Source organism: Primulina eburnea, chromosome 17 (genome assembly GCF_022965805.1).
Source record: "Primulina eburnea isolate SZY01 chromosome 17, ASM2296580v1, whole genome shotgun sequence".
NCBI classification, from domain to species: Eukaryota; Viridiplantae; Streptophyta; class Magnoliopsida; order Lamiales; family Gesneriaceae; genus Primulina; species Primulina eburnea.
The window spans coordinates 21,451,097-21,523,185 of NC_133117.1; the positions used below are offsets into that span (position 1 = coordinate 21,451,097).

The 72,089-nt window shown below is 39.7% G+C and overlaps 2 protein-coding genes and 1 long non-coding RNA gene across 3 annotated transcripts; all 3 read right to left on the reverse strand.

Moving 5' to 3' along the window:
* Nucleotides 1-28,873: 28,873 nt before the first annotated feature.
* LOC140818283 (uncharacterized) lies at nucleotides 28,874-31,452 on the reverse strand. Its single transcript, XR_012114938.1, has 2 exons — nucleotides 31,365-31,452; nucleotides 28,874-29,144 (listed from the first exon to the last, which is right to left on the reverse strand). It is a non-coding gene; the product is annotated as an uncharacterized lncRNA (long non-coding RNA).
* A 661-nt stretch (nucleotides 31,453-32,113) lies between these two features.
* Nucleotides 32,114-32,935, reverse strand: LOC140817939 (uncharacterized). Its single transcript, XM_073177730.1, has one exon. It carries the CDS (start codon nucleotides 32,933-32,935, stop codon nucleotides 32,114-32,116), a length of 822 nt encoding a protein of 273 aa, XP_073033831.1.
* An 8,756-nt stretch (nucleotides 32,936-41,691) lies between these two features.
* Nucleotides 41,692-42,183, reverse strand: LOC140817940 (uncharacterized). The gene has a single exon (XM_073177732.1). The coding sequence runs from the start codon at nucleotides 42,181-42,183 to the stop codon at nucleotides 41,692-41,694; it is 492 nt and encodes a 163-aa protein (XP_073033833.1).
* Nucleotides 42,184-72,089: the final 29,906 nt, after the last annotated feature.

The following is a 72,089-nucleotide window of genomic DNA, read 5'->3' on the forward strand; positions in this document are numbered from 1 at the left end:
CGGTCGCCATGGGTTCCCTCAATAATATGAGCCGAAATCATGGGAGTTCCACGTAATTCACATCACTATGTCAATGGATGTCACAGCTTTCCAGCACCCAGGGTTCCCTCAATAATATGAGCCGAGCCCCGAGTACGGGTAGCGTTCATCATGCATCCATTGTCGATGGAAGACAAGGAAATTATAAACAAATTTATAATTCCCCTTTTCGGACTTGATATTAATTTTGAATCTTATTCAAAATGAGGGTTTTTAATTTTGAAAGGTCTCATCATTAATTTTATTTTAAAAGCTCGCCATGTTTGATCGTATGTTTGCCGGATTCATGCAACTTTGTTAATATAATAATAATAACGCACATACTCATTATTTATAACATATCATGCATATATTATAAACAGAAAACAAGACAAGGATGATCAATTGCCCCAATACTAATGGCCCGTGTGAGCTAAACACGGGCCTAGGTCCAATCCTAGGGTAAATGCAAGGGATGCAAATGCAACTACATTATTACATTAGCATCCAATATTACATGTCTTCGATCTTCATAACCACCAAGGCCACCATCTTCCAATCTTGATCTTCCACTATTCTAATATTTACAATTAAATATCCATGGCACATAGGGATACATCTCATGGGGTGGGAACGGGCTATAAACCAAGCCCACTTTAAATTGATAATTATTACAATCATTCAACACAAATATCCTAGCATACACCTAGCAAATTGGGCTTGGACTTTTGATCATCCTTCATGCATAATATCACATATCATACACCATCAATTAATTATCACAATAATTAATTGATCCAATATTATGTATCTTGAATCCAATCACTAACCGCCACAATTATAAATTAAATTAACAAAGTATACAAACTCCTTTGTCTACTTTCAAATTAATTTATTTATAATCGAATTTCTTGTAAATCACAATTTACTATAAATAATTAAAGTCCCACTTCAATTATTTATTTTATGAGAAAATATGTGCAACAATTGTAAATTTAAACTTAAGGGCCCAAAAACCATTTTACACCAAAAATATTTTGGCCAATTTAAATTTCACAAATTATGTTGGCCATCCAACGGCCCAACATCTCAAGGCCCATGACACTAAGATTGTCCAAAACACTATTGGAAACCCTAGTCGTCATCGCCGTCGCCGGATTCCGGCAACAAAAAATTTTTTATTTATTTAAAAATCTGCAATTTTCGGGCAGCCCCTCGGGCTGCCCTTTGCTGCCCGAAAAACAAGGGCAGCTCGGGCAGCCCTCGGGCAGCAACATGCTGCCCGAAAAAATGTTTTTTTTTTGTTTTTGATTCAAAATTTCGGCCCTAGTGATTCCTTGCACCAAAAATTTCTCAAGCGGTTAGAAATCGATCTCAACATAATATTATGCAAATATTACACAAAAACCGTAACCTTAGCTCGGATACCACTTGAAAGCGGACCGGTTACGGTGGCCGGAAGCGCAACGGAAGTCAAAAATTTTAATTTTAAGCTAGGATTTTCGGCCACCCCTTGTATTTGTGTAATATTTACAAACAACACCAAAACATACATAGGGTGTTAGAAAGTTTGTTACCTATCAACCCCTTGAGGTTGATGAATGGCACCAACTAAAGTGTAAACACTTTAGCTCTTGTATAGATGAAGATCTACAAGCTTCCACCTCCAATCCTCCAAGAATTAGGCCCACCACAAGCTATATAAACCCCTTCTTGTTTTGCACTAGAAAAACAAGAAGATTTTTCAAGGAGAAGACTTTTATTCTCCAAAAAAATGAAGAACAAAAGAAGAGAAATTTTGGCTCAAGTTTCGGCCAAGGTGTGTAAAAATGAGGGAGGGAAGATTAGTCTTGGTAATGGGAAAAGTTGTCTCTCAAAAGTTGCATGCCTTTTGAATTTTTTAATAAAAAGTAATCAAGACTCTTCACCTCCCAAGCATGCAAACCCTAGCATGTCTCACATATATTATATGGTTTTTAACACATTAAAAACAATGGACTAAATTTTAATTATCTCAAACACATTTGAGATTAATTAAATACTACTTGAATTTATTCAAGTCCCACTAGTTAAATAATTATTTTAATTGAGCTCTACAAGGCTCAATATTATTTAATTAATTCAACACTTGAATTAATTTAATTATTTAGACTCTACTAGGTCCACTAGTGTTTAATTAATTCAACACTTGAATTAATTTAATTTAGTCCTCAATAATGTTTATGAAAATCACAATTTTCAACTATATTATTTACTTGGCCAAATTTTAATCTTAGGAACACTTCCATAAATTAAAATTTATATTTCTCTCATAGAAGTCATACTTCTATTTTTCTTTACGCTTATAAACATATTTATAAGCCGTTCAACACATTGAACTATTTTACTTCTCATCGGGATTTACAAAGCCAGTACTTGTGTGGCCCTCAATGGTTCATTGATACAACTAGCCGTGGGTTCACATCTCCATGTGATTCGAACTAAACATGTCCTTATTCGAGCATACCCCAATTGCTCCATTCTTACTTATCAACTCCTTGATAGTAAGAACGTCAGAACTCAAGTCTGATAGTACCCAACCAATCACGTTAAACGCCTAGCAGCATCGCTTACGTGATTCCCTAGGTATCACATGATAGTGCCTGCAAGAACCATTCAATTATGGTTAGCGTACAGTACGGTCCCTTCAACTCATATATCCCGATCGATTCGACAACTATTGGTTTATCGAGAGTTGTCAATGAATCGATACTAAGTGTCATGTTGTGGTTGCATCGATGGTGTAATCTATGAAACCCCTTTCATAATTACCACCATACTCTGATCAGAGATTTCAACCCACACATACATGATAAACACATAGGATATCCATACCCGTAGGTAAGCGGTGAATCCCCGGCTACAATGCACCGACTCCTATATGTTTCGCCGTAACACCCAACCTTGCCACCTGATGACCCCATAAGAGTCGGTAAACAAGTCAAAGTGAAACGCTAGCACATAGAGTCTCAATGTTGTCCCGGGTCATAAGGACTAATGGTGTACAACCATAAACTAGGACTTTTCCACTCGATAAGTGAGAACCACTTGGAAAGTCCTTTATAGAGGGTTGTTCAGTGCACTCTACCAGGAGCACCTATCTGCATGCTCGGACATCACAATGTCCCCTACCAATGAAACATGGTACTCACATCGCAGATACTAGTCTCTAACTCGAGCGGCCTATATCCTTCTTAGTGGCGGCTGAATCGACTAGGAACCGTTTAGAATATACAGTATTACAAATATGAGTTTCATGATACTCATCATATGAGCATCTCATATTCTTTCTACTATATGTATATTCAAGGACTTTATCTATGCAACTCGCATGGGTATAAAGATAAAGATGCGCCAAATTAATAAATTCAAATATTATTATAAATAAAGATCGTTTATACAAAGAGTTTCATCGTGAACAGTCGGCCAACACTTGGTTCGACGTGCACCTACTCTAACAAGGTGCACTAAGCTCTCGGCAATCCAAACAGTACCCTGAAAAATACGACCGCGGGTGCGGTCCTGCAAACACCGCGGGTGCGGTACTAACATCACCGCGGGTGCGGTGTACTCACGGCCAAAACACCAAAATCCAACAATTACGACCGCGGGTGTGGTCCTTAAACTGAGCGCGGGTGCGGTGCTGCCACGGCAGAAACAAAATCTCAAGCAACTAAAATCCAACCAAAACTCTGAAACAATGCAACAACCAACAACTAACAATACCAACCATGCCACAAAACAATAATACCAACTATACTATAACCCATAACACAACTCTAAACATCTAAATCACATAACCAATAAACAAACAAAACTTAAACCGTACCGTACACCGGGCTCGGCTATTACAATCTCCCCTTCTTAGAGGAATTTCGTCCTCGAAATTGACGTCACAGCACGAACAACTCAGGATACTTCTCTCTCATCTCATCCTCTGGTTCCCACGTGGCCTCTCCGATCAAATGATTCCTCCAAAGAACTTTAACGATGCCGATCTCTTTGTTCCTCAAAACTTTAACTTTGCGGTCCAGAATCTGAACCGGAATCTCTTGGTACGTCAAATTCGGCATCAAGTCCAATGGCTCGTGGTGAAGAGCATGGGAAGGATTCGCAATATACTTCCTGAGCATTGACACATGAAAAACATTGTGGACTCTGTCAAGATCTGGCGGTAGGGCTAACCTGTAGGCTCGATCACCAACTCTATCTAAGATCTCGAATGGACCAATAAACCTCGGACTTAACTTGCCCTTCTTGCCAAACCGCATCACACCCTTGAGAGGTGCTATCTTCAAGAACACGTGATCGCCAACCTCAAACTGCAAAGGTCTACGACGAACATCTGCATAACTCTTCTGTCTCGACTGCGTAGTCTTCATCCTCTCACGGATAACAGCAACAACATCGGCTGTCTGTTGGACCAACTCTGGTCTCAACATCTTCCTCTCACCAACCTCATCCCAATACAAAGGAGATCTACACTTCCTGCCATAAAGTGCCTCATACGGTGCCATCCCAATCGTCGCTTGGTAGCTATTGTTGTACGTGAACTCCACAAGAGGCAATTTGGAATCCCAGCTACCAGAATAATCAATAGTACAAGCTCTGAGCATATCCTCAAGAATCTGAATAACTCTTTCTGACTGACCGTCGCTCTGAGGGTGATAAGCTGTACTGAATGCTAACCACGAACCCAAAGCTCTATGCAAACTCTTCCAAAACTCTGAAGTAAACCTAGGGTCACGATCAGACACAATCGACACAGGGACACCGTGAAGTCTAACAATCTCTGCTATATAATCCTCGGCATACTGGTTCATAGAGTACGTCGTCTTGACTGGAAGAAAGTGCGCTGACTTGGTCAATCGATCGACAATAACCCAAATGGAATTGAAACCTTTCTGCGTCCTGGGAAGACCAGTCACGAAATCCATCGTAATATGCTCCCACTTCCACTGAGGAATCGGCAAAGATAGCAATGTCCCAGCAGGTCTCTGGTGCTCAATCTTCACCTGCTGACAAGTTAGGTACTGAGAAATGAACATAGCAATATCTTTCTTCATACCTGGCCACCAGTAGAGTCGACGAAGATCCTGATACATCTTGGTGCCGCCTGGATGTATCGAATATGGCGCGGTATGAGCCTCTGTCAAGACGTCTCGCCGAATATCATCGCCAATAGGAACACAAATACGGCCTCTGAAAGTCACCAAACCGTCTCCATTCAACGCAAACTCTGAGTTACCCCTCTCCTCAGCTTTAGCTCTCAACTCTAACAACTGCAAATCAGTAGCCCGCTCTCTACGGATCCTGTCCGTCAATGTAGCCCGAATGACTAAAGCTGAAAAGCGAGCAATGGTCCCCGGAACTACCAAAGCAATCTCCTCTCTCTGCAAGTCCAACAACAATGGTCTCTGAATCAAAGAATTCAAAGAAGAACTCGACTTACGACTCAAAGCTCAGCCACAACATTCGCTTTCCCCGGATGGTAACTAATCGTCACATCATAATCTTTGACAAGCTCTAACCACCTCCTCTGCCGCATGTTGAGCTCCTTCTGGGAAAACAGATACTTCAAACTCTTGTGGTCTGTGAAGATCTCACACTTTTCTCCATACAAATAATGTCTCCAAATCTTCAAGGCGAAAACCACAGCTGCCAGCTCCAAATCGTGCGTCGGATAATTCTTCTCATAATCTTTCAACTGGCGAGAAGCATAGGCGATAACATTACCTCGCTGCATCATCACTGCACCAAGGCCTTTCTTCGACGCATCGGTAAAGACAACAAAATCCTCAAAACCACAGGGCAATGAAAGAACAGGAGCTGTCGTCAACTTATCCTTCAACTCTTGAAATGCACTCTGGCAATCAATGGACCACTCGAACTTCACAGTCTTCCTCCTCAGATTGGTCAATGGCAAGGCAATCTTGGAGAAATCTGAAATAAAGCGACGATAGTAACCCGCCAAACCAAGAAAACTGCGTACCTCTGAAACAGTAGTAGGAATAGGCCACTTCTGAACTGCCTCTATCTTCACTGGATCAACAGCTATACCATCTTTGTTGGAAACAAGATTCTGGAGTTTGACAAAACGTAAATCAATCACTTAACAAAATATGAATCAACTGATGTGCACAAGCATATTCGGCAACTGAAGACATTTGACACAATGATACGAAGTAAAATGATCAGTTGAAAGTGATCAGTTAAAAACAGAATGTCTTAAAAGCTTCTCAACTGAAGACATCTCGGGAAAGACCAAAGGAGACAAACGAATTACAAGAGTGTCGCACCTCGATCACTACAGCATAGAACAATGTGTTTCGGCTATTGCATTTAAGACGCCGTATCACAATCAATGAAGAGAACATTGCCCAAGGAATGATGAAGAAGCAATCAACGGATACTAGAATTCAAATACATATCAAAGTTACCGTTGAAAAAGAAGTATAAATATAACTGAAGAACAGCAGATGAACAAGTGACAATCATTCAAATCTTAAGCTTGCTGTTAATCTGTCAAAATCTCAGCTCACTCTCATTTGAATTACTCGTAGCAATCAAGGCTACAATCTGAGCTTATTAGCACTCTCTAAAAAGTTGTTAGACTCAATTGTGCAAATATCAGTTACGTACTGAAAACATTGTGTATAACTAAGAGTTTCAGTTTTGGCAGTTGTAAGTCCAAACTGAAGTGGGTCTGTACAAGTATTGTATTTGATCAAAGTCTTTTAGTGAATATCCTATCCTTGTGATAGAAGGGGTGACGTAGGAGTAATTAAATTCTCCGAACATCCAGAAACAACTCTTGCATATTTATTTCAGTTTTGTATTCTATCTTTCAGTCAGTTACTTTCCGCAACTACTCCAGTTTAACTGATTGTTGTTGACCAACAAGATTCCGAGTTTCAGTTTGTCACTAAACTGAACTCAAATATTCTTAAAGAACAATTTTAAGTGTGAGTGTTTATTCAACCCCCCCTTTTAAACACTCTTAGTGTGATAACCGATCCTATCAAGTGGTATCAGAGCGGTTGAATCTTGTTTTTTTGAATACTTCTGATCTATAAATCTGTTAGAATGACTTCTTTCAATAAAATTCCTATGTTCTCAAGAGAATATTTTGATGACTGGAAAATAAGAATGCAGGCTCACTTAGCTGCACAAGATGATGATATGTGGTTTGTCATAACAGACAGACCCATGAAGATTCTGAAAGCAAACACAGCAATAGCTATAACTGAAGGGGCACCACAGAGAATTCAGAAGCCCAGAGAAGAGTGGACGACTGAGGACAAGAGAAAAGCCAACCTAGACAACGTAGCCAAAGATACTCTATACAAAACATTGGATAAAGCAACCTTCAACAAAATAAAGATGTGAAAAACAACAAAAGAAATATGGGAGAATTTGATTCAGTTGTATGAAGGAAACGACCAAACAAAAGAAATAAACTATCTGTTGCTGTCCAGAAATTCGACAATATCAAAATGAAGGTTGGAGAGACAATGAATGAGTATGATGAAAGAGTGAGCAGTATTGTAAATGAATTAAATGCACTCGGAAAAATGCATACTAACAAAGAAGTTGCATTGAAAATAATGAGAGGTCTTCCAAAGGAATGGGACGTCAAAACAATGGCTATGAGAGAATCAAAAGACCTGAATCAGATCGAAATTCAAGAACTGTTCGCTGACTTAAAAGCTTATGAATTTGAATTGCAGAACAGGGAAGGAGAATCATCTACTCCCACAACTACAACTGCCTTAGCAGCTGTCAGAACTGAATCAAACAGTTCAACTGAGAAATCTGTTGATCAATTAAGCAGTGATGCAATGTCATTATTCATCAAAAAGTTCGGGAGGTTCATGAGAAAGAACCAAGGAAACTTTTAGAAGCAATACCAGAAAAACAATCCAAAAGAAGAAACAAATGCTTGCTACAATTGTGGGAAAACAGGTCATTACATTGCAGACTGTCCTAAACCTAAAAAAGACAGTCAAGGATCAACTGACAGAAGAAATAAACCATATGATCATAAAAGAAGACCTAGAGAAGATAAGAAAACCTACAGAAAGAAACACGAAGTTCTACTAGCTAAAGAAAGCAAATCCAGATGGGCAGAAACTGATAGTGATGAATCAGAACCAGAAAGTTCAAATAGCTCAAGTGATGAAGAGGAGGTCAAATGCCTAATGGCAAATCATACTGAAGCAGAATCGACAAGTCACCAGGTATTTGATTTTAGTTCAATTGACTTTACAAGAGAAGAACTCGTCTTGACATTGCATGATATGGTAAAATGAGTACCAGAAACTTGCATCATCATTTGAGGAAATGAAATCAAAGCAAAATGATCCCATAGACAACAAAACCAAAACTGATGAGTCAGTTGATGTGTTGAGTCTAAGAAGGGAAATTGCTGAAATGAAAGAAGAAAGAAAGAAAGATCAGTCACTGATCCAGAAATTGATCCTTGAAAATTCAAAACAGACTGAACTTATTCAATCCTGGAATAAGTCTTCTACTGCATTAAATGAAATGCATAACTCACAAAAATCAGTTTGTGACAAAACTGGTTTAGGATTCAGTAATCAAGGAGAAACGTTTTCAAATGATACACAACCACTGTTGACAGCAAACAAAGGAAAGTACATTCAATTTGTCAGATCAACAGTAGATCAAGAAAAATTTAAGCCTAGCAAAATGAATAAACAATCCATTGAGAATATGTATAAGAGCAAAAGACATGGAGTTGGCTACAGTCCAAAAATCTCTACTGACTCAGTAGGTCAGTCATCAAAAATGTTTGGAAGGAATCGTTCAAATAACTACTCGAGTTATTACAACTCCAAACCAGTTCAGAAAAGATACAGACTAAACAATCAGTCGAACCAAATCAAAATGCATACTGTGTCATCTATACAACACACACCTAACACACAGAAGACAAGAAGAACAATGTGGAACACATCTACTGGAAAGACAGTTAGACTAATCCAAGTATGGATTCCAAAGGGACTAATAAATCGTGGACCCAAATAGATATGGGTACCAAATCATATTATGTATGTGCTTGCAGGTAACAGGAACAGATAGAAATTCAATATGTTATTTGGACAGTGGATGCTCACAACATATGACAGGAGATGCAAATGTGCTATCTCAACTGACCAAATATAGTGGTCCAAACATCAGCTTCGGAGATAATTTCAAAGGTAAAACCGTGGGTAAGGGTAAGATTATCCATGGTAACTTTACTATTAAAGATGTTTTATTGGTAGAAAATCTAAAGTATAACTTGATTAGTATAAGTCAATTATGCGACAATGGATTTCTAGTACAGTTTGATAAAAACTCATGCTCAGTTAAAACATCAACTGATGAAATCATACTAACTGGCAAAAGATGTGGAAACACATATAAAGTCAGTTGGAATGAACAGCCTCATGCACCAGTCTGTTTCATTGCTTCAAATTCATCTCAAAACTGGTTATGGCATAAAAGGTTAAATCATTTGAACTTTAAATCCATTGCTTATCTGAGTAAACATGAACTTGTAACTGGTTTGCCCAAAATAAATTTTTCAAAAGAAAAACTTTGCTCAGCATGTCAATATGGAAAACAAGTACGATCCTCTTTCAAAAACAAGGGCTGTAAATCTTCATCCCGATGCTTAGAACTATTGCACATGGATCTCTTCGGTCCAATTCCAGTCATGAGCTTAGGGGGAATGAAATACACCCTGGTGGTCGTAGATGACTTTTCAAGATTTACTTGGGTTATGTTTCTAAAATCCAAAGACCATACGGCTGCACAACTGATTAAACTTTTCAAAAGACTTTTAAATGAAAAATCAGTTGGGATTGATCGAATCAGATCTGATCGAGGAACTGAATTCATCAATCAAACACTTTCAAATTTTCTAGAAAACGCTGGAATCAAGCATGAGCTCTCAGCAGCAAGAACTCCTCAGAAAAACGGTGTAGCTGAGAGAAGAAATCGGACCCTAAAGGAAGCTGCTAGAACAATGCTTGCTGATTCGGGGATTTCTCAAAGATTTTGGGCAGAGGCAGTAAACACTGCATGCTATACTCAGAACAGATCGATGATTAATAAGAATCATATGAAAACACCATATGAGATCTGGCATGGAAGAAAAAGTATAATCACCTATTTTAAAATATTTGGCTGTAAATGCTTCATTCATGATAATGGTAAAAATTATTTAAAGGCATTTGATGCAAAATCTGCAGAAGGAATTTTCCTTGGATATTCATCAGTTAGTATAGCTTATAGAGTCTTTAATAAGAAAACTTTAAATGTTGAAGAATCTGCGCATGTTAATTTTGATGAACATGAACTAACTGACAAGCCAACTGATCAAGTTGAGCTAGCTGATCGATTGACAGATATTAGCTTGGACGATGATGATAGAGATGAAAGTCATAACATTCAAGACATCTTCCAAACACCAGAACCAGAGATTCTAGACCAATTAAATGAGCATGAAGTCAATGACAACAATCAGTTATTAAGGGAAACTGATAGCATTCAAATACCAGCTGGTGAGACATCAACTGAAACTGAAAATCACACTCAGATGCCAACTGAAGAAGTTGCAGATGCAACAAATACAGAATACAGATGGAAAAAATCACATCCACCTCATCTGGTAATAGGAAATCCATCTGATCCTGTAAGAACTCGTAATCAAATGTTAAATTTATTTATTCACTCAGCTTTTGTCTCACAACTGGAACCAAAGAAAACTGATGAATCTCTTGCTGATCCCAAATGGGTAAATGCTATGCAAGAAGAGCTAAATCAGTTCACTCACAATAACGTCTGGAACTTAGTTCCAAGACCAACTTCAAAAACCATTATAGGTACAAAATGGGTTTACAGGAATAAGCTAAACGAGGATGGCTCAGTTATACGCAACAAAGCAAGACTAGTAGCACAGGGATATATGCAAGAAGAAGGAATTGACTATGATGAGACGTATGCTCCAGTTGCAAGATTGGAAGCAATCAGGATATTTCTTGCTTTTGCATCCCACAAAAACTTCAAAGTTTATCAGATGGATGTGAAAAGTGCATTTCTAAATGGTCAGTTACAGTAAGAAGTATATGTCGAACAACCTCCAGGTTTTATTAATCACAAATTTCCTGATCACGTATATTATTTAAACAAAGCATTATATGGTCTTAAATAAGCTCCAAGAGCTTGGTACGAAACTCTCTCAAAATTCCTAATTGATCATGATTTTTCAGTAGGATCAGTTGATAAGACCTTATTCAAATTTACTAAAAATAATCATATCTTGTTAGTTCAAATTTATGTTGATGATATAATTTTTGGGTCAACTAACCCCAAATTGTGTGAAAGGTTTGCTAAGTTAATGCAGGATAAATTTGAAATGAGTATGATGGGTGAACTGACATTCTTTCTTGTACTGCAAGTGAAGCAACTGGAAACTGGTATATTCATTAGTCAAACAAAATATACAAAGGAGCTGCTAAAGAAATTTGGTATGGAATCATGTTCAGCAGCAACAACACCCATGAGCTCATCAGTTAAGCTAGACATTGACGAAGGGGGAATATCAGTAGAAGCGACACTATACAGAGGATTAATAGGCTCATTGCTATACCTAACAGCCAGTCGCCCTGATATTGTCTTTGTTGTCTGTATGTGTGCCAGATTTCAAGCAAACCCTAAGCAATCACATTTCTGAGCAGCCAAAAGAATTCTAAGATATCTTAAGGATACACAAAATGTTGGATTATGGTATTCCAAAGACTCCACCTTCAATTTAGTTGGATACTCAGATGCAGATTATGCAAGATGTAAGCTTGATCGCAAAAGTACAAGTGGATCTTGTCAATTCTTAGGAGATAGACTGATCTCTTGGTTCAGCAAGAAACAGACATCTATAGCTACATCAACTACTGAAGCAGAATATCTTGCTGCTGGTAGCTGTTGTGCACAACTGATTTGGATTCAGCAACAACTGAAGGATTATGGAATCAAGTCAATTGAATCGCCCATATTTTGTGATAATACAAGCACGATTGCCATTACTTATAATCCAGTTCTTCACTCAAGGACCAAGCATATAGATGTCAGGCATCACTTTATCAGGGATCATGCATTGAAGAAAGATATTCGACTAGAGTATATTTCAACTGAACAGCAAGCAGCTGACATCTTCACAAAACCATTACCCGAGGCTAAGTTCTCTTATTTTAGAAATATACTTGGTTTAATTGATTTGTCTTAGAAATTATTAATTTTGCTTCACTAACAGAATTATATGCAGAAAATAAGAACACAACAAATCAAAAATCACACTTTATTAATCATACCAACGTTTCCAGTTTACAGAACATATCATGGCATAAACTGAATCAAGCCATGCTCTAACCCAATCATTTAATTCATAAATTCGAACTCTAGCAAATGCCCTAGATTTCGAAATCTTATCAACAACATGCCACTCCTTCCACAACAACGCCTCCAAAAGACAATCGTCTTCAACCAAATCTCTAACATGCCTAACTTCAAAACGTGCAAGATACTTCAGTGCTCTTGCCTCCTGAGCACGAGTAGGAATAGCACCACTGTCACTAACCCTCTTCAATTCATGAATCTTCTCCCATGTTGTCAACACCTTCTGAAGGACATATCTTTCCATTTTTCTTTTGATATCTGCTAACCGAGGAGCTGATTATTCAGTCACATGGACATGAGTACTGCTACATGTATCCGAATCGGACATATTGGAATATTTTGCACTAATACTGCATTACACTCTAATCATTATCATCTTATTTATAGGACAAAGACATTGGAGAAGCTGAAGAGTCTCAAATCAATTAAAGAGGCTTTCACATATACCGAGGACTATTAAGTTATCAGTTGTTCACTATCAACTGACACTAGTTTAATTTTCATTAACAACCGATTAAATGATATCAGCTCATAATAAATTTATTAGTTTCTTAAACAGTTTACTTGTCTACTTATCACAAATATTCTTTGTTTGCTCATAAGTTTGCAACTGATGAATTTTACACAGATCATTATGTGCAGAAATGAAGAAAAATAACGCATCATCAAAATAAACATTTTATTTATCCATAAATTTTGTAGAGAACAACATGTTGATAAGTTTCTTCAACACTAGCTATCCACATCCTCATCCAAACAGCCAGAGCTGAGGAAGAAGTCTTGGAGAAGCTGTGAGAAGAACCAATGCCGTTAAGGATCTCCAGCTCCTTGCGAAGCATCAGCTCATAGAGATGACCTTCCTTGAATGCATCCACCTCCACAGAAATATTTAAGTGCTTTCGCACTTCTTTCAGCTGGGCCATCCGCTTGAAAGTGGTAACCCTCCCAGAATTGTACAGAAGCTCCAGCTCCTGTAACTCTTCCCAATAGGGAAGACTGGCATAAAAAACCATGTCTTCTATGGAAGCTTTTTCAGCCTCAAGCGAAAATGGAGAAACGTTTGAACTGCCTACTCCTTCCATTTTTTTTCTGATACTTGTGACTAACTCCTCTACTTTTATTTATAGGTCAAGACGAGGAAAATGAAAAGACACTTCCTTAAATGATGATTACACTACTAAGTCTCAAGATTGTCTTAAATAATCAGCATTATTTTATTTTAACACATGTGTTTAGGGGGAATGGTGTCTTAAGAGGTTAACTGAGAAGACAGTTGTTAGTGTATTCTCAACTGAAAAGACTCAGCTTCACTAACTGATCGATCAATTGACAATTTCACTAATCTTCTCATATAAGTTAACTAATTAAATCTATTATATTCCAAATCAAAAGACGTGACTGTCTGCCAAATCATGATGAATTTCAGATTATTACGTGGACACAATTTTAACCGTTCAAAATTTTACACACGCTTACGGCACACGTACACACATTTCTTATTCAAAAATTTTTCCTGGACTGACACGTGTCCAATAATTCAAACAGTCACAAACAAAAGTATTTTACCTTCTTTGATTCAGTTCGTCTTCCTTACATTCACGATTGTTCTCTATCTTCAAAGCAAATCTATAATTTTTTATCTCTAACAGGAAATCACTCAGTTATCAATGGCAACTCAAATTCCTGCTCATATATTGAATGCACTGGTCATCGATTTTGACTCCGTTCTATCGATTCAAGAAACAGCTATTAAGGATGTATTTCTAAAGCTTGAATCAGCAGGTCTCAGGAAATTCTTAGGACAATCTTCCCAGAAGATATATCTCAAAGAAGTCAACGAATTCTACAGAAAAGGATTTATCACTAATAATGACACTATATCTGTGACTATCAACGATCAGTTGTTACGTCTTTCTGAGGAATCTTTCGGAGAAATCTTTTCTCTACCAACTGATGGTTATGTAAATTTTTTTGAAGTGAAAACTCAGGACATTGAAGAAATGCAATCTCGACTATCTGCTGATGGACAAAAAATCAAGGTTTCCGATCCAAAGAAGGAACTGAAACCAGAAATTCAGTTGCTAGCTGATATCGTAGCAAAGGGAATATTAGCAAAAGCCGGTTCTTACGCTGCTCTTACACTCGAAAAATTCCAGGTAATGACCTTAATCATGAGTGAAAAGAAAGTAAATTGGAGATGTATTCTGTTTAACATCTTGAAGAATATGCTCAAGACATCCAAACAATCATGTGGCATTGCTATCCAGATCAGTTATCCATTAAAACTGAAAGGTTTAATAACTGAAAATACTGAAGTAACATCAAAATTCAAAGTTGTTACTGCCAAAAACGTCTTGGTATCAAGGACCAAACTGGAAGTTGAATCATCACCAGTTAAGAAGGTCAAAACGACAAAAAGAAAACTGATTCTCATTGAATCAGACACAGAGAAAACTCCTTCACCGAAGCTTGCCAAAAGACCAAGGACTAAAAGAACCAAAACAACAACCAGAATGGAAGTTTTTCAATCAGCTGATCAACAACCCATTCAAGCTATACCCCTGCAGGTACTCTCACCTGATGAACCAGTTATCAAAGCCACAACAACAGCTAAAGTTAAAGCCCCATTAACCCTTGTGAATCACCCTACCATCTTGCCAAGGGCCAGATCTAAAGGCATAATATTAAGAGAACCAGTGCAATCAACACACTCAGGGATGGATCTTCCTCACATCCTTTCAACTGATAAAGGAAAAGGACAGCTAGTTGAAGAATCCCGGCCATCCAATGTGATTCAAACACACATTGATCTTGTTTGGGAACAAGTCAATGGCTTTGCCACATCACAATTAAAATCTTTTGACCGTTGGAAAAGCTTCAGAACAGAAATCTTTGCTAAAGAATTAAAGCATAGATCTCAACTGAAAAAGTTCATCAAATTAGAATCAATTGTGATGAAAGTAGTCAAAGCTGCTACCATTTCACAGGCATTAGAAAGGCAGAAATACTTCTTTGATCAAATTCGCGCCAAAAAGTTAGCAAAAATGGTAGCACAGCTGAAGTCCAACTACCATCCAACAAGTCCAACCGCATACAATGATAGAGCTGTGTTCACCCAACTGGACGCAGATCTTAGTAGCCTCCAAAGGGAAATAAGATTTTGGGAAGAAGATCAGGAACTGGTTATTCATGAAAAACTTTTCAACTCAAATCCTGGAAAAGATTCATCTTTCTCTACACAGAAAGAACTATTTACACCACAGTCAACTGAAAACCCAGTTCAGGAAATGCCTCAATCTTCTCAGCAAGAACAACAGTTATACTCTGAAGAAGATCTATCTTTGGCAAACATCGATGAAATCATTAAAGCCGTTGCATTAGAAGCTCAGTATGACCCAGTTGCTCAGTCAGCTGAACAACCAGAGCAAGATATTAAAATATCATCTGAAGCTCCACCTGAGTCACTCATTGATGAAAAAGTTATATCTGCTCAAACTGAAGACCCAACTGAAGAACCAATCCAAAATTCAGAAAAAGAGATAACTGCATCAGAAAAAGCTCAAACTGAAGTACCTGTTCAGTCAGAAATTTCTGCTGAACAAGTTACTCAAACTGACGAACAAGCAAAACCATCAGACCCAGCCACTGCTGAATATAAATAAAGTCAGTTGCTCACTCAATCAAAAGAGAAAGAACAAAATCCAGTTAATCCTCCACAGGAAGCCTCTATGCATGAACCATCCATCTCCATCATTCAAGCAAACAGACCATTCTTTGATCAAATTCAAGAAAAAATTCCAACTCAATCTACGATTGGAACAATGGAAACTAATCAAGCATTAGTTCTTTTTGGCCAATCATCAAAGCATTCAGATACACTCAACCAGCAACCATCAATTCAATCTACAGAAATGGATACTGTTCTTGAAGAAATTCAGAATATACAGTACAGCATGCAGCAGATGACAACTGACATCAAGAAAATTCAACACGAACAGCTGACGCATACTGTCAAATTAGATTCTTCGATTGAATTTGACTCAGCAAAATTAAAAAGTCTTCAAGCCAACATGGACTCTCTTAGCAAGACTGTTCAAAAAATGAAGCAAGGGCTAATTGGATCATTCTTTACAACTCAGAATATAATCAGTCAGAGAGTTGAGCGACTGGAAACCTCTGTTTCTAATCAAATCACATCGATACAAACCTCCTTCACAACTGTCGCCTCAAGCATCTCAGCAGAAGTAAAACTATTATCCATTGACGTTCGAAAGTTATCAGACCAAATGGAAATGTTTGACAAAAAGGGGGAAGGACAAAGCAGCTGAAGAAAAGCAGCTGAAGAAGATCTAATCGAATTACTCTCAGTTTATGTTATCTACAAGGAATCCAGACATTATATTTTCAGTTTCTATGTTATCTACAAGGAATCCAGATATTATATTTTCAGTTTTTATGTTATCTACAAGAAACCCAGTTATTTTATAATTCAGCTGCATAGTCTACAAAGAGCCCAGCTATCCGATCTTAAATCACTTGGTTTTGTCAAACACCATAAAGGGAGAAATTGTTGGAAACAAGATTCTGGAGTTTGACAAAACGTAAATCAATCACTTAACAAAATATGAATCAACTGATGTGCACAAGCATATTCGGCAACTGAAGACATTCGACACAATGATACGAAGTAAAATGATCAGTTGAAAGTGATCAGTTAAAAACAGAATGTCTTAAAAGCTTCTCAACTGAAGACATCTCGGGAAAGACCAAAGGAGACAAACGAATTACAAGAGTGTCGCACCTCGATCACTACAGCATAGAACAATGTGTTTCGGCTATTGCATTTAAGACGCCGTATCACAATCAATGAAGAGAACATTGCCCAAGGAATGATGAAGAAGCAATCAACGGATACTAGAATTCAAATGCATATCAAAGTTACCGTTGAAAAAGAAGTATAAATATAACTGAAGAACAGCAGATGAACAAGTGACAATCATTCAAATCTTAAGCTTGCTGTTACTCTGTCAAAATCTCAGCTCACTCTCATTTGAATTACTCGTAGCAATCAAGGCTACAATCTGAGTTTATTAGCACTCTCTAAAAAGTTGTTAGACTCAATTGTGAAAATATCAGTTACGTACTGAAAACATTGTGTATAACTAAGAGTTTCAGTTTTGGCAGTTGTAAGTCCAAACTGAAGTGGGTCTGTACAAGTATTGTATTTGATCAAAGTATTTTAGTGAATATCCTATCCTTGTGATAGAAGGGGTGACGCAGGAGTAATTAAATTCTCCGAACATCCAGAAACAACTCTTGCATATTTATTTCAGTTTTGTATTCTATCTTTCAGTTAGTTACTTTCCGCAACTACTCCAGTTTAACTGATTGTTGTTGACCAACAAGATTCCGAGTTTCAGTTTGTCACTAAACTGAACTCAAATATTCTTAAAGAACAATTTTAAGTGTGAGTGTTTATTCAACCCCCCCCCCCCCCTTCTAAACACTCTTAGTGTGATAACCGATCCTATCAATCTTTCGAAACAACATGGCTTAGAAAAGAAATCCGATCCAACCAAAATTCACACTTCTTCAACTTGGCAAACAACCTCTTCTCTCTCAACAATCGGAGAACAACTCTGAGATGCTCTGCATGAAGCTCTCTGGTCTTGGAATAGATCAAGATATCGGCGATGAAAACAATGACGAAACTATCCAAATAAGGCTTGAACACGCGGTTCATCAGATCCATGAAGACTGAAGGAGCATTGGTCTGACCAAAAGACATCACAAGAAACTCATAGTGACAGTACCTGGTCCGGAACGCTGTCTTAGGGATATCAAACTCCATAACCTTCAACTGATAATAGCCAGACCGAAGATCAATCTTCTAAAATACAGTGGCACCATGAAGCTGATCAAACAAATCATCTATCCGTGGCAACGGATACTTATTATTGACAGTCACTTTGTTGAGCTCTCTGTAATCGATACACAGCCGCAACGACCCATCTTTCTTCTTAACGAAAAGAACCGGAGCTCCCCAAGGTGAAGAACTCGGACGAATAAAACCCTTGTCCAAAAGATCTTGCAACTGCGTCTTCAACTCCTTCATCTCGGTAGGGGCCATTCGGTACGGAGCCTTAGAAATAGGAACCGTACCTGGAGCTAAATCAATCACAAACTCAACGTCTCTATCCGGCGGTAAACCCGGCACATCATCCTCAAACACATCGGCAAACTCCCTCACAACATCGATATCATCAATATTCAACTTAATCATTCTATCCACATCCACAATCGAAGCCAGAAATACATCACAACCTCTACACATCAACTTCTCAGCCTCAAGACAAGAAATAAAAGGAAGGACCAGCGAAGTACCTGCACTGGCGAGAACTCCTCTCTTAATGCTATCATCTGCAAAGGTCACCGTCTTAGCAACGCAATCAATAACAGCACGAAAGGTCGACAGCCAATCCATGCCAAGAATAACATCAAAGGCAACCATCGGGATAACAATCAAATCAGCAAAAACAACTCGCTCCTCAATACGAACAGGGCATGCATAAACAATAGACGTCGGGCACAACACGTCCCCCGAAGGCAAAACAACATTGAACTGGAGCGGAAGAACAGAAGGAACTATACCCAAAGATCTCAAAAACAATTCAGACATAAAAGAATGAGTAGCACCAGTATCAATCAACGTCGTAGCTACTCTGCCTGAAATCAAAATAGTGCTAGAGATCACAGAAGAATCATGGTTTATACCATCTTTGGTCATCGTAAAGATGCGACCCTGCACCTTATCCTTGCTCGCTCCCCTTGGACAATCTTTAGCAATGTGGCATGCCGTGCCACAACGATAACAAGAATGAGTGCCAAATCTGCACTCCCCTCTATGATGTTTGCTTCACTTAGGACACAGCGGCTTCTCAGGATCAACTGGAACTGACGGGGGTCTAGGACTCGATTCCACCTTGCTCTTCCCTTTGAAACGATCCTTGCCTCTCTGATTCGATCCCTTCCCTCTCTGAACACTAGCTTGATGCCTCTCCTGCCTCTCTCTGGTGATGTCCTTCTCGTCTTGTTCGGCCAACAACGCCTTCGACACGATCTCTTTGAAAGTCACAGCTTTGGACATGTTGATATCCCTCCTGATCTCTGCACGAAGGCCTCGAATGAAATGAGCGCCTTTGTCCTTGTCGTTAGAAGCAATGTACGGAGCAAAAAGACAACCCTCCTCGAACTTGATAATGTACTCATCCACGTTCATGCCTCCCTGACGAAGCTCCAGAAACTCTGTCACCTTCCTTGCTCGGAGTGCGTCGGGAAAGTACTTGTCATAGAACAAATCAGTGAACTCTGACCACTTCAGAGCTGAAACATCGACACAAACCTTAGTCGCATTCCACCAGATACGTGCAGCCTTTACCAACATGAATACTGCACAGCTGATCCTGTCTTTATCTTCATACTGGAGATGATAGAAGATTGCTTAAAGCGCTTTGACCCACTCGACAGCAACTAACGGATCAGTGCTACCTGCGAATTCCGGTGGATCCATTCTCTTGAAAGCAGAAAAGACGGCATCAGTGCCAACTGCCTGAGCTACTTGGCCTCTCACTTGGCCTCTACCCTGTCCTGTTCCTTGCAATCGAAGCAGCTGCTGAATATGCTCGCTATGAACTTTGGCCTGCTCCTTAAGCAACTTGCCGAACTCGTCGACAACTCTCGAGGAAGAACTATCCTCACCCTCTACAGCTTTCCTCTTAGGAGGCATCTAATCCTACAATGTGCTCACAAAAGACAAATCAATAGATAACAATGAATAGATGCAAAGAAAACATACCCGGACAGTCGAAAGTAGACGAAGTCATATGCATTGGTCCGAAGAACGGTGCTCTGATACCACTAAATGTGACACCTTGACCCGTTACAATTAAAATACAGCGGAATTTAAAATTTTCTCTTGAAGGATGGAAGGATTACAATTTCATAATATAAAATCATTTACAAAACAGTTGCAACCAAAATAATACATGATCATTCAAATGACATAACAAAAATACAAAATATCATTCCTATGATCATGTCCAAAAATGTCATCCTTCCAACTTTGTATGCATATGAATTCGGGCCACTGTCACTGTCCTGGTCCGTCGCTCTTAGCTGCATCACATGAAAATAACTGAAATGAGTATAAAACTCAGCAAGTGGAACTCTTACATAGCAATGAACATAGCATACTCTGTAAAACATTAAATACCATCAACTCTGAAATAAATATCATAGCAATAAGATGGTATTTCTCTTTACTCTGGTATGGATTGATATCAATAGTAACTCTGTCTGTGGTGCTCGTATCCCATCGATATAAATCGACAACTCTGAGGGATATAAGCCTATAGTTGTTGATCAACTAATTGCATGCAATCTATGACTATGTATCTATCAATCCATAAAACATTTAAACTCTTTCTTTGACATTTATCAAACACTTTGGAAACTATACTCTTTGTATTCCCTTTCAATACAATTGAGACATCAAGTGCCTCCAATATATATAACAATTGAATCAATACATACTATGGATCAAATGGAAGGGAATATCACAATAAAACCTTTGAAACACAATACATATATATACATGTGAGCACAAGGGATGAAATTTCACTTACAAACCACAATAACACCTTGAATCTAACTCTTGGTACACCACCTACACAATAATCCATAAATAACACCAACATCAACTCAATATCCAAGAATCCAAGTAAAATAATCCATTAAACCAACATAAACAACAAACCCAAATCATCTCTCACCTCAAACCAAGAAATAATACAACCAAAAACTTACCTTAGCTTCCTAGCACCAAGGAGAACTTCAATCTCAACTCAAAAACCCAACTAGATCCAAGAATCAAAGGTAGGAAGTGAAAGAAAATGAAGAAAACCCTTGTTTCTAGAGAGAAAATCGAAATGGAGAGGAAAGGGATGGGAAAAAGTGAAGTCAACTCAACCAAAAAGGTGCTTAAAATCTCGACCATACCTCTACTGTTCATCACCGCGGGTGCGCTGCCAACAAGCACCGCGGGTGCACTAAGCTCTCGGCAATCCAAACAGTACCCTGAAAAATACGACCGCGGGTGCGGTCCTGCAAACACCGCGGGTGCGGTCTACACCGCGGGTGCGGTACTAACATCACCGCGGGTGCGGTGTACTCACGGCCAAAACACCAAAATCCAACAATTACGACCGCGGGTGCGGTCCTTACACTAAGCGCGGGTGCGGTGCTGCCACGGCAGAAACAAAATCTCAAGCAACTAAAATCCAACCAAAACTCTGAAACAACGCAACAACCAACAACTAACAATACCAACCATGCCACAAAACAATAATACCAACTATACTATAACCCACAACACAACTCTAAACATCTAAATCACATAACCCAATAAACAAACAAAACTTAAACCGTACCGTACACCGGGCTCGGCTATTACACTTAGTGTCATGGGCCTTGATTTTTTGGGTCATTGGATGGCTAACATATTTTGTGAAATTTAAATGGGCCAAAGTATTTCTGGTGAAAAATGAGTTTTGGGCCCTTAAGATTAAATTTACAATTGTTGCATATATTTTCTCATAAAATAAATAATTGAAGTAGGACTTTAATTATTTATAGTGTATTGTGATTTACAAGAAATTCGATTATAAATAAATTAATTTGAAAGTACACAAATGTGTTTGTATACTTTGTTAATTTAATTTATAATTGTGGCGGTTAGTGATTGGATCAAGATATATAATATTGGATCAATTAATTATTGTGATAATTAATTGATGGTGTATGATATGTGATATTATGCATGAAGGATGATCAAAAGCCCAAGCCCAATTTGCTAGGTGTATGCTAGGATATTTGATGTTGAATGATTGTAATAATTATCAATTTATAAAGTGGGCTTGGTTTATGGCCCGTTCCCATCCCCATGAGATGTATCCCTATTTTCCATGGATATTTAATTGTAAATATTAGTATAGTGGATGATCAAGATTGGAAGATGGTGGTCATGATGATTATGAAGATCGAAGACATGTAAATATTGGAAGCTAATGTAATAGTTGCATTGCATCCCGTGCATTTACCCTAGGATTGGACCTAGGCCCGTGTTTAGCTCACACGGGCCATTAGTTTTGGGGCGATTGATCATCCTTGTTTGTATACTGTTTATAATATATGCATGATATGTTATAAATAATGAGTATGTGCGTTATTACTATGATAATAACAAAGTTGCATGAATCCGGCAAATATACGATCAAACATGGCGAGCTTTTAAAATAAAATTAATGATGAGACCTTTCAAAATTAAAAACCCTCATTTTGAATAAGATTCAAAATTAATATCTTGTCCGAAAAGGGGAATTATAAATCTGTTTATAATTTCCTTGTCTTCCATCAACAATGGGTGCATGATGAACGCTACCCGTACTCGGGGCTCGGCTCATATTATTGGGGGGCCCTGGGTGCCGGAAAACTGTGACATCCATTGACATGGTGATGTGAACTACGTGGAACTCCCATGATTTCGGCTCATATTATTGAGGGAACTCATGGCGACCGTCCATTAAGGTTCAATATCGATGGGTTAGGCTTGACACGTAAAGATGAACGACGTCATATTATTGGGTCCTAATCAAACGTGAGACAAAAGTATACGTAGAGGGTTGCATGGCGATGCAATTGGAAACTACTTTTTAGGAATTGTGATTGGCTGATATTATTCGGGATCACAATTCGCTAATTGGACCTTACGTACCTTCTGAGGAAAGTGTTTCCCGTTTTCACTAGAGGGTAGTGAAAATGTCAAAATAGTGGGAGCGATAATTTATAAAGTAAAAGTCCAAACTTTATATCTTATTAAATATTTTAAAATAGTCATTAACATTTATCTGTTTTACTTTTCAGTACAATTTTTGACAATGTCTTCGATTCGCAATCTGCTGTCCACAATACTCGACAAACACGTTTTAACCGGACCTAACTATCTCACTTGGATAAGAAATCTAAAAATTGTCCTAAACTCGGAAAGGATTGCATATACACTCACTGAGTCGCCCCCTGCTGAGGTTCCGATTGACTGCACTCCCGAGGAATTGCAGACCTACAAGGAATGGTGTGACCATGACTTGAAGGCGAGGTGTTATATGCAGGCTTCGATGAACGATGAGCTGCAGAGGCGATTCGAGGATGCAAAGAATGCTGCTGACATTCATTTGCACCTCAAGGAGCTCTTTGGTGAGCAGACTCGGCCTCTAAGGCATGCCACAGTCAAGGAGCTCATCACTTTACGCATGCGAGATGGGGCTTCGGTCCATGAGCATGGCCTAAAGTTGATTGGGCTCGTGGACAAGCTCGTTGGCATGGATCTGATTTTGGGCTCGTGGACAAGCTCGTTGGCATATATCTGGGTAAAGGTCATGTCTACCTGGTATAAGATTCAAGATATCAATAACACGCACCAGAACGGTTTGTCCCTTACTCGTGCACAAAGAGCAGTGGCGAGGAAATATAGGCGAGAGCTTGGAGTGGCTCGAGTTGCAGATCTAGCCACCGACCAGGTTTTGTCGCATGCGATGCTGTGGAAGGAATGGCATCAGCTGAACAAGATCTCAACCGCCGATTCCTTCACCAGTCTTCGCATTCAAGAATTGACTGATTGGATAACTTGGTGGCAAGATTATGTAGCTTCGAGAATAGTGGATATAATACATCGAAAATTTCCTTAATAAAATTTCAATTATTGTACCTTGTTTCTTTAATCTTTTGCAAATGAATTAATGCAAACTGGAAAATATATAACCAATAAGTGAAATTGACATGCTAGGACTTAATGTCTCCTGATCTTAAAATAAAGTGTCGGGACCTCGTGTCTCCCAGGATTATAAATAAAGTGTCGGAATCTCGCACCACCCGGGATTATAAATAGTGTGCCGGGAGCTCGCACCACCCAGGATTATAAATAGTGTGTCGGGATCTCATGTCTCTCGGGCTTATAGTACTTTGTCGTTTAGTCTTCCCGGGCAATTAATGCGATGTCAGAATGATGCGGCCCCTACTGACAAGTTGTCAGAATCTGTATGTATCTCGAGCAGACAAATGATCATGACGCCTCGATTTATGTGCCTGTCTTTTCAAATATCCCGCCTAATCATGCCGCTGAATTTCCGAGGTTGATCTAGTCCGTTCGATTTGTTTTAGATCAATGGTGTAGATCACCTTTCTCCCCTATATCTAGTGGATGACCGATTTTCAAAAAATTACTTGCAAATTCAAACTTGTAGCGAAGCTCTGCCAAATTCCTCTCTCGAGCTTTTCCGTCGTATAGATCTTATTCCGGCGACCCTTCCATTCATCGGCTACCGGTCATCATCTTCGTTTCTTCCTAGTAAGTCTCTTCTCCCTTCTTTACTTCCGTAGCCATGTCAAACTCCACCTCCTCTACTTCTGGCAAAAATGCCAGGGGTCGGTCAGAAGATAATTCTCCGACTCCTTCCGAGCAATCTGCTCATATTCCCATAGGTATTCCTATTTCCCATTCCCGACCCCTCCAAAAATCCAAAGCTTCTTTTTCCCGACCCTCTAGCACTCAGGGTGAAGGGGAAAGACCCGGTAGCAGGGCCCTTGTGGTTCTCTACTGTGACCTTTACCCTTCGCCTGAGTAGTATAGAGGAAATTAGATCTTTAGGATCCATCCCCTCCACCTATAAAATACTAATTCCTAAGCCTAGTGATCACCCGGACACCCCTCCTCTCGGCTACCACACCTTTTTATTGAACAACTTAAAATTGGGCTCCGATTTCCCATTCATCATTTCTTCGAAGGGGTGGCCCAGTTTTTTGATCTTCCCCTTAACCATCTCCATCCAAATGCTTTTCGCATTATGGCTGCTACTTTCGTTTTGTTTCGCATGAAACTTATGCCTATTAACTCCTCCATTTTCTATTATTTTTATTCTTGCCGGTTTAATGACGGGGTCTTTTCTTTCATAGCCCGAATTCATTACCGTTTTTTAACTGACATCCCTTCCTCTTTGAAGGGGTGGAAGACAAAATTTTTCTTTCTTCAGTTCCCGACTCCGCTAACCTGTGCTTTGGGCTTTCTGTCTTCTATGCCCACACAGCCTGAACTTCCCCGGGACTTCAAACTCCTCCCCCCCTTTACCCAGGCATGGGATGTTCTGGAGAAACAGTCTTACTTACCCTCAATGCTGATTGGGGGGGGGGGGGGGGGGGAAATCTAATTCATTACGGGATCGGGTCCCGGCATGAAGACCATGTAGATCGGATAATAGATGAATTTGGTCAAGCTGGTCCTCAGGCTGGTAAAAAACATCCCGACTTCCAACTCTTAAATTCAAACAGTTATTTTTCTAATCTACAAGTTCCCAATGCAGAAGAAGAAATGATTAAGGCCAGCCTTCAGGAAGCTGCTGCAAAAAGGAAAGCCGAGCAGAAGAAGATCCGGGCTGAGAAGAGGGCCCGGGAAGCTCAGGAGGAGGAAGAACGCCGAGCCCGGGCAGCGGCTGAAGCCCGGGAAGCTGAAGAACGCTGGGCTGAAGCAGAAGATAAAGCCAGGGAGGAAACTGCCCCTCAGGAGGAATCCACCTCCAAGAGTGCCGAAGAGGACCCTGCTCCTCTAAATCAGCGAAAGAGGAAGGCCACCAAGGAGTCGGTCACGGAAGCGGTGGTGGTGGTAGAGGATGAGGCCGAGGAGATCGTCCGATCTCCACCTATGACTGGTTCTTCTGCCGGTACCTCCGAGGGAAGGCCCTGGATCCTCCCCAACATCTTTGGGGATGATATCAGCTCGGATCTTGTCAAAATGATCCGGGGCCTTCTGCGCCCTGACGAGGTGGCACACCTCCAGGGAGTTCATCCCAATATGCTGCTCTGCGAAGGAGTGTCCCGGACCTTCTCTGTAAGTTCATAAAATTACACTTTTTTTACATTACCTTCTCTGACATTTTATGTTTTTCAGGGCTTGCAGATTCTCATGCATTCCTACGAGCGAGTGGCTCAAATAGCAAAGTGGGCCAATTCTCAGGCTACTTCGGCATGGGAGATGCATGCTAAACTCCAAGAGGAGGTGGGTCGTTTGAATGAGCTATATGAGCACGTGTTGGCTCGGGAGACGGATGTCTGGGAGCAGCAAATGAATCTGGCCTGCGCGGAACTTGCTGAGGCCCGATCAGAGACACAGGCGGCAAAGGAAGAAGCAGAGTCCTTCCGGATCCGAGCCGAGGACTTTCAGGCTGCTGTGACCCTCATCAAGACTGCTCAAGAGGAGCAAATGGCCAAATTTTTGAAGTCCCCGGAGTTTAAGAAGATGGTGGCTGATAAAGCCTTCCCTTACTTCGAACAGGGCTTCAATAAATTCCTGGAGCAGTTTGAGGAGGCGGGCCTTGTTCTGACGGACCGAGAAGATTTCCCTGATTTGGAGAAGGCTGCCGCGTCTTTCCCAGATGATGAAGAGGAGCAGAATAAGGAGCAAAATCCCCGAGTAGACTAGGATCTTCTGTTTTACTTCCCCCCCTGGTTTTTTTTTTCCCATTCCCGGGCTTCCGGTCACCTTGTAAATACTTTTATATCAATGAAATTTTTTTGCTTTACCTTCCTCGCATTTGGTAGTAGTTTTTAAAACATTTCCAGGACTGCAAGAATTGACTTGAATTCGGTAATAATTCTGAATTTTATCAATCAACCAATACACCTTCACAAAGAATAAACTCAGGGGTTTAAAATGAAATTAGTCTTGATAAATGACCAAGGTGTAAGTAACTGGAATGGTTCCCTGGGTCTGATAGATAACCAGGGTACGGGTTCCTGGACTTAAAATCCAACCGGGGTACGGGTCCTCCGGGCTAAGGTATGGGTCCCTGGACATAAAATATGACCGAGGTACGGGTCCCCGGGCTAAGGTACGGGTCCTTGGACTTAGTAAATGACCAGGGTACGGGTCCCTGAGCCAAGGTACGGGTCCTTGGACTTAGGATATAACAAGGGTACAGGTCCTCCGGGCCAGGGTACGGGTCCCTGGGCTTTGTAGACATTTCCTTGAACAATTTCTTTATTTGATGAAGAAACAATAGATACACTTGCTTTTTTAAACATAATATTTCTTTAAATGAAAAGCATTCCATGGCCTCTTAAGAACGTGTCCTTGAGAATCTTCGAGATAATAAGCTGCACCCCGAGCTGACTCTTCGAACTATTTTGAAGGGTCATTCCCACCTTGCTTCTAATTTTCCCACATCACCTACTGGCTTGATTTTTTTCATAACCAAGTCTCCAACCTGAAAATCTCGTAATCGAACATGCATGTTGTAGGATTTTATTACCCGGTTGTGATAAGCCTCCATTCGAATGGCTGCCCGGTCTCTCCTTTCTTCAACTAGATCAAATTCAATGGCCCGGGCTTGATCGTTGTTGCTCGGATAAGATTTTATCCGAGTAGAAGGTTGCCCAATCTCCACAGGTAGGACTGCTTCTGAGCCATATACAAGACTATAAGGTGTTTCTTGGGTAGATGATCGTGGCGTAGTTCGATACGCCCATGATACACTTGGTAACTCTTCCACCCAGTCTTTGCCCTTTCCATGGAGCCGGACTTTCAATGCTTGCACAATAATTCTGTTAGTTACTTCAGTTTGGCCATTAGCCAGAGGGTAAGCTACTGAGGTGAAGGATTGAATAATCTTCATTTCTTGACACCAGGAGGTGATCTTTTGTCCTTGGAATTGCCTTCCATTGCTAATGGTTCGGCCTCTACCCACTTGGAGAAATAATCCACAGTCACCAGAAGGAACTTTTTCTGTGCCCGAGCTATGGGGTAGGGACCCACAATATCCAAACTCCATTGGTCAAAAGGGCATGATGCGGAGATTGGTTGCATACCTACAGCTGGACGATGATGAAAATTAGAATGGTGTTGACAACCTTGGCATCTTTGAACAAGTCGGGCAGTATCTTGATTCATTCGGGGCCACCAAAACCCGACCAATATAGTTTTCCGGGATAGGGCAATCCCGCCAAGGTGTTCCCCACAACATCCTTCATGTAGTTCCCGGAGGACGTACTCTACCTCATCTTCTGATAAGCACTTGAGTAATGGGCCCTGATAGGATCGTCTATGTAACGTCTACTCGTTTTAAAATGAGGAATATTTTTTTTTCTGTTTAAAAGCTCGTCATTACAAAATAACATTTAAAATAATCGTCTTTATTTTACAATAAAAATATCACAGTTTAAAATGACCAACCTCAAACGTAAACGTAAAGTATTAAAAATCGTAATAGAAAAATATAACAGTTAAAAATGATCTTAAATATTTGTTAGTAAAAATAGCGCAGTTTAAAATAACTCAACTCGTCTAAATCATATGTAAACATAAACGTATAAAATTCTTAAAATCATCAATGTATGAAAATATTCATCTCCTCTCAATATCATAAATCGTAATGCGGAAAACATGTGGTCCTCGGGTCGTGTCACCTTACCAGGTCTGCCTACTCAGAGTTCGGCACCTCTAGTCTCCTCATCATTAAGCTCACCTGCATCACACATGCCTAGTGAGTCTAAAGACTCAACACACCTGCACCGTTAATAACAAGTACATATACCTATCACACAGCAGTGAAAAATATCGTACTCAACATATCTTTCATGAACTTAAAAGCATAATGTAAACGTGTTGTGTAAAATCATGTCATGTCAAAGCATGTCATCTCATATCATCATATACGTAAACATATCTTTCATGAATTTTAAAAGCATGAACATCAACGTCTCGTGTAAAATCATGTCGTGTCAAAGCATGCCATCTCATATCATCATATACGTAAACATATCTTTCATGAACTTTAAAGCATGAACATCAACGTCTCGTGTAAAATCATATCGTATTAAAGCATGTCATCTCATGTCATCATAAACGTATGCATTTTCTTTTTAATTGAATTCAGTTAATTAGTTGTGACTTTCGTATCAGCTCTATCGATGGATTCATCTACATGTAACCGTGGTACCCGGCGGGGAGGGACATCAGCGACAGCATTACTCGTCCACTGAGCCCGGGCCTCAGCTCATCATATCTCGTATCATCGTATACATATACATCATCAGTCACAATCAAATCCCATCCTTCAAAATAGCATCATAATCATCACTTAATAAAAACATGTATATGCGTAACTTTTCCTTTAAACCAAGCATGCAATGTATTTATCGTAATTCCATAAAATTCATGAACGTAATGCATTAACATTTAAAAACATGATAAAATGTGCTCAGGGCGCTGCCAGGACTAAAATCTCACCCTGGGTGCAAAATGACCATTTTGCCCCTGGAAAACCCAAAATGACCGTTTTGCCCCTAGACGTAAAATTTCACGTTTTTGACATTTTATTAATTCCATTGACTCTAACATGTCCCAAATGATTATTTAAGCCTACATTAATTTTCCCATATTTTTATTTGGCCTAAATCAATAACTTTTAAATTAATCGTTAAATATAACATATTAATGCGTTTTAATCCCGAATTAAGCCAAAACTTAGCATAAAAATCTCAAATTATAAACTTAGACTTGTAAAAATTACTTGAGCTTAAATATAATTTCCCATAATATTATTAAGCTTAAATCTAGGAGTTTCCATTAATCCTTTAATTAACGTTTCGTGCGGCGATTAAATCCCACATAAATCCAAAACTCATTATTTTGATCCAAAGTTTACTAAACTCCTAAAAATATCCCAAAACATATTTAAAATCATCCCTCGTCGTAAAATCGAGTACATTTCATAACTTAACCGAATTATTTTAAAACTTAGACCGGGGTCTCGGTTTTAACCAGAATCGAACCGAAACTTAATCAAAATTTCCCCAACTTTTTACCACACTCCTATAAAATTCGAGATCTAACCCTTAAGCTTCTCGGCTAAACATCATCATGCTGTAAAATTTCAGCATACCCCCTTGTACAATTATATTCCAACATATGGCTCCAATCCTTAATTGCTTCGGTCCACCTTCAACCATCACGTGTCCAGCCATTAAGGCTCACCATTAACACAATAATGCACCGCCTAAACCAAGCCTAATCCCTGAAAACTGCTGTTAATTTCCTCAACCACAATATTCGATCTCCAAACCCATCGCCCATACACGTTCTTGTCCCTAGCCCAAAACCAAGCGAACCATCTGTTGACCCACCTCTCCTAGACCACCCTAGGACTCTACTGGACCCAAAGGAACCACGGCTACACTCCCATGCAAGAAGCACAGCTCGCCTGCTCGAAGTTCCCCCTCAAGAGCAACTCGCGCCCGAACCCACTACCTCAAACTCGATCGGCTACAAGGCTTGTTCCAGCAAGGCTCGAGCCTTCCTAGGCAGTGGTTCAGACCCACCGGGACCTAGTCTAAGGCTCGGCTAGATCCCTGTGTTGCTGGACGGCCCTTGCACGCCGCTACTCCAAGAATCGAGCCACACCCACAGAATAAAACTCCCGATCTACAACCCAAACTCCTTAAATCTCGACTCCAACACCACATCCCCTAACTCAAGACATGTCTTGGTCCCCTAGCAACGAAACTACAGCAGCCCCTTGCAACAAATTGGAAAAGAATGTAAGCAGTAACATAAGAATGCAAGAAACCCATGAAAATTTGATAATCCTCCCTACACATGCTTGGATCGAGAGTTTTACATACATAAACACATATATATCAGTAATATAACGTGAATGATACATAAATAATGATACAATGCGTGCCTTGATGATATAAAACGTGAGGAGGAAGAAGAGAGGAGCGCCAGATAGCCTTGGGTGCAAGAACAAACCAAAAACCGTGGCTTTAAATTGGTGTCTCCCTTTAATTTTCTGAAACCAAGGGTCCTAAATCTGAATGGGGTGTCGGTTGTTGTACATAATAGATGTAGGGTAGCTCTAGTATAATAATTAAATGATTAATTAGTAGATAATGGACCCTAATTGTTTAATTAAAAGATTAAAAAATATTTAAGCCCAATAAGCTTAAAAGTAGGCCCATTAAATCCAAACACACTCCCAAAAAAAATTTTGTGTTGGAAAGATTTTGAAAATATTAGCCGAACCCTCAAAAATTTCCCCGATTCGCTAAAATTTACGTACCGATAATATTAATATCTTGCCGTTAAAAATACACAATAAATCTCAATTCTTGAAAAATACCTTTAAAACATCTTAAATTAATATTTAAAAACAAATCATGTAATTAAAATAATTTTCCTGAAAATTCTCCAGTCTCCGATCCTCGTTCGAGCGTGAAATGAAACTTAAAAATCTTTAATGCATATACCTTCAAAATTTCGTGAAATAAATTCTATGATGCAATAGTAATGCATAAAATGTATAAAAATAATTAAACACAAATTAATAAAATAAATATGCATTATATGCTTTAAAAGAATTTAATAAAATATCAAAAAAAATTAATAACTTGCATGCATGTGGTTTACGTGACCCTTCAAATTTTCGGTACGTTACAATCTGTACAAAACATTATTCAAAAAGACGAACCTGGGCGCTTGTTTTTTTATTCTTGCGACCTGGGCTCGATCTTCTGGTAGCTTTTCATGGACTATGTATTCAACGATGAGAGTCATCCATGAGATTTTCTGGACTGGGGGTACTTCTTCATCAATAGAGACCACCAGCCGGGTAAAGCAGAGAACCTCCCGAGTACTTATATCTGTCATGGAAGCAGCCAATTTGGCTAAGGTATCAGCTTCTGCATTTTCTTCCCGAAGAATTTGTTCGATACTCCAGTCGGTCAGATACGCTGCTCGGGCCGTGATGAGCCCTAAATATTTGAGCATTTTTTTGTTCTTGGCCTCATACATTCCTTTGATTTGTTGTGTGACCAGCTGAGAGTAAGAATAAATAATGACCCGAGAAGCACCGGCTTCCCGGGAAGCCTGCAACCAAGCCAAAACAGCCTCATATTCTACTTCGTTATTTGTGACCTTGGAATCAATCCTCAAAGCCAGCTTAATTTTCTCTTCTGATGGGGCAATTACGACCACCCCGACTCCACATCCCGATAAATTTGAAGCACCATCAACAAACACTCTCCATACCTCTTCTTCTACCGGTTGAATCATTTCTATTAAGAAATTTGTTAAGGCTTGGGCTTTTATAGCAGCTCGGGGTTTGTATTCGATGTCATACTCCCCGAGCTCTACAGTCCATTTAATCATTCTTCGGGAGACTTCGGCATGGGTCATGATCCTTCTAAGTGGAGAGTTGGTGAGGACCGCAATGGGATGTGAAAGAAAATAAGGCCTCAGCTTCCGAGCGGTCATTACCAAGGCCAATGCTATTTTTTCCACATCGCTGTATTTTAATTCTGCTCCTCGAAGGGCATGACTGACATAATATATTGGTTTCTGATCAGCCTTCCGCTTTGATAAGCACAGAACTAATAGCAAACTCAGTGGCGGAGAGATAAACCCACAATTTTTCCCCAGGCTCGGGCTTGGCCAGAACAGGCAACTCAGCCAGATGTTTTTTCAAGTCTTGAAAAGCTTGCTCACATTTGTCGTTCCAACCAAATTTCTGCGCCTTTCTTAGGACTTGGATGAATGGATAACTCCGATGGGCAGATCGGGAAATGAAATGCGACAGGGCAGCAATCCTCCCGGTTAGTTTCTGCACATCTCGGACAGATTGAGGAGAAGGCATGTCCATTATTGCTTTGATTTTTTCAGGGTTGACTTCGATTCCCCTGTCAGTTACCAAGAATCCCAAAAATTTATCGCTCCTGACCCCGAACACACACTTGCCTGGGTTGAGCTTTATTCCATATTGTTTCAAAGTGGTGAAAGTTTCAACTAGATCATCAATGCAGTGGGAGACTTCCCGGGTTTTGATTAGAATGTCGTCCACACACACCTCAATGTTCCGACCTGTAGTATCCCGATGCCTAAATTGAGTAATTATTGGATTAATTATATTCTGCGAGTTCGGAAGGAACGAACCAGGATCGGACCGTCCGAAGAGGTTCGGATCGTCCGAAGTGGGTTCGGATGGACCGTTCGGTTCGGTGTCAGACCGAGTCTTGTCAACAGTAGACCGTGTCAGGGTTCGGATCGTCCGAAGAGGTTCGGATCGTCCGAAGACAGGTGGCTGGACACGTGGAAGACATGCAGAGTTCGGAACGTCCGAAGTGGATCGGATCGTCCGAAGTGCACAGGATCGGATCTTCCGAAGTGGATCGGATCGTCCGATCGTCGTCTATAAATAGAGGCGCGAGGCTTCACTTTTCAATTACCAATTCCGAGAGTTCCAGAGCGTTTTAGTCGTTTCTGATGGGTTTCTAGCTTTTCCCGAGGTTCGGGCACTAGCAGGGAGCTACTGGCTTTGTAGCGGAGCTGTGCTCTAGTTGGGAGCTAGCGGCATCAGTGGGCTGACTACGGACGCAGGTATGGTTCTAGGTTCCCTTGAGATTTGGAAGTATCTATTAGTCTAGTTAAGGCTTTTAGATGTGGTTTAGTGATATGGTATCACTTGGATTGTAGGCTTGATTCTAGGGCTGATTACTAGGATCTACTGGTTTGAGGTACGGAAGTACTATCCGAGATATCCTGGTTGAGTATGCTTTACTATGTGTTGCATGTTTATGTGTTGCATTATTATCTGACATATGATGCATGGTTTATTATGCGGCATTTGCATAATCATGTTGGGCCTGTTTATCTTTTGAGATAGCCTGTTCAGAGGGTGCTCAGCCCTCGGTTGTTGTGGATGGTTGGACCCCATTGGCCGACGGTGGTCAGGATACCGGTATATCCACAGGTTTATGGTATGGGAGCCACCTCCTGGTGCGACGGCGCAGAGTGCTACATACCTTGACGTCATTTGCCTGAGCAGTTTTTCGTTATACCCAGACCCTGGTATCCAGTACATTTTGCATACATGCATGTCATAGTCTTGTATACTCATTCTTTCGGTACTGAGCGTTTTATGCTCACGTCCTCGGTTTATCTCTGTTTTGGACACCCTATTCGATGGGGCAGGCCTCAGGTTGGACGGTCCAGGAGGGAGAGGACAGGGAGCTAGCAGGGGTTGACCTGTAGTTGCTGGTATTTTATTCTTGGGATTTAGTTTGATTTGGTTGTTTTAGTATTCGTACTTACTGATTCGATCGGGCTGTATATGTTGTTTTTCCGCTGTTTATCTGATTCAGTTTTATTAAGTTAATTGCATGCTTAAGTTCTGATTAGTAGGTGATTCTGGAACGGGTCACTACATTTATGGTATCAGAGCATGCATTAAGATTTTGGGATTTAGAACTGTTCTTTTGGGTCTAATCTCTGGTGACTTTTTGTAGAGATGTCTGGTTTTGACGACGATGCTAGTAGTCATGGCAGCGTGGGACGCTGGGGAGACCGCGACGATCGGGAGCGTCGTCGAGAGCATCGGGAACGTCGTCCACACCGACGAGATGAGCCTCGGAGTTTCAGTATGCATAGGTTCTTGCAGATGGGGCCGAAACCTCTTTCGGGCGGCGAGACTCCGGATGTTGCGGAGAACTGGCTTGAGAGGATGGAGAGCTGTTTCAAGTCTTTCCAGTGCTCGGCGGAGCAGCAGATGGATACCCTTGATTTCTTGCTGGAGGGCGGTGCACGTAAGTGGTGGAGGTCTACCTCTGCACCGATAGTTCAGCGTCAGGGCCGAGTTCTTTGGGCCGATTTCCGAGCTGCTTTCATGCTGCTTTACTTTCCGCCAGCTCTTCTGCAGACCAAGGCGATTGAGTTGATCAATCTGAAGCAGGGGAGTTTGTCTGTTGATGAGTATCAGCAGAAGTTCTTTGAGTTGCTCCCATATGTTCCGCACGTCAGTGACAATGCGGTGGCCAAGTATAATCATTTTCTTCAGGGCCTCAATCAGGAGATTTATGATCGGGTCGTGGTCTGTGATGATCCGACGTCGTATGAGGGCCTTGTGAACCGTTGTCGCCAGGCAGAGGGCAGTTTGCTGAGGGGTCGAGCCATGCAGTCTGCTCGTCCTACTAGTTCTTTGGGTCCCCGTGCCCAATCATTTAAGAAGGCTGGATCTACTTCTTCTTCCTCTGGATCTGGAGGAGTTCACCATTTTGGGAAGAAGAAGGGCCCGTGTCAGCATTGCGGGAAGGACCATCCGACAGAGCGTTGTCGCAGAGTTGCGGGTGCTTGTTTCAGGTGCGGTGAGATGGGCCACATGAAGAGAGATTGTCCACAGATGGGTGGAGGATCAGGATCTGGTTCTCAGGCTTCAGTTCATCAGAGGCCACAGCAGGGACAGTCTACTCAGGGCTCTAACCTCCGACCGCGTACTCAAGGGCAGGTCTTTGCTCTTAACCAGGATCAGGCTGCTGAGGAGAACGAGAGAGTTATTGCAGGTATTTGTAATTTATGTGGATTACCTGCTTACGTTCTCATTGATACTGGTGCATCGCATTCATTTATATCTGCGAGGTTTGCTAAGCGTCATGCTTTACCTTTCACTTCTTTGGACATTGTGGTATCTGTTTCCACACCGATGGGTCATTCGGTGTTAGCTAAACGTCTAGTGATGGGTTGTCCTCTAGAGTTTGAGGGTAATATCTTAACTGCTAATTTGATGATTCTTGCGATGGAGGATTTTGATTGCATTCTGGGAATAGATGTGCTGACTGTGTATAGAGCTACTGTGGACTGTTACCAGAAGTTCGTGCAGTTTCGTCCAGTGGAGGGCGACAGTTGGTTTTTCTATGGAGAGGGAGCGCGACCCCCGATGCCTGTGGTTTCTGCTCTGAAAGCCTGTCGTGCCTTAGAGTCGGGCGGGGAAGGCTACCTTATCTATGCTATTGATTCGTCCGCAGACAGTGTCGGGGTCAGTGATATTCCAGTGGTTTGCGATTTTCCGGATGTTTTTCCCGAGGAGATTCCTGGTTTTCCTCCAGTTCGGGAAGTGGATTTCAGCATTGATTTAGTGCCAGGCACGGCACCAATCTCCAGAGCTCCTTATCGTTTAGCTCCATCAGAGATGCAAGAATTGAAACAGCAGTTGCAGGATCTTCTTGACAAGGGGTATATTCGACCCAGTGTGTCCCCGTGGGGAGCACCAGTTCTTTTTGTCAAAAAGAAGGATGGTTCTATGCGGCTCTGCATAGATTATCGGCAGTTGAATCGTGCTACGATAAAGAATAAGTATCCGTTGCCACGGATTGATGATTTATTTGATCAACTGCAAGGTACCTCTGTGTATTCCAAGATCGATTTAAGGTCTGGTTATCATCAACTTCGAGTTCATCAGGGAGATATATCAAAGACTGCATTCAGGACCCGGTATGGGCATTATGAGTTTCTGGTTATGCCTTTTGGGGTGACGAATGCACCAGCAGTTTTTATGGATCTGATGAATCGGGTATTTCGAGACTTCTTGGATAAATTTGTTGTGGTGTTCATAGATGATATCTTAATCTATTCGCGTGATCAGCGAGAACACGTACAACACTTGAGAATTATTTTACAGACACTTCGCGAGAATCAGCTTTATGCGAAGTTGAGTAAATGCGAGTTTTGGATTGACAGGGTTGTATTCCTTGGTCATGTTATTTCTAGCGAGGGAGTTTCAGTTGACCCGAGCAAGGTGGAGGCGGTATTGAACTGGTCGCGTCCGACGACAGTAGCCGAGATCCGCAGTTTTCTGGGATTGGCTGGGTATTATCGCCGCTTCATTGTTAACTTCTCTCAGATTGCTAAGCCACTTACTCAGCTCACTCGGAAAGATGTTTCATTTGAGTGGACATCAGAGTGCGAAGAGAGTTTCTTGGAGCTTCGCAGACGGTTGACATCTGCGCCTGTTTTGGCCTTACCGGCTGGATCTGGTGGTTTTAGTGTTTACACCGACGCCTCTTTGCAGGGTCTAGGGTGTGTTTTGATGCAGAATGAGCATGTGATTGCTTATGCGTCGAGGCAGTTGAAGCCTCATGAGGAGAACTATCCTGTTCATGATCTGGAATTAGCAGCGATCGTTTTTGCTTTGAAAATCTGGCGCCATTATCTGTATGGTGAGCGATTTGAGATTTTCACCGATCATAAGAGTTTGAAGTATCTGTTCACTCAGGCAGAGTTGAACATGCGTCAGCGTCGCTGGATGGATCTACTCAAGGATTATGATTGTGAGATCAAGTATCATCCAGGATCTGCGAATCTCACGGCTGATGCTCTTAGTCGCAAGGTGAGATTGTCTGCTCTTCAGACTTGTGCTGTATCTGGGATTATTCAGGATTTCTGTTCGATGGGATTCAATTATAAGCATCGGAAGGGATCAGAGAGTATCCGTGTGGCTACTATTTTGTCTGAACCAGTGTTGTACTCTCGGATTAGAGATGCTCAGATGTCTGATTCTAAGGTTCAGAAATTAGCTCGGTTGGCTGATGGAGATAATACTTCTGGTTTCCACTATCAGTCTCAGGGTCTTTTGTGCTTATCTGGTCGTGTTGTTGTACCGGAGGATGACACTTTGAGGGAGGAGATTTTGTCCCAGGCTCATCGTAGCAAGTTGAGTGTTCATCCGGGGAGCAACAAGATGTATAAAGATTTAAGGACTCGATTTTGGTGGAAAGGTATGAAACGCAATGTTTATCAGTATGTCTCCAAGTGCCTGGTCTGTCAGCAGGTAAAGGCAGAGTATCGACGACCTGGAGGTTTGTTGCAGAATCTTCCTATTCCGGAGTGGAAGTGGGAGCATATCACGATGGACTTCGTGACTCACTTGCCTATGTCTGTGGGGAATAGAGATGCTATCTGGGTTGTAGTAGATCGGCTTACCAAGTCTGCCCATTTTCTTCCGTATAACAGAGATTTCACTTTCGATCGGATGGCACGGTTGTACATTCAGGAGATTGTACGGTTTCATGGTGTGCCTGTGAGTATCGTTAGTGACAGAGATCCTCGATTTACGTCTAGATTTTGGGGTAGCTTTCAGCAAGCTTTGGGCACTACTTTGAGTTTGAGTACTGCGTATCACCCAGAGACTGACGGACAGTCAGAGAGGACTATTCGTACGCTTGAGGATATGTTGAGGTCTTGTGTGATGGATTTCGGGCCAGCTTGGCAGGATCATTTGCCACTGATAGAGTTTGCATACAACAACAGCTTTCATAGGAGTATTGGTATGTCTCCGTTTGAAGCGTTGTATGGTCGACGTTGTCGTACTCCTCTGTTCTGGGAGGAAGTCGGAGAACGACAGGTCGAGGGTCCAGAATTGATTCAGCAGGCCAAGGATAAAGTTCTTGTGATCAAGCAGCGGATTAAGACTGCTCAGGATCGACAAGCGAGTTATGCGAACACCAAGCGCAGGCCTCTTCATTTTGATGCAGGCGAGAAAGTGTTTCTCAAGGTATCACCTTTTCGGAGGATTCTGAGATTTGGACTCAAGGGTAAGCTATCTCCGAGATTCATTGGTCCTTTTGAGATCTTGGAATGTGTGGGAGATTTGGCCTACAGATTAGCCTTGCCACCGTATCTGTCTAGTGTTCACAATGTGTTTCATGTGTCCTTGTTGAGACGATACGTAGCGGATGAGTCCCATGTTTTGCATCCGACAGAAGTTCAGTTGAATCCGGATTTGTCTTTTGTAGAAAGACCGGTTTCGATCTTAGACCGGAAGGATAAGGTACTGCGGAATAAGACTATTCCTCTTGTCTTAGTGCAGTGGCAGCGCCGAGGTACTGAAGAAGCTACTTGGGAACTAGAGAGTCGCATGCGGTCAGAGCATCCTGAGTTGTTCTAGTTGTAGCATTTTCAGTTATGATTGTAATTTCAGTTGGGCTTTCAATTTGTAATTCATTCTTGAGATGAATGTATTGATTGTTCAGAATTGTTATTCTTCAGACTCGATTTCGCGGACGAAATCCTTTTTAGAGGGGGAGAATGTAGTATCCCGATGCCTAAATTGAGTAATTATTGGATTAATTATATTCTGCGAGTTCGGAAGGAACGAACCAGGATCGGACCGTCCGAAGAGGTTCGGATCGTCCGAAGTGGGTTCGGATGGACCGTTCGGTTCGGTGTCAGACCGAGTCTTGTCAACAGTAGACCGTGTCAGGGTTCGGATCGTCCGAAGAGGTTCGGATCGTCCGAAGACAGGTGGCTGGACACGTGGAAGACATGCAGAGTTCGGAACGTCCGAAGTGGATCGGATCGTCCGAAGTGCACAGGATCGGATCTTCCGAAGTGGATCGGATCGTCCGATCGTCGTCTATAAATAGAGGCGCGAGGCTTCACTTTTCAATTACCAATTCCGAGAGTTCCAGAGCGTTTTAGTCGTTTCTGATGGGTTTCTAGCTTTTCCCGAGGTTCGGGCACTAGCAGGGAGCTACTGGCTTTGTAGCGGAGCTGTGCTCTAGTTGGGAGCTAGCGGCATCAGTGGGCTGACTACGGACGCAGGTATGGTTCTAGGTTCCCTTGAGATTTGGAAGTATCTATTAGTCTAGTTAAGGCTTTTAGATGTGGTTTAGTGATATGGTATCACTTGGATTGTAGGCTTGATTCTAGGGCTGATTACTAGGATCTACTGGTTTGAGGTACGGAAGTACTATCCGAGATATCCTGGTTGAGTATGCTTTACTATGTGTTGCATGTTTATGTGTTGCATTATTATCTGACATATGATGCATGGTTTATTATGCGGCATTTGCATAATCATGTTGGGCCTGTTTATCTTTTGAGATAGCCTGTTCAGAGGGTGCTCAGCCCTCGGTTGTTGTGGATGGTTGGACCCCGTTGGCCGACGGTGGTCAGGATACCGGTATATCCACAGGTTTATGGTATGGGAGCCACCTCCTGGTGCGACGGCGCAGAGTGCTACATACCTTGACGTCATTTGCCTGAGCAGTTTTTCGTTATACCCAGACCCTGGTATCCAGTACATTTTGCATACATGCATGTCATAGTCTTGTATACTCATTCTTTCGGTACTGAGCGTTTTATGCTCACGTCCTCGGTTTATCTCTGTTTTGGACACCCTATTCGATGGGGCAGGCCTCAGGTTGGACGGTCCAGGAGGGAGAGGACAGGGAGCTAGCAGGGGTTGACCTGTAGTTGCTGGTATTTTATTCTTGGGATTTAGTTTGATTTGGTTGTTTTAGTATTCGTACTTACTGATTCGATCGGGCTGTATATGTTGTTTTTCCGCTGTTTATCTGATTCAGTTTTATTAAGTTAATTGCATGCTTAAGTTCTGATTAGTAGGTGATTCTGGAACGGGTCACTACACGACCTATTTGCTTTTGGAAGACAAGATTCATCAAGCGTTGGTACGTATCTCCCGCATTCTTCGAACAAAAAGGCATAACAACATAGCAAAAGGTGCCCCCGAAGGTGACAAAACAGGCTTTATCTTGATCTTCCAGATCCAAGGGGATTTGGTGGTACCCGTGATATGCATCCAGAAAGCTTAATAACTCGCATCCACAAGTGGAATCTACCAGCTGATCAATCCGGGGGAGTGGATAACAATCTTTGGGGCAAGCTTTATTCAAGTCCCTGAAATCAACACACATCCTCAAATTCTCCGTGGATTTTGGGACGAGGACCACATTTGATAGCCAGGTAGGGAACTGGACTTCCCTGATATGCCCGGCCCTCACCAACTCTTCCACTTGCTCTTCAATTACCTTATTTTTTTCAGGGCCAAAATGCCTCTTCTTTTGCTTCACGGGCCGGGATCCCGGGAGGACGTTCAATTTATGTTCGGCCACTTGGGGCGAGATCCCGGCCAACTCCTGTTGAGACCAGACGAAAACAATAATGTTAGTTTTTAAACATTGTAAGAGATTTATCTGGGTGGGCGTGCTAATGTCTCGGGCCACCCGGACGTGCTTTCCTGGCTCAATTTCCACCACTTCTTGCTCTTCCTCAGCAACAAAGTGCACTTCTCTCTCTTGGACCCCTTCTTGACATTCTTTCTCCTTCCCTTCCCTCCTTGCCATCTTTTGATCTACCCGGACTGTCTCCCCATAACACCTCCGAGAAGAGGGCTGATCTCCCTTGACCTCCCCAACCTGTCCTCGCACTGGGAATTTAATTTTCTAGTGATAAGTGGAGGCCACGGCTCTCATCTCATTCATGGCCGGCCTTCCCAATATGATATTGTACGAGGATGAGGCATCCACCACTGTAAAAACAGTCATCACAGTCTTCCTCAGATCTCCAGTGCGCAGGGTCAGGGGTAGAGTGATTTCCCCATCAGGGTACACATCATGTCCAAAAAAACCAAACAAGGCAGTCTCAACCGACTCTAATTGATACTCGTGTAAATCCATTTGGACCAGGGCTTCCTTAAATATCACATTGACAGAGCTACCATTGTCAACAAATACCCTCAACACATCATAGTTAGCCACTCGGACCTGAATGACTAGAGCGTCATTGTGGGGTAGACTAACTCCTCTGAGGTCCTCTGGTCCGAAGCTTATGACTGGCTCGTCTCTTCTCCTCACATCGATCTCTAAGCATTCCCTCCTGCTTCTGGATTTTCGGGCCCGGTTGGAATCGCCATTGGTGGACACCCTCGAAATCATTTTAATTACTCCTCAGCTTGGGGAAGGGTCCTTCCTCTCTGCTGGTCTGCCCCTTTCTTCCCGAGAATTCGCTTTTCCCCTTTTGCTTCCGCTCGGGGTGTTTGTTGACTTTGGAGGAATATTTGGTCCGGGACGTCTAGACAACCAAGGTGACTGTCTAGACTTATCTCGAGGGGGATGGGATGCTGGCATTGTTAGAGTAGGTGCTCGTCGAGCCAAGTGTTGGCCGAGTGTTCACAATGAAACTCTATGTATAAACGATCTTTATTTTAATAATATTTGAAATTATTATTTTGGCACTTCTTTATCTGTATACCCATGCTAGTTGCATAGATAAAGTCCTTGAATATACAAATAGTAGAAATAATATGAGATGCTCATATGATGAGTATCATGAAACTCATATTTGGAATACTGTATATTCTAAACAGTTCCTAGTCGATTCAGCCGCCGCAAAGAAGGATATAGGCCGCTCGAGTTAGAGACTAGTATCTGCGATGTGAGTACCATGTTTCATTGGTAGGGGACATTGTGATGTCCGAACATGCAGATAGGTGCTCCTTGTAAAATGAACTGAACAACCCTCCATAAAGGACTTTCCAAGTGGTTCTCACTTATCGAGTGGAAACGTCCTAGTTTATGGTTGTACACCATTAGTCCTTATGACCCGGGACAACATTGAGACTCTATGTGCTAGAATTACACTTTGGCTTGTTTGCCGACTCTCATGGGTCATCAGGTGACAAGGTTGGGTGTTCTGTCGAAACATATAGGAGTCGATGCATTGTAGTCGGGGATTCACCGCTTACCTTCGGGTATGGATATCCTATGTGTTCTCATGTGTATGTAGATTGAAATCTCTGATCAGAGTATGGTGGTAATTATGAAAGGGGTTTCATAGATTACACCATCGATGCAACTACGACATGACACATAGTATCAATTCATTGACAACTCTCGATAAACCAATGGTTGTCGAATCGGTCGGGATATATGAGTTGAAGGGACCGTACTGTACGCTAACCATAATTGAATGGTTCTTGCAGGCACTATCATTTGATACCTAGGGAATCATGTAAGCGATGCTGCTAGGCGTTTAACATGATTGGTTGGGTACTATCAGACTTGAGTTCTAACGTTCTCGTTATCAAGGAGTTGATAATTAAGAATGGAGCAATTGGGGTATGCTCATATAAGGACATGTTTAGTCCGAATCACATGGAGATGTGAACCCACGGCTAGTTGTATCAATGAACCATTGAGGGCCACACAAGTACTGGCTTTCTAGATCCCGTTGAGAAGTAAAATTGCTCAAAGTGTTGAACGACTTGTAAATGAGTTTATAAGCATAAATAAAATAGAAGTATGACTTCTATGAGAGAAATGTGACTTTTAATTTATGGAAGTGTTCCTAGATTAAAAGTTGGCCAAATAAATAATGTATTTGAAAATTGTGATTTTCATAAACATTATTATGGACTAAATTATATTAATTCAAGTGTTGAATTAATTAAACACTAATGGACCTAGTAGAGTCCAAATAATTAAATTAATTCAAGTGTTGAATTAATTAAATCATATTGGGTCTTGTAGAGCCCAATATTAAAATAATTATTCAACTAGTGACTTGAGTAAATTCTAGTAATGTTTAATTAGTCTCAAATATGTTTGAGATAATTAAAAATAAGTCCATGGATTTTTAATTGTTAAAAATCAAATAAGACTTGCATGCATGGGAGGTGAAGAGTTGGGAGACAACTTTCTCAATATTCAAGACATGTGTCATACATGCCAACAACTTTTTACACTACCAAGGCTAGTCTCCCTTCCCCCCATTAAAGCTTGAAGTGGCCGAAACCTTGACACATTATTCTCCAAGTTTTCTCTCATTTTTTTTCTTAAAGAGTTGAGAAAAGAAATCACTTCTCAAAGAAAAATGCTCTAATTTTTCTAGTGCAAAATTAGAGTGGATATAGCTTGTTGGTGGTGGGCTTAATATTTGAGCAAGGCGGGCTCAAAGGGAAGCTTGTAGAAGGTCAACCTTTCAAGAGCTAAGTTGTTTACATCTTGGTTGGAGCCATCATCAACCTCAAGAGGTTGATAGGTAACGATTTCTCAACACACAATGTATGACATTTTTGTGTTTTTTGTATATGCTACACCTAGTACTTGTGGGGACCCGGACGCTGATCTTCTTCTTAATCATCTTTGGGATTTAATTATCAATTAAGATAAACAGGGTCTAAAAATTTTTCTTTTTAAAATAAAATGCGGAAGGTAATGGAATCATGCTATTATACAAATCTGTATAATAATATAAATCTTGTACAACATTTATATAGTTCAACTAAGGTTCAACTACTATAATCAAGTAATAAAACCTACTCTACAATAAGTCCGGAATCACCACGCTAAACTCGTCTTCTCTCGTCATCTTCTCGACCCCGATCCTGCCCCACCTATTGTCATGAACACATACAAAACAAGACAACAGCCGGATAACTCCGGTGAGAATAAATCCCAGTATAAAACATGGTAAACATGCATATACACAAAGTAAATCATGAAACGTTCTATCATGAATAAAATTAAACATAATAGATTTCATAATCTATGAAATCAAATCAAAATAAGCATGCAGCTCAAATCAGATAAACATTCAATTCAAATCAAATCATATAAACATGCTATCATACTGAAAGCAATAAACATGGGTTTCATAGTCTATGAAACCACGTCTCTAAACACATGGAGTTCTAGTCAAATCATGTCTAGACTCGACTCAACTATAACTCTAGGGATCCCGTTGTGTATAAGACGTCAATGACGGTCACCTACCCTCCCACTCGGGGTGACTGTACGTCTTATTCCTAGACTTCGGTCTGAGCTGTATCGACGGCTGCAATAGGAGTCAGAGCTGCTCCTAAGCTGAGATACACCGAACATCTAGCAGTTTGACTGATCTATCAAGACTCCCTATCTTAAATGCAATGCATATAAATCTATAAACAAAGCAGTAACATATCAGCATATAAACAAAGCAAATTCGTATCAGAATATAACAATAATCTAGTATGTGATTTTATTGGGAAACTCAAATAGAATATTATTTGAGTTATGTCTTCCCGAATATCACATGAATTATACCTTTTTCGTCCCTGTCTGACGAAGACGATGACCTGTATTCAACTCTGTCCATATCAAATCTGAAATGACAATATCGAATACAACGTATCAGTAAATAACTCAATACACAATCTGTTCTGATCAATACTCAATTCAGTATATAATTTGATCAATATCTGAACAAGATACGATTCAATTCATGTCATCGATATCACAATACAATCTGAATCATATCGAAATCTGATTAATCTAAATAAACTGATGATTCGACGGCATAACAATACAGTCTGAATAACCCCGTCAAACTGAACATCACAAATATAATACTGAAACTCATAATCTGTGTCAATTCAATTCATACTCTGAATACTAACACAATTCTGATATAAAATCTCAATCAATATCTTTCGAAAATCATAACAATTACAGAAATAATCTGTTCTTTAATCTGTCTTCAATTCTATAATTTCTACGGTAGTAGGAACACCATATCTGATTCATATTCAATTCTGACAATCTCATAAATTCAAATCGTGTCTAAACTTAACAAAACTTACGTCCAGTTGTAGCCTGTGTTGTTAGGAACACAATACTGAAGTCGGATTTCAAATCGAACGGACGGATTTGGCACGATCAAGATTGAAAAATATAAAGAAGCTAAGCTTTTCCCAGAAGCTTTTCTCGATTCCCCTTTCTTCATTCTGAGGAGAAATCATTTGTCTCTTATATATATATATCATGCATGTCTTGACAAACGTGGCACACTCATTCACACAACACGTCTCGCGCTCGGGCGGACATAAAGTTCCGCCCGGGCGCGGAACTCTCGGCCCTCGCATTTTGCACAAACGCGCCCGGGCGGTCAAAAACCTCCGCCCGGGCGTGAACTATTCGGCTTTCATCATTGTCATGTGGCGCTCGGGCGGACAAAAACCTCCGCCCGGGCGCGAAGCATTCGGCCCAAAATTATACATTTCATATTTTTCGCCCAATTGGTCTCGAGAGGATCTGTCTATGATCATATCAGTTCAAGATCAATAATCGTAGATTAATAACACCGTAAATCTCGGGCATTACATTTCTCCCCCTCTTAGGTCTGAGTTCGTCCTCGAACTCACAAGTAATCATTTCAGATATATCGGAAGAAATGCATAACAGAGTTTAAACCAAAACTCAAATATCTGATTCCTATCTGGAATAAGAATTCATTAAGTATACTGTCATAATACTTCTCCAATCCTTCTGACGGAATCAATCTCGCATTACTGGCTATACAACTTTCGTATAAACGAATCTACAGCTCATCACATATCCGTATCATCAGCTGTTATTAAATGTGTTTATCTCATACCAAGACATATACAATCTTCGGTTTCATATACCAATCGTCATCATCCGACGTTGGTTTTTTAAATCTGTCCATTCTGAACTGTCTTAATATCTATTGTCATACAGTAACTCATATAGTGACAATAAGTCATAATAATTAGTACTAACATCCAGCAACAAAGCTGTACCAAAGTCTTCTAATATCTGGCTAGTACATTCTGACTGTCTGTCAATCTGTAAAATAATCTAAGAAAGAGTTCATGATATATTCTGTCACGAATACAAACTCAAGCCAAATCACAATCTGACATAATTTACTGCGGCATTCTGATCTTTCTGACCACTTCTTTGACATCAATCTGTGTCATTTGGTCATGTTTGTACATTATCTGGTACAAACGGATAGATATAGATTGAACAATCTGTCAATCTTAATCATATCATATTTCAATCTGGGGAAATGGCGGTAATTTCATTACAAAAGCCATAGAAATGCACTCCCATTTCTAATCAGAAACATACACATCTCTTACTATTTATTAAGGCTGAGTAGGTTAGAGTAACATCTTTGGTCTGTTTTTTAAAATACCTAAAATACCCTTCACCCCCACTCTCTACATTACTAATTATATATATTAATAAAGTGTTAAAAAATAAAAGCAAGTCACATGTAGTTTAGTGGATAAAGCCTATGTTTCTTAATCATGAGGTTGTAGGTTCAATTTTTGCTTGGGTCTTTTTTATTTTTTTTAATTTATTTTTTAGTTCATATATCAAAATTATAATGTAGCCACTCATTATTTCTTATAAATATATTTTGATCCTCATTTAAATATAAATCAAATAGATTATAAAAACATATCGTACAAGCACGCAACGCGTGCGTCGTTGTACTAGTCTGTAATAATCTTCTGATTTCTGTATTCATTTGTTGATAATTCGTACAATTCAGTACAATTTCTGCCAAAATTTCAGTACAAATCTGTCATAGTTGATTTAATCTGTCTATATCAAGACTGTCTGTTCGAATATCATACATTCTCAGTCACAAACATGACAACTGAAGTCACTACAGCCCATTTCTGACATTATCTGTGATTTCAGACTTGGACTATTGGGTATAACAAATCAGTTAATAACATAAATGAAAGAAAATATACCTACCTGGTATTCGGCTCTGACTATCGATATCAATTCTGTTATACAATTCTGAAACATTCTGACATCACAAGATATTCAGTCCTAATACAAAACACAGAATCACATATCTGTTACTCTGATCGATACACTATTCTGATTATTACAATCAAGTTCTGAACATTCTGATCACATTCTTGATTTACTGTAACTCTTGAATTCCACTCTGATTCGGTTGAAACTGTATATACTCCCTCTAGTTCACACTAATCTGTAGCATATACGGATTCAAAACATAGTAATATCAAATTAGAAACGAAATATCAATATCTTATACAGATCTAGTGAGTTCAGTGAACTCATAAAACAAGGATTTCTGATAAATATCTTCATATCATTCTGATCAACTGTTATATCTCATCTGCAAATAAAATATGCTCTCCAAAACAATATAAGATATCTCAAATACTGATTTAGAACAATAACAATACTCAGCAGATATAAAGCAACAGTCGAATAAAATAATCTGTCAAATCAGACAAAATACATTTCTAGCATTTCTGACATTTCTGAAATTTCTGATCTTTCTGATATCGATATTGTTATCAACCCCTGATCACAATCTCCATTGTGTCAAAATCAATCGGTATACTAACTTCAGATATCGCACACTCTGAATACAATCTGTTCCAAGCAGGATTCTTATCTGAATAATTTCTGTATACAATCATTACAGTTCTCCGAATATTCAATAAAGTCTTCAAATATTCTATTCAATCAATCAGAGGCAGCAAATATATCAAAATATCATAGATACAACGAGCATGAAATCATCAGAATATCTCTGAACATACTGAAACATGCCATAGAGAAACACTAAATCAGATGTAACTCCTGGTCGATACTTTCCTACTGATCTTTCAATTCATTCTGTATCATTCTGTACATTCAATGTCATTCTGTGCTAAATTCCAAAGCACCAACAACCAGTACCTGATATCGATTCAATTCTGAAATCTATCTTTCTGATATAAGGCAATTCTGAAATCTTATGTAGGCAAACATCAGCCAACTCATATATCACTGGCAAATCTGCCAATGCTAGGCTCGATTTCAGTAGGTCTACTGAATACATAGGGATGCAATCTGCTCCTTTCTGTATTAATCGAGTCATATACAATACAGATATCAAAGGAATTCTAAATCTAGAATTCTTATCGTGGTATCTCCACTGATCAGTCATCTCTGATCTGACTCTTACCATTTATGGAAAAATTCTACAATATTTCTGTACTTGTTCAGCATATACATATCAATAATGCGTTCAAATCAGAAAACACAAGTACATCATAATCTATTTCTATTTCATTCTCATCTTACTGTAGTATACAATATATACAGAAATCTCTGATATCAACATTTCCTCAACAAGCAAGGACATCAATACTACAGTATATACAAACCCAACAGATACAACATATCTCCATGTAACTCATTCAAGGATAATCTTAAGGAATGCATTAGTATATATCAATACATATGCAATCTAATCATAAAAGAATAGTACCTGTCACTATATCATCAGGTGCCTCTTGGGTTTGTTCCTCGGTCACTGCCACCAGATGGTCCTGATCCCTGAAATCTTCGGGAATCTCTCTGAGGACAAACTCTAGCAAAGTGCCCCGGCTGTCGGCAGATACGACAACTACCAGTAACTCCCTGGCATAACTCCGTGGGATGTCTTCCTCCGCAAGTTCTGCAATACACTCCAGTATATCTCGGGCTAGAACCACTGGAGCTAGATGAACCACTCCCCAACTTCTTGAATGGCTTCTTTCGAGCTTTCAGCAGATCTTGCTTCTGACTCGTACTGCCGCGATCATATCGAAGAGGGGATTGTTGTGTCTGAGGTGGCTTCACACACAACCTTGTCAATTGTCTAATCAGACTCGTCTCCGCTCTCTTCGCTCTACTCAAGATATCAGCAAAATGGTAAGGTCGCTGCAAATTCATAAATGCAACTACCTCCGAATTCAGCCCTTTGATGAACTGATTCACTACAGCTTCATCATTTCCAGCTAAATGAGGAGCAAAACGCAGTAAAGTAGAGAATTTAGCCACATATCCTTCAATATTCAGTTGCCCTTGGCTCAAATTCTCAAATTCTGCTCTTTTGTCCTCCCGGTACGAAGCTGAGAAAAATCTTCGATAGAATTCAGTTCTGAATATTTCCCACGAAATCACTGTACCTCTCTGTGCCCACATTCTTCTACCGGTAATCCACCAACTCCTGGCGGCTTCTCGTAACTGATAAGGCACCATTTTAACTCTCTGTTCATCTGTACATACAAGTAAATCGAACAAGATTTCTATGTCATCAAACCAGTTCTGACAGTCTTCAGATGTCTCGGTACCACTCAGAGTCGGCGGCTTTAATAACTGAAACTCTTTCATCTTTTCTTCTAGTTGAGTTTCTGATGCATCTATCTGTTCAGACGAAGTACTACCCCTTTCTGGAAATCTCCGAGACGGTATATCTGAATATCAAACAAATCAATACACATCTATATAATCTGTCTCAGCCCTCCTCTGATCATATACCTCTGATCCAGACTCGGTTCTGATTCAGGCTTATTAATTACATGCTACAATCAACTCAGATAACAAACAACATGTTATAGGGAAAGCAATAAATCATGCTAGCACACACTATGTAAGTCAACATTAACATAATTCTCATGCTAGCAATCACATGCAAGGAAAGAAAATTTAATCTACCCCGCTCATTCTCTTCTATCTCAGTCTAAAAGATCTATCAACTCTGACTATCTCAATCTGAAGGATCTATCGCTCTGATACCACCTGTTGTGGGGACCCCGACGCTGATCTTCTTCTTAATCATCTTTGGGATTTAATTATCAATTAAGATAAACAAGGTCTAAAAATTTTTCTTTTTAAAATAAAATGCGGATGGTAATTGAATCATGCTATTATACAAATCTGTATAATAATATAAATCTTGTACAACATTTATCTAGTTCAACTAAGGTTCAACTACTATAATCAAGTAATAAAACCTACTCTACAATAAGTCTGGAATCACCACGCTAAACTCGTCTTCTCTCGTCATCTTCTCGACCCCGATCCTGCCCCACCTGTTGTCATGCACACATACAAAACAAGACAACAGCCGGATAACTCCGGTGAGAATAAATCCCAGTATAAAACATGGTAAACATGCATATACACAAAATAAATCATGAAACGTTCTATCATGAATAAAATTAAACATAATAGATTTCATAATATATGAAATCAAATCAAAATAAGCATGCAGCTCAAATCAGATAAACATGCAATTCAAATCAAATCATATAAACATGCTATCATACTGAAAGCAATAAACATGGGTTTCATAGTCTATGAAACCACGTCTCTAAACACATGCAGTTCTAGTCAAATCATGTCTAGACTCGACTCAACTATAACTCTAGGGATCCCGTTGTGAATAAGACATCAATGGATGTCACCTACCCTCCCACTCGGGGTGACTATACGTCTTATTCCTAGACTTCGGTCTGAGCTGTATCGACAGCTGCAATAGGAGTCAGAGCTGCTCCTAAGCTGAGATACACCGAACATCTAGCAGTTTGACTGATCTGTCAAGACTCCCTATCTTAAATGCAATGCATATAAATCTATAAACAAAGCAGTAACATATCAGCATATAAACAAAGCATATTCGGATCAGAATATAACAATAATCTAGTATGTGATTTTATTGGGAAACTCAAATAAAATCTTATTTGAGTTATGTCTTCCTGAATATCACATGAATTATACCTTTTTCGTCCCTGTCTGACGAAGACAATGACCTGTATTCAACTCTGTCCATATCAAATCTGAAATGACAATATCGAATACAATGTATCAGTAAATAACTCAATACACAGTCTGTTCTGATCAATACTCAATTCAGTATATAATTTGATCAATATCTGAACAAGATATGATTCAATTCATGTCATCGATATCACAATACAATTGGAATCATATCGAAATCTTATTAATCTAAATCAACTGATGTTTCGACGGCATAACAATATAGTCTGAATAACCCCGTCAAACTGAACATCACAAATATAATATTGAAACTCATAATCTGTGTCAATACAATTCATAGTCTGAATACTAACACAATTCTGATATAAAATCTCAATCAATATCTTTTGAAAATCATAACAATTACAGAAACAATATGTTCTTTAATCTGTCTTCAATTCTATAATGTCTACGGTAGTAGGAACACCATATCTGATTCATATTCAATTCTGACAATCTCATAAATTCAAATCGTGTCTAAAATTAACAAAACTTACGTCCAGTTGTAGCCTGTGTTGTTAGGAACACAATACTGAAGTCGGATTTCAAATCGAACGGACAGATTTGACACGATCAAGATTGAAAAATATAAAGAAGCTAAGCTTTTCCCAGAAGCTTTTCTCGATTCCCCTTTCTTCATTCTGAGGAGAAATCGTTTGTCTCTTATATATATATATCATGCATGTCTTGACAAACTCATTCACACAACATGTCTTGAGCTCGGGCGGACATAAAGTTCCGCCCGGGCGCGGAACTCTCGGCCCTTGCATTTTGCACAAACGCGCTCGGGCGGTCAAAAACCTCCGCCCGGGCGCGAACTATTCGGCTTTCATCATTGTCATGTGGCGCTCGGGCGGACAAAAACCTCCGCCCGGGCGCGAAGCATTCGGCCCAAAATTATACATTTCATATTTTTCGCCCAATTGGTCTCGAGAGGATCTTTCTATGATCATATCAGTTCAAGATCAATAATTGTAGATTAATAACACCGTAAATCTCGGGCATTACAGTACTAGAGGTGGCCGAAATTTTCCATGTGTTTTTCGAAAATTTTGTTGCTTCCGTTGCGTTTTCGGTCACTTAAAATCGATCCCTTTCAAGTGGTATCAGAGCTAAGGGTACTAGTTTTTTGTAGCATATACATAATATTGTATTGAGATCGATTTCTAACCGCATGAGTGTATTTTTGCAACCAAAAACCGAGGCCTTTTTGGGGAAATTTCGGGCAGCATGTTGCTGCCCGTGTCGGGCCGCTCGGGCTGCCCGTTTCGGGCAGCAAGGGCAGCCCGAGGGGCTGCCCGAACGGCCCGACCTTCGAAAAAAAAAAAAATTTGTTGCCAGAATCCGGCGACGGCGATGACGACTAGGGTTTCCAAAAGTGTTTTGGATTATCAAAGTGTCATGGGCTTTGAGTTGTTGGGCCATTGGATGGCTAACATATTTGTGAATTTTAAATGGGCCAAAATGTTTTTGGTGAAAATAATTTTTTGGGCCCATAAGTTTAAAATTACAAAAGTTGCAAATATTTTCTCATGAAATAAATATTTTTAGTTGGACTTTAAATATTTATAGTAAATGGTGATTTACAAGAAATTCGGTTATAAATAAATTAATTTGAAAGTAGACAAAGGTGTTTGTATACTTTGTTAATTTAGTTTATAATCGTGGCAGTTAGTGATTGGATCAAGATATATAATATTGGATCAATTAATTATTTTGATAATTAATTGATGGTGTATGATATGTGATATTATGCATGAAAGATGATCAAAAGCCCAAGCCCAATTTGCTAGGTGTATGCTAGGATATTTTGTGTTGAATGATTGTAATAATTATCAATTTATAAACTGGGCTTGGTTTATGGCCCGTTCCCACCCCCATGAGATGTATCCCTATTTGCCATGGATATTTATTTGTAAATATTAGTATAGTGGATGATCAAGATTGGAAGATGGTGGCCATGATGATTATGAAGATCGAAGACATGTAAATATTGGAAGCTAATGTAATAGTTGCATTTGCATCCCATGCATTTCCCTAGGATTGGACCTAGGCCCGTGTTTAGCTCACACGGTCCATTAGTATTGGGGCGATTGATCATCCTTGTTTTGTTTACTGTTTATAATATATGCATGATATGTTATAAATAATGAGTATGTGCGTTATTATTATGATAATAACAAAGTTGCATGAATCAGGCAAACATACGATCAAACATGGCGAGCTTTTAAAATAAAATTAATGATGAGACCTTTCAAAATTAAAAACCCTCATTTTGAATAAGATTCAAAATTAATATCAAGCCCGAAAAGGGGAATTGTAAATTTGTTCATAATTTCCTTGTCTTCCATCGACAATGGGTGCATGATGAACGCTACCCGTACTCGGGGCTCGGCTCATATTATTGGGGGAGCTTTGGCTGCCGGAAAGCTGTGACATCCATTGACATGGTGATGTGAACTACGTGGAACTCTCATGATTTCGGCTCATATTATTGGGGGAACTCATGGCGAGCGTCCATTAAGGTTCAACATCGATGGGTAAGGCTTGACACGTGAAGATGAACGACGTCATATTATTGGGTCCTAATCAAACGTGAGACTAAATTTTACGTAGAGGGTTGCATTGTGATGCAATTGGAAACTACCTTTTAGGAATTGAGATTGGCTGATATTATTTGGGATCATGATTCGCTAATTGGACCTTACGTACCTACTGAGGAAAGAAGTTTCCCGTTTTCACTAGAGGGTAGTGAAAGATGTCAAAACAGTGGGAGTAAACATTTATAAAGTTAAATTTCATACTTTATATCTTACTAAATATTTTAAAATAGTCATTTACATTTATCTGTTTACTTTTCAGTACTATTTGACAATGTCTTCAATTCGCAATCCGCTTTCTGCCATACTCGAAAAACATGTGTTAACCGGACCTAACTACCTCACTTGGCTAAGAAACCTGAAAATCGTCTTGAACTCGGAAAAGATTGCATATACACTTACTGAGTCGCCCCCTGATAAGGCTCCGACTGACTGCACTCCTGAGGAATTGCAGACCTACAAGGATTGGTGTGACCATGACTTGAAGGCCAAGTGTTATATGCAGGCTTCTATGAATGATGAGCTGCAGAGGCGTTTTGAGGGTGCAAAGAGTGCTGCTGACATTCATTTGCACCTCAAGGAGCTATTTGGTGAGCAGAATCGGCCTCTTAGGCATGCTACCGTCAAGGAGCTAATCACTTTGCGCATGCGAGATGGGGCCTCGGTCCATGAGCATGGCCTAAAGATGATTGGGCTCGTGGACAAGCTTGTTGGCATGGATTTGATGTTGCCTTCAGAGTTGACCACCGATGTGTTGCTGTTATCGCTACCTAGCTCATTTGATCCTTTTGTGGTGAATTTCAATATGAACAAGATGGAGCCGACCCTTGAGGAGTTGGTGAACATGCTTGTGACTTTTGAGTCCACCATCAAGAAAAAGAAGTCGGTTCTTTATGTGAGTTCTTCATCTGGAACGAAGACCGATCCACGTGGGAAGAGAAAGAAGCGTTCTTTCCAACGTTCTAAGAAGAACGTGCCCTCGAAGAGGCAAGCTCCGAGTCCCGTTGTGGCAGCCACACCAGTGAAGGCTGACAAGACTGTTGACATCTGTCATCACTGCAAGAAGCCAGGACATTGGAGGCGTAACTGCATGGAATATCTTTCCCAGAAGGGTTCTGGAAAAGGTATGTTCTATATTGAAGTAAACATTTCAATCAAATCTACTTCTTGGGTATTGTATACCGCTGTGGCTCACATCTCTGTAATGATTTGCAGGTGATGAGAAGAAGTAGGAGGCTCAGGGAAGGTGAGACCTTCTTGAGGATGGGTAATGGAGCAAGGGTTGCTGCCAAGGCTGTAGGAGATGTTTACTTGCATTTGAACAATGATTTTAAGTTTGTTTTGAGAGATGTTTTGTTTGTACCAGATTTGGTGAAAAAAATTATTTCCATTTCTATGTTGGACAAAGATGGATTTTCTTGTTTATTTAGCAAAGGTGTTTGCAACATTTACAAGAACGAATGTTTAATTGGTACCGGAGAACTAGAAAACGATCTCTACACCTTAAAATTAAAAGATATTCCACTTAACAATGTCCATGCTATAACAACAACAAACAAGCGCAAACAAGATACTCTAAATTCGACACAATTATGGCATGCTCGATTAGGACACATTTCCCCAAGAAGGATGAACAAGCTAGTGGGAGTAGGCATGTTTAATATGTCTGATATTAATGCCCTCACAACTTGTGAATCCTGTCTAAAAGGAAAGATGACCAAAATTCCCTTTAAGGGCCATGTGGAGCGAGCCAAAGGGTTATTGGATTTGATCCATACCGATGTGTGCGGTCCGCTTAGCATCACCACTTTACCGATGACTTTTCGAGGTATGGGTATGTGTATTTACTGAAATACAAGTCTGAAGCCTTTGAAAGGTTCAAAGAATTCAGAAGTGAAGTAGAGAAGCAAATGGGACGAAGCATCAAGACACTTCGATCGGATCGAGGTGGTGAATACTTGAGTAACGAGTTCCAAGAGTATCTTAGGGAGAATGGGATTCTCTCACAGTGGACTCCGCCAGCTACACCACAGTTGAATGGTGTTTCGGAGCGTCGTAACCGGACTTTGATGGACATGGTTCGGTCTATGATGGGGTTCACAGAGTTGCCACCATCATTTTGGGGATATGCGGTTGAGACAGCGGCACTGTGGTTGAACAATGTCCATTCAAAAGCAATTGACAAGACTCCATATGAGATATGGATGGGTAAGCCACCCAAATATTCTTATCTTAGAATATGGGGGTGCCCTGCTTATGTGAAGCAGGTAGTGGAAGATAAATTGGATAGTCGATCCATTTTATGTTACTTTGTGGGATATCCAAAGAATTTGGTTGGATACTACTTCTATCATCCACAAGAAACAAAGGTGTTTGTTTCTAGGAATGCAATCTTTTTAGAAAAGGAGTTTCTATTGGATAGAAAAGGGGAGATGATAGAACTCGAAGAGGTTCGAGAGACACCCACAATTATAGAACCCACACCCGAAGAGCCAAGAGAGGAGATACAAGCTCCTAAAAGATCCGAGAGAGTCTCGAGACCACCTATGAGGTATGGTCTGCTTCTTGAAGAGGACCATGATGAGCCTAACCTTGGATGTGATCCAAGGACCTTCAAGGAAGCATTATCTGATGCCGATTCATCCAAGTGGCTGGAAGCGATGGAATCCGAGATGAATTCCATGCATTCGAACCAAGTGTGGAATCTCGTGGATCCACCAGAGGGAATTGTTCCCATAGGGTGTAAATGGATTTACAAGAAGAAACTTGGGACGGATGGGAAGGTATTGACCTTCAAGGCGCGATTGGTGGCAAAAAGATATACTCAAAGACAAGGAGTTGACTTTGAGGAAACCTTTTCTCCAGTTGCAATGTTCAAGTCCATAAGGATTTTGCTAGCCATAGGTGCATGGTATGACTATGAGATATGGCAGATGGATGTTAAGACAGCCTTTCTTAATGGGGATATTAAGGAAGAGATTTACATGTCTCAACCCGAAGGGTTTACATCTGTCGGAAGTGAGCATATGGTATGCAAACTTCAGAGATCTATTTATGGTCTAAAGCAGGCATCTAGGAGTTGGAACCTTAGATTCGATAGTACAATCAAAGAGTTTGATTTTACTAAGAATCCTGAGGAACCCTGTGTGTACAAGAAGGTCAGTGGGAGTGCTGTGACATTCCTGGTGCTGTATGTTGATGACATTCTACTCATTGGGAATGATGTAGGAATGTTGCAATCAACTAAGATATGGTTAGCAAGCAAGTTCTCGATGCAAGACTTGGGTGAAGCATCTTTTGTATTGGGTATACAGATCTATAGAGATAGATCAAAAAGATTTCTTGGTCTCACCCAGTCTACATACATTGATACCATCCTGAAGCCGTACTGGATGGATGAGTCCAAAAGAGGACATCTACCAATGTGTCATGGCGTGTCCCTATCCAAGTATATGTCTCCCAAGATTGATGCAGAGATAGCGGCGATGACACACATTCCATATGCGTCTGCAATTGGTAGCATAATGTATGGGATGATATCTACTCGTCCTGACGTGGCTTTCGCACTAAGTGTAGTGAGTAGATATCAATCGAACCCTGGTCTTCCACATTGGAAAGCTGTGAAAGACATCCTCAAGTACTTGAGGAGGACCGATAAATTGTTCTTGATCTATGGGGGTGGAGAACTAAAATTGGAAGGCTATACCGACTCTAGCTTCCAAAGCGATATTGATGACTCAAAGTCAACCTCTGGATTCATATTCATGCTCAATGGTGCTGCTGTCTCTTGGAAGAGTTCCAAGCAAGACAGTACAGCGGATTCCACCACTGAGGCAGAATACATTGCTGCATCAGCTGCAGCAAAGGAGGCTGTTTGGATAAGGAATTTCGTCCAAGATTTGGTCGTCATTCCTAATGGAGTTGCTCCTGTCCCGGTGTTTTGTGACAACACGGGAGCCATTGCTCAAGCAAAGGAGCCGAGGTCTCATCAGAAGTCCAAACACGTATTGAGAAAGTACCACATCCTCAGAGAGATCGTGGAAAGAGGAGATGTCATGATTGACAAAGTCGGCTCCGCAGATAATGTTGCTGATCCGCTAACTAAGCCTTTACCTAGACCATTGTTCGAGAAGCATCGCGAATCGATGGGTTTGAAGCATATGGGTAGTTGGCTCTAGTGCAAGTGGGAGATTGTTAGAGTAGGTGGCCGTCGAGCCAAGTGTTGGCCGAGTGTTCACAATGAAACTCTATGTATAAACGATCTTTATTTTAATAATATTTGAAATTATTATTTTGGCACTTCTTTATCTGTATACCCATGCTAATTGCATTGATAAAGTCCTTGAATATACAAATAGTAGAAAGAATATGAGATGCTCATATGATGAGTATCATGAAACTCATATTTGGAATACTGTACATTCTAAACAGTTCCTAGTCGATTCAGCCGCCGCAAAGAAGGATATAGGCCGCTCGAGTTAGAGACTAGTATCTGCGATGTGAGTACCATGTTTCATTGGTAGGGGACATTGTGATGTCCGAACATGCAGATAGGTGCTCCTTGTAAAATGCACTGAACAACCCTCCGTAAAGGACTTTCCAAGTGGTTCTCACTTATCGAGTGGAAACGTCCTAGTTTATGGTTGTACACCATTAGTCCTTATGACCCGGGACAACATTGAGACTCTATGTGCTAGAATTACACTTTGGCTTGTTTACCGACTCTCATGGGTCATCAGGTGGCAAGGTTGGGTGTTCTGTCGAAACATATAGGAGTCGATGCATTGTAGTCGGGGATTTACCGCTTACCTTCGGGTATGGATATCCTATGTGTTCTCATGTGTATGTAGATTGAAATCTCTGATCAGAGTATGGTGGTAATTATGAAAGGGGTTTCATAGATTACACCATCGATGCAACTACGACATGACACATAGTATCAATTCATTGACAACTCTCGATAAACCAATGGTTGTCGAATCGGTCGGGATATATGAGTTGAAGGGACCGTACTGTACGCTAACCATAATTGAATGGTTCTTGCAGGCACTGTCATTTGATACCTAGGGAATCATGTAAGCGATGCTGCTAGGCGTTTAACATGATTGGTTGGGTACTATCAGACTTGAGTTCTGACGTTCTCGTTATCAAGGAGTTGATAGTTAAGAATGGATCAATTGTGGTATGCTCATATAAGGACATGTTTAGTCCGAATCACATGGAGATGTGAACCCACGGCTAGTTGTATCAATGAACCATTGAGGGCCACACAAGTACTGGCTTTCTAGATCCCGTTGAGAAGTAAAATTGTTCAATGTGTTGAACGACTTGTAAATGAGTTTATAAGCATAAATAAAATAGAAGTATGACTTCTATGAGAGAAATGTGACTTTTAATTTATGGAAGTGTTCCTAGATTAAAAGTTGGCCAAATAAATAATGTATTTGAAAATTGTGATTTTCATAAAAATTATTATGGACTAAATTAAATTAATTCAAGTGTTGAATTAATTAAACACTAATGGACCTAGTAGAGTCCAAATAATTAAATTAATTCAAGTGTTGAATTAATTAAATCATATTGGGTCTTGTAGAGCCCAATATTAAAATAATTATTCAACTAGTGACTTGAGTAAATTCAAGTAATGTTTAATTAGTCTCAAATATGTTTGAGATAATTAAAAATAAGTCCATGGATTTTTAATTGTTAAAAATCAAATAAGACTTGCATGCATGGGAGGTGAGGAGTTGGGAGACAACTTTCTCAATATTCAAGACATGTGTCACACATGCCAACAACAACTTTTTACACTACCAAGGCTAGTCTCCCTTCCCCCCATTAAAGCTTGAAGTGGCCGAAATCTTGACACATTATTCTCCAAGTTTTCTCTCATTTTTCTTCTTCAAGAGTTGAGAAAAGAAATCACTTCTCAAAGAAAAATGCTCTAATTTTTCTAGTGCAAAATTAGAGTGGATCTAGCTTGTTGGTGGTGGGCTTAATATTTGAGCAAGGCGGGCTCAAAGGGAAGCTTGTAGAAGGTCAACCTTTCAAGAGCCAAGTTGTTTACATCTTGGTTGGAGCCATCATCAACCTCAAGAGGTTGATAGGTAACGATTTCTCAACACACTATGTATGACATTTTTGTGTTTTTTGTATATGCTACACCTAGTACTAGAGGTGGCCGAAATTTTCCATGTGTTTTTCGAAAATTTTGTTGTTTCCGTTGCGTTTTCGGTCACTTAAAATCGATCCCTTTCAGGCATAGGACGTTTACTGGATTCTTTTCTCAGGGTCCGGCATTCATTAGTGTTGTGAGAACATTCTTTATGAAGGGTGCAGTACCTTTTCTGTTCTGGTCTTGATGCCCTCACCATTGGACCGGGAAGTGGGGCTACATCTGAGCTGCATTCTTGAATCTCTCGGTCCCGATCAATTCTCAAAGGTACATGAGAGAAATGTCCTGGGACACTTTTCTTGGGAGCTCTTTCCTCAGGCTTGACAGCCCAGTCTCCTCTCGACCTCTTCAAAGCTTCTCTCTTTTGGTTCTGCGCTTCTTCCATATAATGTATTTCTATGCCCGGGACAAGAGATATTCGAAATTCCCGGCCAACTTCTTGGTTAAGGATCGGAAAAAATCCCCTTCCCACAGTCCTTGCATAAACGCGGTAGTTTTTGTCTCGGGTGCGCAGGCCGGCACATCCAGGGACACCCGGTTGAATCTTTTGATATATGCTCTTAGGGTTTCATCTTGTCCCTGCTTTACTTCGAACAAGCTGAAAGCAGTTTTCTTGTACTTCTTGCTGCTGCTAAATTGATGCAAGAATACTTTTTGGAAGTCTTCAAAGCAATTGATGCTTTGTGGAACCAACCCTTCAAACCATCTTTGTGCGGAGTCGACTAGGGTGGTGAGGAACACTTTACATATAATTTGGCCCCCATAGCAATGCAACATGGCCATGTTTTCAAAGCGAGCAAGGTGCTCCTCGGGATCAGAACTCCCGTCATAGTCCTTGATTTTGGCTGACTTGAAATGCCCGGGTAATGGTTCCCAGAAAATGATATCAGAAAATGGGTAACCCTTTACAACTGGAGCATTGCCCTTTGAACCAACCTGCCCTTCCAATACTTTCACTTTCTTCCTCAACTCCTCCAATTCTTCCGCAACAGTGGGGGACTTAGAACCTGCGCTTGATTCCCTCTCCTCTTCCCTTCTTTCCTCCTCCTGTGGCTGCTCATGTTGCTGTTCGGGGTGACTAGAATGATGGGTGGTGGCTTGCTTTTCCATGGTTATCTTGACAGCATCAGTCACAATTTTGGTCAACTCAGCAAGTGTCAAATGGATGGAAGGCTGAGGGCCATTATGTGGGAGACCACCTGCACCAGAAAGACGGGTATTGTTATCTCCCTGAACTCGGGAAGTGTCCTGGTTAGCTCTTCTAGTAGGTGCCATATCAACGCCTTAAAACTCAATTTCCCACAGACGGCGCCAAAATGATGCAACTCAGGCGAAACTGAAGAGTCGGGTCGGGAACTCTGTCGGTTTTCTATCAATATTTTGAAGGAAATATGAGTTGGACGCTTGGCTTGAACTTCGTGACTCCTTGAACGATTCGAGGGACCTGCGAACAAGAAAATAACCACGTGAATGGGCGCCGGAGAGGTGTTCGACGTGACCACTCCGATGTTTAAGTCAGCAGGGTACTCAAGCAATAAAATCAATGTGACCCAGTAATGGCTGTGTGATTGGTGTAGTAGATGGAGAGTAAATGGGAGTATTAAATGTGTGAGTTAATATCTGAATAGAGAGTAAATGAAAGTAAAGAACCTGATATTTATAGTAGAGGATGTAATGATGACCTCGTTTTTTGTGTTTGAGCATTAATGATAGTAGGGTGGCTGATTATACCCTATGATTCTGACATGTCAAATCTTATACTAGTCACGTCCAACCCACTTGATTTTATCAACCATTAATGTCATTGTCAGAGATAGGTCGGCTGTGCATGCTCTATCAAGTCGGCGCCATTAAATGCTTCCCTCACATCGAGGCGATCGAGTAGAATGCTTCTCAGATAATTACATAAGAGCTCGGGCATTCCACGTCTCGAGCAGTTCTATGACTCGGGGCGTTAATCCATATGGTCATGCTACCGGCCTCCATGGCCCGGGAAGTCCCAGGACCTATCCATGACCCGATATCATGTCTATTTTGGGTTTATTCAAGTTTGACTATGTTTTTCACATGTCATGTCTTTTATGTATTTCATTATTTACTTTAATTGTCACAAGAAAATCGTCTGATCTGTGTTTTCTTGATTATGAGGTTGTTTCTAGTTTTAGTTAATTTTAACATTCCTTTATTATTATTATTATTATTTTTTTTTTTTTTTTTTGGCTTCTCAATTGATTACAGTTCTTCACGTATTTTTGTGGCTTCTCTCACTTTATATCAATCAATTTCCTAAATATTTGCAGGAATATTTGGATGATTTTTTTGAAAAAAAAAATTTAGAATCAGCATTGAAATATTTGGATAATTTTACTGAAACTTCAAGTGAATAATTTGAGTTTCCACTTCATTATTGGTTGAGCATATATGAGGATCTGGTTTAGTTGTGATGTTTCTTTATCTAATACAATTGTCTCTATGATTTGAGCTATTATCCTCTGTCCACGGAGGGTTTTTACTAGGGATGGCAATTGGGTCGGGTCGGGGCGAGTTTGCTATCCCCACCATTATCTCCGTTTCAAAAATATTAATATGGCAAGACGATGACGTATTCAGAGATTTTCTCAAATCAAAACTTATTATTATATATTGTTATTAGTGATAATATTAATATTAATAAATAACAATATTATTAATTTATTAAAAAATAATATTATTATTATTATATTATTGATACTAATAATATTATTATTTTATTATTGATATTATTTTTGGGGCAAGTTCGAGGATGATCATAATAATCCCATAACCACCTCAAACTACATTAGGATTTAAAAAAATCCCGAACCCAAAAAAATCGAGAATCCCCATCCTGTTTCGGATTTTTCTCGTGGGACCTCAAACTCCTGTAGAAAGTTGTCATCCCTAGTTTCTACATGGTTTTGAAGCATATTATCATAATTCATGCATCCAAATCGAGTAGAAAGTTGCCTCCTTTTTTATATTTTGTTACTTACACTGTTGAATTTTAATCTTTTTCCCCAAAAATGTGATATTAAATATATATGTAATGTTGTTAAAAAAAATTAAAAATGTAGAAATCACTTTATCTTTTGGATGTCATTTTTTAAAGTATCACATGAACTATTGGTGTGCTTACAGAAAGTTTTTGGATATTTAAACAAGGCGAAAGACGAAGTCTTTATCCTCTTTAATTGTAATTCACCCAATTTAGAAATCATTGCTAAGCTTCTTTTCCGGTGTGTGCCCAATGTCTCCATCTTTACCATCCGAGTTTTTTTAAATCCATATAGTTTCTAATTCATAAAAAAAATAATTAAAAATTAATTAAGCAAATCTATTCGCAAAATATGTTAATAGAAAACACAATTCAAATTGACCCTTACATTGGAATAATACTATGGAATTGAATATTTTAACCTTCAATACGAGTACTTAAATAATAATCTATATTACAATTAAATACAACCACAATTTAGGGAGCCATTAGTTAACTAATCTACATGTATAAAGCATGATACAAACAATAACTTTAACAATAAAAAAAGAAAGAGTTTAAAGTTAACTAGGAACAAAAAATTCAAATCGGGCCGCAATTTCAAATAAAAGCATATATATTGGGTGTTTTACCTTAACACTCATCACTAAATTCAAATTATGTAAAAAGTGACGAATCTTGTATTTCTTCTTAAAAAAGGAATTTGTCCATTCTCATATGCTTCTCAGATCTTTTTGAAATGATTGAAAAGACAAGGCTATAAGGTAGTGCATAGCAACACAAATTAGCTCATCCTCCCTGGAATTTTTCTTTCTCACACCGTAAAGTCTATCACAAGTAGAAGTGAAATACCATATCGTTAGGCAGATCTCCATTGCTTGTGAGATTCAATGCTGAGTGTAGGCAGAGGATTAGGGTTGAGACTAAATTATTTCATAATGTAACATATTAATCCACATAATGCATTCAAAACGATTTGACATGGTACAACTATATAATAAAATCAATGGAAATAATGTTAGATTACAAAATAATCTGTAACGTATCATACTTTTGAACATACTTAAAATTTACGGAAAATAAATTTTTTCTTAAATAAGTAATAAACTTTCGAAAATGAACTACAAATAAAATTCTTGTCTAAATATTTGAAATATAAAAAGAGTCCAAACTATTTTCGTGACATCAAGTCACAATCAACTAGCTTGCAAAAGTTCTTGTTTAAACGACGACATAAAGTAGTTTCATAAAAATCAGAGTAAATGAGTTTAACATGCATAAAAATCCTTAAAACTTAAGCGGTCTTCGGGTTAGTCCTCCACCCAGTCCGAGTCATCTCACTGGTCTCCGCCTCTCGTCTCCTCAAACTCGTCCCACCTGCATTGATCAAGTCTACTGAGTCTAAAAACTCAACATGTATAAACTGAGTGTAAGGTCCAGAAAAATTTAATTCACGTAACCTGAATGCATGCAATCTAGGGTTTTATTTAAATTGTGTGTTTAATTTTTTTTATGCATTTTATGCATAATTATTGAATGATATGGTTTATTTCATAATATTTTAAAAGTTCATGCATTAAGATTTTTAAGTTGCATTTCACGCTCGAACGAGGAACGAAGACCAGAGAATTATCAGAAAAATTATTTTAATTACATTATTAATTTTTATTAATTAATATAAGGTGTTTTAAATGTAATTTTCAAGAAATGAGCTTTTTTGGGTATTTTTACCTGTCGGAGCATATTTTTAACCAGTACGTAATTTTTATCGATGGGGGGACTTTTTGAGGGCTCGGGCAATGTTTTCAAAACATACCCAATCGAAATATTTTCCGATAGTGTTATTGGGCATGATTGTTTGTATTAAGCTTCATGGGCTCAAAATCCATTTTCTACCCTTTAATTTTTATGCTAGAGCTCATTAACCATTTATTTAAGCCAAAACCTATCACCTAATTAACCGTAAACCTAAACTAACCTTATCAGCCGCCCACCCCCTCCATTCATCAGCCTCCTCGTGGGTTTGCAGCAGCAAGAAAATTCGGCTCCTCCATTTCCTTCAAGCTAGATCATTCCCCGCTCCTCCGACGTGCATTTCTTCTAGCTTTTGTTCATAAAATCATCAAGGCACATTTTTATTTCGTTTTTCTCTTCACTCACGCCATAAATATGCTGAAATATATGTATTTGCGTGTGCATCTTTCGATCTTTCTCTTGTGTGCGTTTTTGCGAAAATTTTGATATGAAACTTGTTCTTCTTTGCATATCTCTCACATTTTTGCTGCATGTTGCAAGGGGCTGCCGATTTTGGGCTAACTAGGGATGGTCATGCAGCGTTTAAGGTGACATGATTGTTGGATCTAGGTTTTCTACGCACCCAAACGCAGCAGAAGTTTTAAAAATTTTATTTATTTTGATATTCAAAATATGTTTTTCTTTGGGCGCTCGTATGATTTTAAAACCATTCATAGGATGTTAGAAAATTATACCTTTGTAAATTAAATCACTTGACTCCAACTAATCCGAATATAAACGGATTAGCTCTTGATGAATCCCTACGAACTTTCTTCAGATGTGCTTTCTATTATCCTCCTATCGAGTCCACGACAAGACCGTTTGTTCCTCTTCCAAATAGCACTAAAATATTTGAAAAAAGTTTTACGTTGAGATCAAAATTTGAGAGGACTCAAATTTATTTTTTATTGGAGAGAGGCCGAAAGCTTTTTGAGCAATTGTGTTTTGAGATTCTCGAAAATCCCATGTTATATTGTGGAGGTTATCTTTTTTTTTATTTATATATTAAAAACAAGAACTTTAACCTAAATTCCATAATTATGGATTTAGGTTCCTTAATTAAATCCAATGAGCTTTGTTAATTAAATAGACTAGTCAAATTAGTTTAATTAATTATATTAAAGTTTATTAAGAACTTTAATCATTTAATATGTTGGACTTATATTCCTACAAACCCATTAAGCATACCTCCCATCATATTTAATTTAATATTTAATTAAATCAACTCTTGAGTTTAATAAATCAAATCCATTATAAATTCAACATTTGAATTTATTATTATAAATTCAACTCCTTCAATTTTATCACCTCCAAAATTTACTATTTAATAAACTCAACTTTTGAGTTTAATAAATTAAATTCTCAAATTTTATAAATTCAACTCCTTGAATTTATTCTCTCAAAATTTAATTATCATAAATTCAACTCCTTGAATTTATTATATAATATAAATTCAAATTCTTGAATTTATTCTCTCTAAATGAGAAAAACTAATCCAGTACTTGTGTGACCCTCAATGGTTAGAGATACAACTAGCCGTGAGTTCACAACTCTTTGTGATTCAGGACATAATCCTTTATTCGGACTTACCCTGGTTAACCTCATTCTTTTCATCAACACCTTGATCAAGAATGTCAGAACTCATTTCTTATTGCACCCATCAGATCATGGTAAGAGCGTCTAGTAGCATCGCCCCATGATCCCCTAGTTATCACTGATAGTGCCTTCAAGAACCAGTTGATTATGATTAACGTACAGTACAGTCCTTTCATCTCATATATCCCGATCGAATCTGCAACCATTGGTTCATCGAGGGTTGCATATTAATTCGATAACTATGAGATAACTATAATAATGGCATCGCCTGTACTATTGGAGAACTCATTCTCCAACGCACATCTCGTACTCTGGCCAGAGATTCCATGCACAATTTTTTCATCAGATCACATAGGATATCCACACCCGCAGGTGAGCGGTGAATCCCGACTGCAATACACTGGCTCCTATATGTGTCGCAACTATACCCAACCTCGCCACCTGATGACTCTTCTGGAGCCGGTAAACGAGTCAAAACACAGCCCTAACATATAGAGCCTCAGTGTTGTCCCAGGTCGTAAGGACTAATGGTGTACAATCATAACCACGGACTTATCTTCTCGATGAATGATAACCACTTGCAATGTCCGAGGGAGGGTTGTTCGGTATAATCATCATATGACTACCTATCTGCATGTTTGGACATCTCTATGCCCTTACCAAGAAACGCAGTACACAACATCACAGATGCTAGTCTCGAGCTCAAGCGACCTTTATCCATGTTTTAGGCGGCTGAATCGACTAGGAACGAATTTAGATCATACAGTGTTTACAAACGAGTTTCAACATCGAATTACGATTCATTTGTATTAAAATATAATCAAGGTCTTTATCTATGTTGTTCACATGGGTATACAGATAAAGAAATAACAAATCATAAAATAATGAATTATATTAAAATAAAGATTGTTTATTACAACTGAGTCAATAAAATCCCTAGCCAACAGTTGCCTTGCAGGGCATATACTCTAACTATCTCCCACTTGCCCTAGAGCCAACTACCCATAAACTTTAATCCCATTGCTTCGCGATGCTTCTCAAATAATGTTCCTTTCAAAGGCTTCGCAAGTGGATCAGCAACGTTATCTGTAGAGGGGACTCTTTCGACTGATATATCTCCTCTTCCCACAATCTCCCGGATGATGTGGAATTTCCTCAGTACATGTTTGGATCGCTGATGAGACCTTGGTTCCTTTGCTTGCGCAACAGCACCAGTGTTGCCGCAGTACACGTGGACTGGATCAACTCCATTAGGAATAATGCCCAACTCTTGGACAAAATTCCTCATCCAAACAGTCTGTTGGCTGCAGCAGATGCAGCAATGTACTCAGCTTCAGTGGTGGAATCCGCAACGGTGTCTTGCTTGGAATTTTTCCAAGAGACAGCCGCACCATTAAGCATAAATACAAAACCAGAGGTCGATTTCGAATCATCTACATCACATTGGAGCTAGAATCAGTGTAGCCTTCCAATTTTAATTCTCCAACCCCATATACCATGAACAAGTTCTTAGTCCTTCTCAAGTACTTAAGAATGTCTTTCACGGCCTTCCAATGCATTGGACCAGGATCGTCTGATATCTGCTTGTAACAATCAAAGCATAAGCCACATCAGGACGTGTCGATATCATATCATACATGATACTACCAATGGCTGATGCATATGGAATTCGTGTCCTCATCTCTATCTCTTCATCAGTTTTGGGACACATTTCCTTAGATAGAGTAACACCATGACACATTGGTAAGTATCCTCTCTTATACTCTTCCATAGAGAATCTCTTTATAATGGTATCGATATAGGTGGCTTGGGTGAGCCCCAATATTCTTTTTGATCTATCTCTATAGACTTGTATTCCCAATACATAGGATGCTTCACCCATGTCCTTCATGGAGAATTTACTTGCTAACCATACTTTAGTTGATTGCATTAATCCTACATCATTCTCAATGAGCAAGATATCATCAACATAAAGTACCAGGAATGTCATTGCACTCCCACTAACTTTTACACGCACGGTTCCTCAGGATTCTTAGCAAAACCAAACTCTTTGATAGTGCTATCAAATCTGAGGTTCCAACTCCTTGATGCCTGCTTGAGACCATATATTGATCTCTGAAGTTTGCATACCTTATGCTCACTTCCTACTGATGTGTATCCCTCAGGTTGAGACATATAAATTTCTTCTTTGATGTCTCTATTGAGGAATGCAGTCTTTACATCCATTTGCCATATCTCATAGTCATACCATAATGCTATTGCTAGTAGTATTCTAATGGACTTAAACATAGCAACTGGTGAAAAAGTTTCCTCATAGTCAATTCATTACCTTTGAGTATAACTTTTTGCAACCAGTCTTGCTTTGAAGGTCACTACCTTCCCATCCGCCCCAAGCTTTCTTTTGTAGATCCATTTGCATCCTATGGGAACGATTCCTTCAGGTGGATCCACTAATGTCCAGACTTGGTTTGAATACATAGAGTCCATTTCTGACTGCATGGCTTCAAGCCATTTGGTTGAATCAGTATCACATATTTCTTCTTTGAAATTCATTGGATCACATCCAATACAAGACTCATCGTAGCCTTGTTCACGAAGAAGCGTATATCTTTCATGTGGTCTAATAACCCTATCAGACCTTCTAAAAGCTTGTACTTCAACTACTGGTTCTTGGGAAATGGGTTCAACTTCTATAGTTGAGGGAGTATCTTGAATTTTTTCAAGTTCTATGATCTTGCTTTTTCTATCTAATAGAAATTCCTTTTCAAAAAAGGTGGCATTTCTTCAAACAAACACTTTTGCTTCATTGGGATGATAGAAATAATATCCAACAGAATTCTTTGGATATCCTACAAAGTAGCACAAAGCGGATCTACTATCCAATTTGTCTCCTACTGTCTGCTTCACGTAAGCAGGACATCCTCATATTCTCATGTAAGAATATTTGGGAGTTTTTCTCATCCATATCTGATATGGTGTTTTATCCGCTGCTTTAGTATGGACATTATTCAACAACATTGCCGTAGTTTCAAGCGCAAAGCCCCAAAACGACATAGACAATTCAGTGAATCCCATCATAGATCGAACCGTGTCCATCAAGGTTCGATTTCGACGTTCAGAAACACCATTAAATTGTGGTGTTGATGGTGGAGTCCACTGTGAGAGAATCACATTCTCTTTTAGATAACCCAAAAATTCAGCACTTAAGTATTCTCCACCTCGATCAGATCGAAGTGCCTTAATACTTCTTTCTAGCTGATTTTCTACTTCAGATCTGAATTCTTTGAACTTTTCAATGCTTCAGATTTGTGTTTCATCAAATAAACATACCATACCTCGATTGGTCATCATTAAAGGTAATGAAGTAGGAATGCTCAAATTTTGTGCTAACACTTAGCGGGCCACAAACGTCCGTGTGGATCAAATCCAGTAGACCATATGCACGTTCTACGTTTCCATTGAATGGAGTCTTAGTCATCTTTCCTTTTAGACAGGACTCACAAGTAGGTTGAGAATTTATGTCTGACAAGTCAAACATGTCTTCTCCCACTAGCTTGTGCATCCTTCTGTGGGAAATATGACCTATTCTAGCGTGCCATATTTGTGCGGATTTGGATCTTCTATTTTTCTTTTGTTTGTTGTTTTTGTATGCGCTTGGAAATTTTTTAACGAAATATCTTTTAATTTTAAGTTATAGAGATCGTTTGTTAATTCTCTAGTTCCAATCAAACATTCATTCTTGTATAAATTGCAAACAACTTTAGCAAAAACACAAGAATAACCATCCCTATCAAGCATAGAAATTGAAATAACGTTTTTAACCAATTCAAGAACAAATAAAAAGTCTCTCAAAAACAACTTAAAATTATTCCCCAAAATTAAAGTAACGTCTCCAATGGCAGTGGCAACAACTCTTTCTCCATTTCCTAGTCTTAGAAAGGTCTCACCATCTCTAAGCCTCTTGCTTCTTCCCATCACTGCAAATCATTGCATAAATGAGAACCACATCAGGTATCCTATACCCAAGAAGAAGAATTAATAGAAAAACGTCAATATAAAACATACCATGGACAGACCACATAATTAGTAAGCATATTGACCAACTCTTCAAGAGTGGCCTCAAGCTTGTTCATATTATAGTTAACCACAAATCCATCGAACGAGGCAGGGAAAGACAACAAGAGAATATCAGTCGAGAGCTCACTAGGAATAACCACGTCAAGCCCCACCAACTTCTCGATGAGCCCAATCATCCTAACAACATGCTCATGGACTGAAGTCCCATCTCGCAATCATGTAGTCATGAGTTCTTTCACAGTAGCATGTATTTCTGAATGAGTATGTACAACATAAAATTCTTTCAGATGAAGGTGAATGTCAGTAGCATTCACCGCCTCCTCGAACCTCTTCTGAAGTTCATTCGACATAGAAGCCAACATGTAGCTCTTAGCTTGAAGATCATGGTCCCACCATTTTTGATAGGATCGATTAACGTATCGAGAGTGTTTAGAAGGGGGGGTTGAATAAACACTCACAGTTAAAACTGGTCTTTTCTAATTTTGTGTTCAGTTTAGTGACAAACTGATTCTCGAAATCTTGTTGGTCAATGACAAGCAGTTAAACTAAAGTAGTTGCGGAAAATAACTGACTAAAAGATAGAATACAAAACTGAAATAAAGTAGGCAAGGGTTGTTTCTGGATGTTCGGAGAATTTAATTACTCCTACGTCACCCCTTCTATCTCAAGGATAGGATATCTACTAAAATACTTTGATCAAATACCAGAATTGTATTGACCCACTTCAGTTTGGACTTAACACTGCAAAAAACTGAAACTCTTAGTTTAACAGAATGTTCTCAGTGCGTAACTGATCTTGGCACTATCGAATTTCAATGATTATTACAACTTGCTAGTGAGCTCAAATTGTAGCCTTAACTGCTACGAATATACCAAGTAAAAGTGATCTAAGATTTTGACAGAGTGACAGCAAGCTTTTGAATAGTGTTAACTCACATCTTCAGCTGTTTTTCTGTCATATTTATAAGCTTCTTTTCACCAACGGTAACTTGAGATGAATTTGAATCTTTGTATCCGTTGATTTCTACTTGATTATTCCTTGGACATTGTTTGCTTCATTTATCATGATACGGCGTCTTAAATACTTTCGCCGAAATGCGTTTTTCTAAGCTGTCTTGATTAAGGTGCGTCGTTCCACATTCTGTTGCAGTCTTTCATGTCTCTTTGTCGGTTGACG

What these genes read in the sequence shown, in the direction of transcription:
- LOC140817939 (XM_073177730.1), bottom strand. Translation starts at nt 32,935, where the DNA reads ATGACCGCTCGGAAGCTGAGGCCTTATTTTCTTTCACATCCCATTGCG.
- LOC140817940 (XM_073177732.1), bottom strand. Translation starts at nt 42,183, where the DNA reads ATGATTTCGAGGGTGTCCACCAATGGCGATTCCAACCGGGCCCGAAAA.